A 66,121-nucleotide genomic window follows, 5' to 3' on the forward strand; every position below is an offset into this window, starting at 1 on the left:
ATGGTGATATCCACGTTGCTGTCTGAGGGCCACACTGCCACTAGGGCCATGCTAACCTGCATGATTTACGCTGCCACCTGGGGCCATGGTGATGTCCAGCATGGACCATGTCTGGTCTGTGACACTACTACCCCCAGTATCTGGGCTCATGGCCATGGCTCTTGATATGATCAAAGGCCATGTATATACCTGGGGTCTGTGCTGCCACCTAGGCCCGTGATGACACCTGAGACTGGGCTGCTGCTGAAGACTATGTAGAGGTCCATAGTCCTACCACAGCCGGGGTCTATGTTGATGTCTGTGGCCCATGGTGCCACCAAAGGCCAAATGGATGCCCAGGGTCTAGGCCACTATCTGTGGCCGTATTAGTTAGTATGTGAGGGCCATGCTGCCACCAGGGTCATGTCCATCTGGGTGGCCTACACTGCTACCTGGGGCCATAGTATTGTCTGGGCCTGGGCTGCTACCTAGGACCATGTCTGAACCCATGGCACAGCAGCAGCTAGGGTCTGAGTTGATGTTTATGGCTCTTGTTACTACCACGGGCTGTGCAGATGCCTGGGGCTGGGCAGCTGAAGGCGTAAGTCACAAACAATGCCACACCAGTTTGGAATTATGATTAATAGGGTGGTATTTATTTAAAGGGGAAAAAACTTACAGATCACCGTGCCATATTCTTCCTTAATGATAGAATATGGAAAAGAAAACTGAAACCTAGTAACAAGCAAATTAAGGTATCCCCATAATCATATAAACTTTGTATGACATAATCCATTGTATTAGTAAATATAAATTTACTAATCCATTGTATTAGTGAAAACAAAGCAGTAAAATTTGCGTTAGAAACGAAAACTGCCATATTACCTATTATCCAGCAGGTGGCGCTGTTGCCAAGTCGCGATGAAAACGGGGTCCTGTTTCAGTGCCTTAGTAGATGTTAAAAACTGGGAAATGACAGTTTCTCAACAAAGTAAATGTAATTAAATCAATTCCAGAGACGGAACCAGAAACCCAGAATCCAGGGGTAGAGAAGAGCAACCTGGAAGCCGCTTATGCCTCCCCGTGACAGAGTCGCCCTGAGGGGTTGCAGCCTTCAGCAACCGGCAACTGCGTGCTCTGGTTCACACCACTTAAGAGCTGTGCTTGCAAGGGAGATTTAAAAACGACTCAGAAAAGAGCAAACCACGCGGGCAGAGACTACTCGGGCCTGTGGAGTTTAAATCCATGTGAGGAGGCAGACGATAGGGTGCGTGGGGACTGGAAGTCAATCTGAGGTGTCTAAAGGGAAAATATAAAGAACTGCAGCAAGAAAAGCCAGTGCGTGATGATTTATATTAAGCTGCTGGCTCCACGCACAAGACACAGGTCACAAGGCCGTTGCCACAAGGCACAGGCCGTGGCTGAGGAAGGGAGGCTCCGAACTCGGCAGCTGAGCGGGGGAAGGAGAGGTTCTAACACCAAATGTTGGGCACCAATTGAAGGCGTAAAAAGTCACAAACAATGCCACACCAGTTTGGAATTATGATTAATAGGGTGGTATTTATTTAAAGGGGAAAAAACTTACAGATCACTGTCCCAGGCAACAGCCCTCTACACAACCAGGAAGGGAGTCTAGTCGCCAGCGGAGCAGGAAGTGTAGAGAGAGAGGAGAGGGAAGTGGCCGCTTTTTTAAAGGGAGAGAGACCACGCCCTAATGGGCTGGTATCTCAGCGCTATAGGCTGGAGGAGCGGAAGGACCTCCTGCAACAGGCAGCCACCTTGACCATGTTGGTGTCCAAGGGCTTTTCTGTTGCCAGGGCCATACTGATCTGGGTGGCCTGTGCTGCCATCAGGGTCGTGGTGACATTTGGGCCTGAACTGCTGCCAAGGACCATGTCTAGATCTGTAATCATGCTGCAGCTGGTGTCTGGGATGATGTCCATGGACATGCTACCACAGGGGACCATAGGAATCTGGTTGAAATCTGAGGGCTGTGCTGAGCCAACCCCACATCTAACTCTCCCTGGGATAGTTGTCCCTGCCCATCACTGGTCACTGTAGTCAGAGAGCTGGCCATGCCCCCCCTCCATGAAAGATCTGGCCTCCACACTCAGGAAAGATGACTCCACCCTTCACTACAGGCACGGGAAAGATGGACTCAATAGCATAGGCCTAGGAGATCTGTCTCTGCCCCTCACTTTAGGGGGGCTATCCCACTGGCCCAGACCAACCAGCTCAGCTACCACCCAGGCCCACATCCACGGCCTTGGGTTGGCCCACCCTAACATCTACCCCATCTGAGACCTGCTGGAGTGCATGAAGGGACTGGTCCTGCAGAATGATAACCACATAATCTCTATGACTTGAAGCAACAGCAGAATACTGAGAGGAGTTTTGGTGAGGGTCCAGGGATGATGGTGTACCAGAAACCTAGAACCAGACCAATGATTCATTGCATGGAACATTTTGTGAGTGGGGTTGATTGGATAAAAGAGTATTCTGTGTGACACGGTGCAGCTCCCAGTGCCACTAGGATGAATGAAGAGGTGTTGAAAAGACAGAGGAGTGGGATTATTTTGTTATTTTGTTTTGTTTTTAATTGATTTTAAGGGGGTTTCTTTTGCAGGGGGATGTTTCAAGGGTGAAGGGAGGATATGTAGGTACTGGGAGGTGAACAGAATTGGGGTATAAGATGTGAAATCCCCTAAAAAGAATTATGCTCTAAAAAATTGAGTCTGTTGAACCTTAAAGTTTTGTTCTCAATGATCTGTCTCCATTAATTTCTAGACTTGTGAGAAAAGCAACTTGTATGTATGTGTGTTTGTCTGCATACATGAATGTGCAGATTAATATTTCCGAAACTGTCAGGTGACTTGTACGAGCAATACTTGAGATTAACTGCTGATCACCATGTCAGTCTTCTTTAATTCCTAGCACATAGTGCACACAAATTGGGATAGTGGTTATTTTCCTCAGCTTTCTTTGGCCATTGGAGTTGGTCGCTGAGTAACCACTATGGGATTTCGTGAAGATTGAGTATTTCTTCATCATTATTACAAGAACAAGTTATTAGCAGGATATAACCATGTACCATTCCCAATTCTGAAGTTACTTAAGCAACTATGCATTATCATCTGAGCATAGTGCCGAGCTTCTCATTGTATACCCGTGTATGTCAGGTGGAATGAGTGGGGTAAGTCTGGCCTAGGTATCACTCTTGTAACTCTCACTCATTTGGTTGTCTGTCAGAGATGTTAGCCCTATTCCTGTGTCTAAGAAACCCCCTTTAAGGCTTTAATGAATGCTAATCTGCAGTTGTAAGTAATACAAGAAATCATAAATTGTCTTCAAATAAAGCAAAATTTGATTATTGATTTGCTTCATATCTTTTGGAAGATTTCAAGTAAAATTCCTTGAATCATACAAAGTGCTCTTTTGTGTCAGGTTTCTTTTTAGTCAACGTAATACATGTATAAATGTATAACTAGTTATGCTGTCCACAGTCATAAAATATTATTTCTACTGGTGTCCAGTATTACAGTCTGTAAATCTCTCTTAATATACGAAAGTATGAATATATATGTATTATGCAGTTTTACATATTTCCAAATTTTTGAGTTCTGAATAATGGTGCTATGAACATTTTTGTACATATGTTTGGATAGAATTTTTATTTCTCTTGGGTGCAGACTGAAGAGTAGTATTTTGGATCATAAGGTATGTGCCTGATCAGGTCAGATGTCATCAAGCAACCTTTCAGAGTGTTTGTTCAACTCTGTGTTCTCAGCGGTAGCAGCAGCAGCAGCAGCAGCAGCAGCAGTATATAAGCATTGTACTACTTCACCTTCTTGCAAACACGCAGAAACTTCTTTTTGAAAGTGGTTCATTTAGGCCGGGCGATGGTGGTGCACGCCTTTAATCCCAGCACTCGGGAGGCAGAGGCAGGCGGATCTCTGTGAGTTTGAGACCAGCCTGGTCTACAGAGCTAGTTCCAGGACAGGCTCCAAAGCCACAGAGAAACCCTGTCTTGAAAAACCAAAAAAAAAAAAAAAAAAAAAAAGAAAGTGGTTCATTTGTTGAAAATGTAATCCTCAGTGCAACAGTGTTAGAAGATGAGCTGTATTTGAAGGACTGGGTCCCTACTCTGTTTCCATTCATACTTCATGCTGAGAAAGAATAGAGCAAGAAGGCCATAAATACTCAGATCTTAATCTTGGACTCCTTTGACTCCAAACCTTGAAAGAATTAACTTCTGTTGTTTACAATCAGCCAGACATAGATATCTTGTTGTTGGAACACAAGGAAGCCTTCTTCCCCATTTTCACCATTCTTGTAGGCATGCATAAGTGCCTCCTTGTAATGTTAATTGCAATTTCTCTGACTTCATTAACTCTCTGCAAATTGTTAGATCTCTTTTAATGTAAAGAAGATCTCAAACACTTTTAAACTTTTAAAAAGCAGTTCTAATTTATTTTCTTAAGAAACTAGGACTTTCATTCTGTGAATGGCAATGCTGATAAGTATCTTTCTAAATGTAGAATAAGCCTTACAATTATTTCTTGGGATTCATTAATACAAGGCTATATTAATGGCTTTCCTGATAGTGCAACCCCTTTGCATAATTGGAATGAGCTCCATAAGATCATAATTTATTTTGATGTGCTGTGTACTTGTGTTGCTAATATTTGTAAGCCTATTTCATAACTGTGCATGGCAGGTTACACCTGTAATCCCAACACTAAGGAGGATGAAGCGGGAAGATTACTAGTTTGAGGCCTCACAAATACATAAAACTCCACTGATTCTACTTAGTATCATCAGTACATGTGTGGGCAAAGGACCATATATACAATGGGTAGCATTTCATGGGCCTCAACCTTAAAAAAAATGATTCTCTTTACCCAACATCTGTCACTTGTTAATAGCCTCAGACAGTCTTTTAATAGGTAAGTTACACTTACTTGCATTTTTGTGTATACACTTTTTTACATTTTCATTTAGGCTTAGTTGTGTTGAATTGTATGCAACACACACATACAACACTAAGTGAGGTATTTTCAGATGCTTTCTTTTTTTGGAATTTCCAGTATTGTTTTATCATTGGAACTACTCTTTTTTGTCTTTTTAAATTTTTCTCATTTATTGAGAACAGACTCTTTTCTCACACAACATATTCTGATTATAGTTTCCCTTCCCTCTACTACTCCAAGTTCCTCCCCATCTCCTTTCCCCTCTGGATCCACTCCTTTTGTTTCTCATTAGAAAATAACAGGCTTTTAGGAAATCACAACCAAACATGACAAAATAAAATATAAGATAAAACAAAACCATCACACTGAAACTGAACAAGGCAACCCAACAGAAGGAAATAGCTTCATGTACAGGCACAAGAATCAGAGACCTACTTGTTCATAAACTCAGGAGTCCCATAAAATACTAAGCTGAAAGCTATAGTGCTGTAGGATAATGCTCTTGTATCCTGTAAAGATTTGCCACTTGTATTTGTTTAATAAAAAGCTTATTGGCCAATTGCCAGGCAAGAAGTCTAGGTGAGGTAACCAGACTAGGAGAATTCTGGGAAGAAAAAAGGATCAGTCTGTAGTTGCGACCCAGATGAAGATGAAGCAAGATGAAAGTACTGCACTAAGGTACCAAGTCATGTGTCTAAACAAGAAGTATGGATTAATTTAAGTTGTGGGAGCTAGTTAATAATAAGCCTGAGCTAATAGGCCAAACGACTTATAATTAATATAAGCCTTTGTGTGTTTCTTTGGCACTGAATGGCTACAGGACCAGATGGGAGAGACACTATTATCTACACTATAGTATATACGCAGCAGACCTGATGAGTCCCATGTCAACCCTGGGCATGCTGCTTTAGTCTCTGTGAATTTATTCAGAGGATCTTGCTCTCCTGATGTCCTCCATCCCCTCTGGCTTTTATACTCTTTCTGCACCCTCCTTCATGGGATTGCATGCGCTTTGAGGGGAGGGATATGATGGAGATGTCTCATTTAGAGTTGTGTGTTCCAAGGTCATTTATTCATTTTATTACTGTTTTTTTTTCAGACCAATAGTATTTGTTTTTTACCCTAGATCTCTGGGTCATCTAGCCTCTGGTTCTGGGACACCCAGTTAGTGTATGGTATGGGTTCTAGTTTGTCAAGTAGGTCTTAAGTGAAATCAGACATCGGTTGACCACTCCCACAAGTTCTGTGCCACCATTGCCCCAGCATGTTTTGCAGGCAGAATATATTGTAGGTCAGAGATTTTGAGGCTGAATTTGCATTTATACTTCTCTTTTGGTGGCCTGCAGAGTACCTTTCTCCTCCAAAGATACTAGAACAGAGGGGTGAAGGCTCCATGCAGCCTCCAGGTCAACTTCATGTTCAATGAGTTGTGCTGGTGTTGTCCTTGGCAATGGAACCTCTGCTGTCAGTTTTTGGAGAGAAACCCATTCATTATCTTAGCAACAGCCTGGTTTGTTTGTGGATTTTCATGGGTCTTGGCCAATAACTCAATTGTGGAACTACCTCTATATTAACTTCTAAATTATAATTATATATATAATTATATATATAATTATAACTTCTAATCTCCTTAATGTAAAGTTGATTCTATGTAATGAATGATATGTAAATATATCAATAGATAAATCATGTAAAAAACCTACATGTAAGATGAACACAGTGGTGTACCTCTGAAGTCTCAACATTCAGGAAGCTGAGACAGAAGGTTGCTTATGATTTCAAGGCCAGCCTAGGCAACACTGTGAGGACTAGAACAGTCTGTGCTATTCTGAAAGACTCTATCAGAAAACAAATAACATTTGGGCTGAAAAGGTTGCTCATGGTTAGTGTCTTAGTTAGGGGTTTCATTGCTGTGTAGAGACATCGTGGCAACTCTTATAAAGAAGACATTTTATTGGGGGTGACTTGCTTACAGTTTCAGAGATTCAGTCTACTATCATCATGATGGGGAGCATAGTGGTATGCAGGCAGATGTGGTGTTGGAGCTGAGAGTGCTACATCTTTCAGGCAACAGGAAGTTGACTGACTGTCACACTGAGGGAAATGAGCAACAGATGCCTTGAAGCCTGTCCCCACAGTGACACACTTCTTCCAACAAGGCCACACCTGCTAATAGTGCCATTCACTTTTAGGACGATTTTCTTTCAAACCACCACAGTTAGGAACACATATTGCTCTTACAGAGAAACTGGGTTCAGTTCCCAGTACTGAAGTCAGCTAGTTCACACCAGCCTATAACTCCAGCATCAGAGAGTCTCATACTCTTTTCTAGAATTCTTTGAGCCCCTGTACTCATATGCCCACTCCCCCACACAGACAGGCACATACACATGATTTTTAAAAATACGAGTAATTAAAAATGGAATCTTTTTAAAACAAACTAATATGAACTGGTGAGTTAAAATATTTACCACCCAAGCAAAAGTTTAGATAGACACAACCCATATAAATGCCTGGTGGGCTTGGTGGCTTGAACTTAATTCCAACTGGAAGGCAGAAATAGAAAATCCTCAGAGTTAGCTGGATAGGGAGCTCAGACATACTGTTAAGCTCTGTTGGGTCTGATTGAAAGGCCTTGCCTCAAAGCAGTAAAGAAGAAGAGCATTCAAAAAGATTCTTGATATCATTCTCTGGCCTACAAAAATACATACAAATGTGTGCACACACATCACACATACAAATCAAAAGAAAAGAAACAAAAAATACATGTAAATTAACTTCTCAAATGTGTATCCAATTATAGCACCTAAGAAAATAATTTGTATCTTAGACCATTGTGATTCATTAAAAATGCTATCTCAATTTTAAAACAAAAGTGCATGTGGTAACAAAGATGATTCATAGGTTAAAGCAATTTCTGTTCTTGTAGAAGATCCAAATTTGGTTCTAAGAACCCACATTAGGTGGCTCACAACTGTCTGTAACTTCAGTTCTAGAAGGTATAATGTTCTAAGACCTCCATGATTGTGGTGCACATAAACTCAGGCAAACATACACAGATATGCAAAAGCGTTAAAATATTATATGTTAGGTGAGTATGTTTTATACATTTCACATATACATGTGGGTTTATTGTCAAATATGCATACATAATATGTGTACATATGTGTGAAAAGATATGGGATATATAGAAAATCCTCTTTACCTCTAATTATGTGAGTATGACCCTACAATATTAAGTTATCTTTTGTGAGCTGGGCACAGGACATTTGTAAAATGATGCACTTGGTTCAATTTTCATTGCTATAAGAAATACTAGGGAGAAACTATTTTAAAGAAGACATTAATCTTCATTCATGAGTTCAGAGATCTCAGTGCAAATTCAAGTGGATTCATTTCTTTGTAGGTGAAACAAGAAAGAATGTCATATGAGTGGAAACCTGTGGCAGGAGCTGCTCATGGCAGCCAGGAAGCAAAAAAAGAGAGCATATGTGTGCTAGGAGCATCTTCCTGCCTCCCTTTTCTTTTTATTCTATGTATCCCAGCCTACCTGATGGTGTCACTCACATTCGGGGCGAGCCCTCTTATATTAGTTCATTGTTTCAGGATCCACCCTTACAGGCATACCTAGAAGTGTAGTTTTCTAGTGTATTAGATGGTTCTCAGTCCAATCAGGGTAACACAATTAACCACCACAAATGGACACGTTACTACCTCACAAAGCTGGTATGAAGAGCAAGTGAGCAGTGAACAAACCTTTAGACGGTATCTGACACTGAAATATATGGACTGGTGTCCTTTGTGCGCACTTTTCACAAAAGACATGACTTTAACTTGAATATGTCTTGCATATCAATTATATTTTGAAGTAGGAGAAATTAGAAAGTTTGCTAACTTGTGTGATGCCAAATTCTTAACTTCGCTGTAGGATAAAGTGCCTGATCATAGAAAATGTAAACCAGTCTGTTATTACTTTTTATTTGATGCCTTTTCTTACCAGTCTTTTATATCATCAATTTATATCTTGGGATAACAGTCTTGCTCTGAGCCCCAAGAAGAGGCAGTACAGAAAGACCAAGTTTAAAGGTGGTCATACTGGCCAATAGACTGAAATCAGGACTCAAGTCTCCATGCTTGCCTATACAACTTTAGGAATGCACATTTCCTGGTTGGCTTCATTCCTAAACAGGAAAAACTGTATTTCACAAAGAATTAAGGCTATGGATATGTATGGAGTCATATAAATGGAGTAGAATACTTAGAAATTTTAAATTATGTTCTTTAGGGAATATTGAATCCCCAGACAATTCAAATCCACATGTAATATATGTACAATAACATGCCTTTATAGAGAATTAATGAGTCAAATTATACAAAAATGATACATTTTTTCAAAATCAGGAAGTGATAGATATTAACTCTTTATCCCTGGCCTTGATTGTTTTTTTTCACTGTTTCTACATTAATATGGATCTTTCATAAATTAGAGTGAAACCACAGAAAAACTGTGTTCAGAGAGGGCTTGGGCAATGGCTCCCTTGATAAATGGCTTGCTATGCAAGTGTCAAAACCTAAGTTCTACTTTCAGCACCGGTGTCAAAGCTGGTGGAGTGTGCCTGGAATACCAGTGCTGGGAGATGGTGGCTGAAGGATCTCTGGCCCTTAATGGCAATCTAGTCTAGTCAATCATTTAACTTTTGCACAGCTGCATGCACATGTGCACAAACATAAATGATATGGCAGTAGATGAAAACTTTTAAAAATATTTCAGACATTCAACCGTTATAGAATATAAGAACCTTCTGTATGCTTATCATAGCATATAAAACATTATATATATATATATATATATATATATATATGCTTTAGAAACTCACATTTCCATCCTTTATTATATTAAAATCTTCCCAGAACTAATGCTCTACAGACTTAGAGATTTTTATTTTTAATATATTTTATAGTTTTATCAACACATAATTAGTGTACTGTATTAGTATCTCACTAGTATACTTTATTAGTATACCTTATTAGTATTTCTTAGAGACAGACTCCCTCTGCGCACTGGGCTAGCCCCTCCCAATCCTCCACAGTCTCCTCCCATACCAGATCCCACCATAGCTCTGCCCTCCTCTGCCCTCTCCAGGAGGTGGCAGAAGTCAATGGCATTATGATAGTTCATGTTCCCTTTTCTCTTCCAGATCTCTCTCAGATAGAAAAGTGGCTAGATTCCTTTTCTGCTAATCCTTCTGCTTATATTAAAAAGTTTTGTTATCTGTTCCAAACCTACTATCTAACCTGGCATGACTACTATGCCATCCAAGCTTCTACTCTCACTCCTGAGGAGCAAAATAGAATTCAGGTAGCAGCTAGGCAATATGCAGACCAGACTCATCTGGTAGACAGTACAGTCCCTGTGGGAGAAGTGGCTGTGCAGGCCACAGAACCACACTGGGACTACCAACCTGGCCAAAGAGGCCGACAGAGGCAGGACATAATGGTTCATTGTCTCCTTCAGGGTATGGAAATGGTCCCAGAAAAAGTAGTTAATTTCGACAAACTCCAAGAGATTACACAGCTAGCAGATGAAAATCCAGCTTTTTTTTAATCAGTTACAAGAGACCATGGTCCAATATACCAGGCTAGATCCAGCCTCCCCAGCGGGAGCCATGGTCTTGGCTACCCATTTTATTTCTCAGTCAGCACCAGATACTAGGAAAGAGTTAAGAAAGGTTGAGGAGGTTCCCCAAACCCCTATACAGGAATTGGTGAAAGTGGCCTTTAAAGTTTTAATGCCCAAGAAGCTGAGTCTTCCTGAAAGACAAAGCTACAACAATCTACAGGCCCAGGCCTTAGCAGCTGTCCTAAGGTCACAGGACGGGGGACAAGGGAAGGCAACCACAAGGCTCTACCCTGACAGAGCCTAACCTAAGTCATCCTCACAGACAAAATGTTTCAAGTGTGGCCTAAGTGGTCACATGGCATGATATTGCACTATGCGTCCTCCGAGGTTATGCCCTCTCTGCCAGCAACCTGGACACTGGAAACCACAATGCCCCCGTGTGGGCTTGTCCTCTATGCCATGCCATGGAGATCCAGCATCACCAACATCAGCAAGTGAAACTGTGCCAGCCTTCAAACTTCTCAGCCTTGCAGAGGATTGAAGCTGTCCAGACTTGGTATATCCTGTAACCTTATCCGAGCCTAGGGTAAAGCTGCAGGTAGCGGGTAAGTCCATTACTTTTATTTTGGCCACGGGAGCTACCTATTTTGTTCTAACATCTCACTCGGGCCTTACATTCCCCTCAACAATCTTAGTTATGACAGTGGCCATTCCTCCACATTTAAAACTTTGCCAGTGCCCTGCATTCATGCAAGACAATTTTTTCTCATTCTTCCTTAGTGATACCTGCTTGCCCAGCACCTGTACTGGGTTGAGATAGCCTTACCTGCTTCATGGCCACACTCACTTTAGCCCCCACACACTCTCCTGAATCACACTTTCTTCCCACTCTAACAGCCTCACAGGTTCCTGCCCCAGACTGTTCTGTCCTTACTCTCCCTTATTCAGTAAATCCCCAAGTATGGGACACTTCTACTCCTGTGATTGCTATTCACTACCAGCCAGTGCTAGTCTGCCTTAAAGACCCTTCATCCTTCCCTTCCAGACCCCAGTTTTCCATTTCTGAAACCCACCGCTGAGGCCTTAAGCCTATCATCACCTGTCTCCTATCTCAAGGACTTTTAATTCCTACCAACTCACCTTGCAACACTCCAATTCTTCCTGTGCAAAGTCCTCTGGCTCTTACTGCCTAGTTCAAGACCTCTGCCTCATAAATGAGGCAGTTATTCCAGTTCACCCAGTAGTTAACAACCCTTACAATCTCCTGTCTAACGTCCCTCCTGCCACCTCCTACTTTACTGTTCTGGACCTAAAAGATGCCTTCTTTACTGTCCCTTTACACCCTGATTCATAATCCCTCTTTGCCTTCACCTGGAAGGACCTTGACTCCCTGTCCTCCAGACAGCTTATGTGAACTGTTCTCCCTCACGGTTTTCGAGACAGCCCCCATTTCTTTGGCCAAGCTCTGGCTCAAGATCTCTCAAACTTTGATGCAGGTTCCAGCACGTTCCTCCAGTGCATGGACAACTTACTTCTCTGAAGTCTTACATTGTCTCTGTCCCAACATGCCACCTCTGTGCTCCTGAACTTCCTCGGATACCTGGGATATTGAGTTTCACCAACTATGGCTCAGCTGTGCTCTCCTACAGTGGTATATTCGGGTGTTCAACTTAGCCCGGGGTCTAAGACCCTCACCTCTGACAGGGTCCAGGCACTGTGGGATTTATAGTCTCCAACCACAGGGGCTCAGATACTCTCATTTTGGGGTCTGTTGGGATTCTTTTGCTATTGGATCTCTAACTTTTCCATTACAGCCAAGCCTCTGTACCAGGCAGCCAGAGAGACATCATGGGACCTTTCACCCACACAGCCATCGTTCATCGCCACTTCTCTCTACTGCGAGATACCCTTCTAACAGCTCCTGCTCTTGCTCTTCCAGACCCCACAATGCCTTACCATCTCTATACAGATAAGAAGTCAGGAGTGGTCACAGGAGTTCTAACCCAACAGGCTGGGCCTTCAAATTGGGCTGTAGCCTTTTTTGTCAAAATAGCTGGATGTTACCATCTGTGGATAACAACCATGCCTGAGAGCCCTGGCAGCAGCAGCTAAACTCACTTGGAAGGCTCTCAAGATTGCCTTGTCTGGGCCAATCACAGTATACTCCACCCACTGCCTTTCAGAGCTTCTGAGACATTCCTCTCTCTCTTTCCTTTGGCCTTCATGAGTCCAAACTTTTTAAGCACTGTTTCTAAAAAAAACCCAAAATTACTTTGGCCTCCAGTCCTGCCCTAAACCCTGCAACTCTCCTCCCTGTTCCCTCCCACTCTGGCACCTCCTCTCACTCTTGCCCAGAGGCCATAGAGGCTTTAACATCATCCTGGCTGGGTCTTCTAAACCAGCCATTTACAGATCCCCAACTCACCCTCTTTGTTGATGGAAGTTCTCTTATGATGTGGGAGGGTCTTCTGTTTTGTGTTGATTTCATTGGTTAATAAAGAAACTGCCTTGGCCATTTGATAGGCAAGCCCTTAAGTGGGTGGAGTAGACAGAACAGAATGCTGGAAGAAAAAAGGGAAGTGAGGCAAACGCTATGCCTCTCCTCTCTGGGTCAGATGCAATGGAGCCAGCTGCCAGGTCAACATGGTGAATCTTTCCCAGTAAGCCACCACTTCGTGGTGCTACACAGATTATTAGAAATAGATTAAGCAAGATGTGAGAATTAGCCAATAAGAAGATGAAACTAATGGGCCAGGCAGTGTTTAAATGAATACAATTTGTGTGTTGTTATTTCCGGGGCTAGGTTAGCCCTGCGGGAGCTGGACAGGATGAAAAGCAGGCCTGCCTGCAGCTCCTTCTACACTCTTACAGATAAATCAGGAAACCAACAGGCAGTGTATGCAGTGGTCACTTCCACTTACATAGTCAAAGTGACCCACCTGCCAATGGGAGCCTCCTCACAAAAGGCTGAATTAGTTGCCTTGACTAGAGTGCTCCAAATAGCAAAGGGCCAATGGGCTAATATCTACACTAACTCTAAATATGCCTTTTTAATAGCCCACACCCATTCTGCACTCTGAAAGGAAAGGGGCTTCCTTACTACCTAGGATACTTCCATAGTTAATGGACCCCTTATAGCCAACCTTTTGGAGACCCTCCAGCTCCCTGCAGAAGTAGCCATTATTCACAGTTGAGGACACCAATCCTCCAAGGGGCCAGTGGCCGTAGGCAATGCCAAGGCTGACTCAGTGGCCCGGGTGCTGGCCTTTAGCTCCTTGGACTCCACAGAACATATTTTGTTCTTGACTCCCTCCTATCAGCCCTGTTACCAACCTAAAGAGAGGGATGGGCTTATAAAAGGGGGGGCACACAAAAACAAAGAATGGATGGTTCTATTTAAATAACCGTCTCATTTTCCCTCAAGACCAGGCATTGTCAATCATTTCACACATCCTCCGGACCTTACACATAGGACCCAAAATTTTGTTCCACTTCTTGGAACCCCTTTTTGACCCTACCCATCTCTGAGATTCTATTTTACAGGTTCACTCCTCCTGTCAGATGTGTGCCCAGGCCAACCCACAAGGGGCACTCAATAAAAAGAAACTGCTTGGTCCTCATTGGTTAGAAGATAGGTGGGAGGAGTAAACAGAACAGAACACTGGGAGGAAGAGGAAGTGAGCTCAGACTCCACAGCTCTCCTCTCCGGAGCAGACGCCTCAGAGAGACGCCATGCCCCAGCTCCGACCCAGGATGGACTTAGGCTAGAATCTTCCCGGTAAGACCGGTGCTCACAGATTATTAGAGATGGGTTGATCGGGATATTAGAATTAGCCAGTAAGGGCTAGAGCTAAAGGGCCAAGCAGTGATTAAAAGAATACAGTGTCCATGTAATTATTTCGGGTAAAGCTAGCCATGGGGGTGGCCAGGTGCCGGGGACGCAGCCCCGCCGCTCCTATTACTACAGCCCTCCACCCCTCCACATACATCAGTCTCTACACTAGCTTCATAGACACCAACTGGGCAAAGACTGGCAGGTTGATTTCACTTATATGCTTACTCATAAAAAACTCCATTATCTCTTAACACTTGTGGACACTTTTACAGGATGGATAGAAGTGTTTCCAGTCTCCAGAGAAACAGCAGATGTGGTGGCTCAGGTACTCCCGAACCACATTATTCTTCTGTTTGGTGTCCCACGAACCATCCAGATGGACAATGGACCAGGTTTCACTTCCAGGGTCATGGAGCTGGTGTCAGAAGCTCTCAACATCTCCTGGAAATTCCACACCCCCTACCATCCACAATCCTCGGGAAAGGTGGAGAGGGCCAATGGACTCATCAAACAACTAACCAAGCTTTCCATTGAACTCAGGTTATCTTGGCCCTCCCTTCTCCCCATGTTTCCAATTTACTCAGAAGATCTCTGTTAGGAATTTTCCTAATGTGAGCTCTCTGCTGAGGCAAAAATTACAATCAAGCCAGTCACAACAAGCCAAATTAAAAAATATCTAGGTTTAATCGGATTCCTGTGTTCTCAGGTGGCCCTGAGGGGGAACTGGGAAGCCACAAACACAACCACAGGGGCGATGGGGAGGGGACATGACACCACAAGGGAACTTTCCAGTGAAGTAGTTTAAATAGAGGGAGTGGTCAAGACCCCAGGGAGGGGTCAAGGCTTGGTAGGCACAAGGACAAAGGCTCCAAAGATGGAGGCCAGAGACTAGGACTTACATTCCAAACTGTTTGTATAAGGGGTAACAAGAAGCTGAGGTGATATTTTGACTAACATTTAGGCTCTCATAGGAAAAAAGGGTGTTCACTCAAGTCTGGCTACTTCCTGCAGGCATGGAACGACATGGAGAAGGGGAGAAGGGGAACATCCATGCTCACCAAGAGATGTGGCTGGAAAGGCATCCCATGAACTGTCATCCCGGAGATGCCAGGCTTCTGATCCTTGGGGGATGTGAGAAGGCAGGTGTCTAAGAAAAAATATTGTTATCACCAAAGCTGAGTGTGCCAGGATAAGGAGCAGGTAGGCCTTTCATTGTGGCATCTTGGAAAACTGGAGGGTGGAAGGTCCTGTCTGCTGGACAGACCAAGTGTCCTGAGTAGGTGTCCACTTGAGCCTGGAGAGTTGGTACCAGCATGGGTGTCCCAGGAGCTTGGCAGCCGAGGGGGTGGTGAGGATTACGGTGTGAGATCCTGTCCATTGAGGTTCAAGAGACCTAGGAGTTAACTGTTTGAGGAGTACTGTGCCCCCTGGGGAGAGTGGGGCAGGTTTAGGGGCATTAGGGTCCACTGGTGTGGGGGCAGAAAGACAACTGTCAGCGTGTAAACAAAGAAGGAGCCTTAAAAGGGAGAGGTAGGGTAGGTACCCCACCAGTGGAGGAGTTTGGACTGGGAGGTGATAGTTAAGGAGAAAGGGCAGTATACTCAAATATCTCATAACATTTTTCCCTTTTGTTGAAATAAAAAGGAAAGGGTTTCAACTTTAACATAGTAAAACTATATATATTAAGAACAATTATCAGAGAACCTAATAATAAGGACCCTAAGAGTGACTTACATGGATCTAATCTACATGGGAAGTAGTAAAAGACAAGCTCTCCTGAGTAAATTGGGAGCATGGGGACCTTGGGAGAGGGGTGAATGGGAGGGGATAGGAAGGAAGGGGAACAGACAAAAATGTAGAGCTTAATAAATAAATCAATTTTAAAAAAGAAAAAAAGATTGTGCTTATTAACTTGCTGTCATAGAAAGAGGGGAGCTCACGAGGCCCTTCCTCTACCAAAGGATTTATGTTGACAGTTAACAGTTCCTGGAGGATAAAGGTTTATGGCCATGCATGAATTGCCAAAGTTCCTGTAAGTAATCCTTCACCCATGTTCCTGTAATAAAACCCACTGGTTATCCAGGTTACATTTTATTGGAATTATTTCTTTGTTCCAGTCATTGGTACCTTGTGGAGGCTGAAAAATTTAGGCCCATTTCCACCTCGTCAGAAGGTCAGAGAGTTTGGAGACTGACAGGCTTAATTGCACCTTCTATCTCAGGACGTTGCCTGGTTCTTTTGAAGTTAAGATAGCTCGGTGCCATCCTGATGGGTGGTCAAGATATGCAGATGTGCTTCTGATCCTTTCTTTTGTAACTATGAGGTCACCAAGGGAAGGCTGGTTTCCAGCAGTCTTCAGTGACCTAGAGTATATGACTTGGGACATCTTGCGACCTAGACAACAGAATGCTAATGTTGGATGTCTCAGACTTAGTTGACTGTATGAGTTATCTTTTGTATCATGTTAATAAAGCTTTTTGTTATCTTCTCCCCCAGTTTACATTGAGTATAAAAGCTGTGGAAAAACAAATGCAGGAGAATTTCAGGATTTCAGTTACTGGAACGCCCTCCGGATGCGTTCTGTTTTCTGTCTTATTGTTTTTATGTGTCTTCATATTCTTTACTTATATTTCTTCAATTCCCATACCCCTACCTGGTAAGAAGTATTTTTTGTCGAGGCTGGTCCTCCACAGTACCTATTTGCAGTAACTAGTTATTTGTCCACCTCTTTCTAGAAAAAAAAAGTTTGCATAACAGACACTAAGCCCTTTCCTATGATGAGGTTTGGGAATATGTGTTTTTTTGGTTTTTTGTTTGCTTGTTTGTTTGATTTCTTAAATCCCTGTGTGCCTAGCCTGGTAGTACACATGTGAGCCCCGTACTGATAAAGCAGAAGTAGGAAGGAATGCCTATTGTAATTTATAGCTGCCTGCAGTGGTAAGAATGGCTCGGTCCTCAAAAACCCAAAAGGCAGAGACTATGTAGTTAAGCAGTGGTGAGGGAGGAGGGTCTACACATTGGAGCACTTGCCTGACATGCAAGAGGCTGTGGGAATCAACCTAGTGCCGCAGAAATAGTAAGCTTTAAAATCACAGTAAGGAGAAGGGCCACCATTGAGAAAGAGCGACTGCTACTCTGGTTTAACAGAATCTGCACCCGCACAGAGTGCTCTCACAATACTCTTGCATGTGTTAGGTAACACACTTTTCTGAGAAACACACAATGATATGACTGGTATGACACACAGCGGTTCCCATTTAGAGACCATCCAAATAAGGGTCGTCAAATAGAGGTGAGAAAAGTTCAACTTGGCCGCAAAGTAGGCTGCTTCCTGTCTCATCATAAGCCAAGGAGAGGCCTAGAGGAAAGATGAGAAAATCCCCACCCTTCACAAATTCTCAAAACCAAAGAACACCTAGCCTCTAATCATCGGAGTCTTGGGTGGGCAAGGAACCCACTGGTACATCCTAAAGGGAAGGAAATGCAACAGAGGCTGAGACCACTGCCTAGTATTGTTTTTTCTTGTCTTCCTGTCCCTCTCCCAAGAAAAACTTGATAGTAATGTTTTAAATTTAGTGGACGCATTTCCAGGTAGTGCTCCCCACCCCACTAAAAATTTTCTCTTCCTGCTCTGTGGTTAATGTCTTTCTTCTTTTAGAAATACAGAATAATTATACTCCCCAGCTTAAAATTGTAGTCATTTGTATATTTGCAAGAGTAGCTGTGTATTATAGGTAAAACCCGCTAACACAGAAAAGGAAAGACTAATTGTTATTCTTTCAGTTCCTGCCTAGCCACGCCCACTCCTTTTAACTTCTGACCCCCCCCCCCCCCCCCCCCCCCCCCCCCGCCATCACTCTCTCCCTCCCTGTTTCCTCTCCCGGTGTACACAAGGGGCTTTGCCTCTCTCCTCCTCTCTCTCTTCCTCCTTCTCTCTCTCTCTCTCTCTCTCTCCCTCCCTCCCCCTTTCTTTTTTTTCTCTCCTTTTTAATAAATTTTTATATGGCTATTTCCTGTGTTTATATGTCTGACCCACCGTGTTTGTGCCCTCCAGCTGGTGGAAAACTGTAGCCACTTGCTCGGGTGCCCGGCACCGCTGGGACCCGTCAGAGTTTGCTGCTGCTCTGTGAGCCCACCAGGCGGGGCGGGGGAACCCCACTTATATTTTTCAAGAATAACAAATGGTGCCGCGTGACTCAGATGATTCGCGGGCAGGAGTTCTGGCTTTAGGCACCAGCCGGGACTCTGAGTTCCCTCCCAGGGTAGAATCAGGACCATGTGTTCCATCTGCCTGGATGCAGCTCCTACAAACAACAAATCAACTAATCGTGAGTGTCCCCATCTTGGCCAGCTTAACCATCTCTTTTAACCCAAGGGATTGACCGTTGAGCTCCCAGCAACCCTTCACGGTTTTTAGGGATGGGGGAACCTCCAACCGCGGGCTTTCAGGGCCTCGGTTGTTCACTTCGCTGGCATCCAATTCGGCTTGTCTCCTGTGCTAAGCCTGTGCCTGGGATGGCGCGTCCTTAAGCCAGCCCCTCAGCTTACCCGCGCCTGGAGGCCCAGGGTCTCCAGGTCTTCCTCTTTTTCTTTTTTCATTCTTTTTCTTCCTTCTTTTCGTCGTAACTGCTGCTACGGTGCAGCACGCTGCTACGGTGCGGCCTGACCTAGGCTGAATCCCTCCTGCCCGCGAGTCAATTCAGCTAGGTTATAGCACCCCCCCATGGAATCGGACGCCTTTTCATAGGGCCCGGGGGTTCGTGCCATCTGCATCTCGCCTTAACGGGGAGCCGTTCTCGTTGTAGGCTTGAGGTGCCATGGTTTTTGCGGGTGTTTGCACGGCTTTGACCATGGGAGCCAAGCCATCCAGACCTATCACTCCGGCCTCATGCTTTAATGCCTTACACTTATCCGTCTCTGTCCAAATAAATGGCCCCATTAAAACTATACACAGCCGTTTTTCTGTTCCAGCCTTTTGCCCCTTCCCTGTGTGGCTTTTGTTGTGGCATGGCAGGCTCTCTAACAGAGCAGACTACACATGATGGTCGCCATCTTGGCTGAGAGCCAGATGGGTCAGGTGACTTTTTCCGCCATCTTGGCTGAGGGCCAGACCACGTGACCACACTCTCCTGGTTTTACCCTGCCTCTTCACTCAGTTTTCACTAAACTCATGCTAACTCTGTTAAATGTGTTTTGAGCAATGGTTAAATGCCTTTGATAGGGCCCGTCAGAGGCGTCCACGTTGCCCAATTCTTGTTCACTCTTTCTAAGTATAATAATTATTTATTACATCTCATTTCAGACTACAAAACGTGAGTCTTATATTTTAGACTGGTATGCACGTTTAAGTCTCTTAAGCTGTTCTCTACCATTGTCAGTTCTGCCACTAACCTTATATTACGAGCAGTTCTTTCCCTCTCTCTGCCTTTTTACAAATGTAAATCTTACCTGTTGAGAGCCAATATGGTCAAGCTCAGACCCGACTTTCCAAACAAATTCTATATTATAGTTATACCTGATAAACAGCCCTCAACTGCTCAGAGATCTGGGAAATGTGATATTTAAGTATTTAGTTATTAAAAACTTTTCACAACAACAAAAAAGAGACAGGTTGGCTCCTAGCAGCAGCTCTCTGCTCCCTCCAAAGAAGTCAGAAGACAGACACACACAGAACACCGTCCTTCTGCATTTCGCTTCGACTGCAGAGCGCTGACCATTGGGCAAACCTGCCTTTCATCTGAAGTAAAGACCTCTAGATGTGGACGGAATCACTGGAATCGACAGCCTAGCTGCTCAGGTCAAGGTAGGCCTGTCTTCCTACAGATTTCTTAGCTCACAGGATCTTCTGGAGCCTGGCAGGCCCTGTGCTAAACAGCAAAGGTCAAGTGCAACCTTCAGTGACCATGGAGTACCCAAAAAGAGTAGCTCTGGGTGCCAACCAAGTAAGTTCTCTGTCATTTTTTTAATCAGTAACTCAAGTAAAATCTTATCCTTCTCAAAGATCTCTGACAGTTTGACAGCTGAGAGGTTTTGCAAGGTGACCTCACCAAACAAATTTCAAATCAAATTTATCTCTTATGCCACAGTCATTATATGTCTAAAACTTCTGTTTTCACAAACCCAAGGAGTTCTCGTGAGTTTCAGGGAGCCGAATTAAGAAATCCATCTTAAACAGGTCAGATACCCCCTCAATCCCCTGGTCCTAAATTTTTTTCCCTTAATTTAACTTTGTTCTGCCAATACCTTAAACAGGATAAGAGATACCAGACATTTCCATGCCACAGACATTGGTCAGAGACAAGGAGACAGCTATGCCAGGATGTAACCAGCACCCAGCCTTCTCTCGCTCCCCCCCCAAAGACGAAGCCCACAATCAGCCGGAAGCAGTCTCGAGAATTCACCGCCCCAATTCCTTCAAACTGGAGTGTCTAATTTGCTTTTTATTAAAAGCAAAATGTGGAAATGTTATTCTTTCGGTCCCTGCCCTAGCCACGCCCACTCCTTTTAACTTCTGACCTCTGCCTGCCATCGCTCTCTCCCTGTTTCCTCTCCCGGTGTACACACGGGGCTTTGCCTCTCTCCTCCTCTCTCTCTTCCTCCTTCTCTCTCTCTCTCTCTCTCTCTCTCTCTCTCTCCCTCCCTCCCCCTTTCTTTTTTTCTCTCCTTTTTAATAAATTTTTATATGGCTATTTCCTGTGTTTATATGTCTGACCCACTGTGTGTGTGCCCTCTCGCTGGTGGGAAACTATAGCCGCTTGCTCAGGTGCCCGGCACCGCTGGGACCCGCCGGAGTTTGCTGCTGCTTTGTGAGCCCGCCGGGTGGTGTGGGGGAACCCCACTTATATTTTTTAAGAATAACACTAATATTCCAAATTCTAACAGGCCCCCAAAATTCAGTGATTCTCTCTCTCTCTCCCTCTCTGTGTGTGTGTATTTTATGTATTTATAACTAATCATATCCTGCTAGCTATCTTTCAAAATTGTTTTTGCTGAGCTATATTTTTTACCACTCCCTCTCTTCCTCTCCCCTTCCTTTTTACCCTCTCCCATGATCCCCACACTCCCAATTTACTCAGGAGATCTTGTCTTTTTCTACTTTCTATGTAGAATAGATTCATGTATGTCTCTCTTAGGATCCTCTTTGTTGTCTAGGTTCTCTGGGTTTTCTTTGTTTTATGTCTAAAAACCACTTATGAGTGAGTACACATAATATTTGTCTTTCTGGGTCTGGGTTACCTCTCTCAAAATGATGTTTTCTAGATCCATCCATTTGACCGCAAATTTCAAGATGTCATTATTTTTTATGGCTGTGTAGTACTCCATTGTGTAAGTGTACCACATTTTCCTTATCCATTCTTTGGTTGAAGGGCATTTAGGTTGTTTCCAGGTTCTGGCTATGACAAACAATGCCACTATGTACATAGTTGAGCACATGTCCTTGTGGTATGATTGAGTATCCTTTAGGTATATACCCAATAGTCGTATTGTTGGGTCTTGAGGAAGGTTGTGTGAGTAATATTTCCTAACATGAGCTCCCTGCCAACGCAGAAATTCCCAATCAAGTCAAATCAAAACAAGCCAAATTAAGAAATATCCAGGTTTAATGGGAGTTCTGCACTCTTGGGTGGCCCCAAAGGGGATACTGGGAAGCCGTGGAAACTCGACCCCCGGGGAGGAAGAAAAGGAGACCACGTGTTCCTCTTTTGGGGGATCACTTAAATACCCTGGGGTGTGGACCTAGCCTGCTGGGATTTGGAGTCCAGACCAGGCCTGGGGTCTGGGATAGATGTGAGGGGCTGGGGCCTATGCTCCTAACTTGACATTCCAGACTCTTTGGATATAGGGGTGACAGAAAATTGGGTTAGTAATTATGACAAACACTTAGGATCTCTTTGGGAACAAAGGGCATAGACTCAAATCTGACTACTTCCTGCGAGCCAGGTGTCCACATTTAGCGAGAGGTGTGGCTGGAGAGGCATCCCATGAACTGACATCCCGGAGAAGCAGGCATCTGTTCCTTGGAGGAGATAAGAAGGCAGGTGTCTAGGAAAAAATATTGTTATCGCTAAAGCTGAGTGTGCCAGAATGAGGAGCAGGTAGGCCGTTCATTGTGTCATCTTGGAAAACCGGAGGGTGGAAGGTCCTGTCTGCTGGACAGACCAAGTGTCCTGAGTAGGTGCCCGCTTGAGCCTGGAGAGTTGGTACCAACATGGGTGTCCCAGGAGCTTGGCAGCTGAGGGGGTAGTGAGGATTAATTACTGTGTGAGATCCTGTCCATTGAGGTTCAAGAAACCTAGGAGTTAACTGTTTAAGAAGTATTCTGTCCTCTGAGGAGAGAGGGGCAGGTTTAGGGGCATTAGGGTCCACTGGTGTGGTGGCAGGAAGACAACTGTCAGTGTGTGAACAAAGAAGGGGCCTTAAAAGGGAAAGGTAGGGTAGGTACCCCGCCAGTGGAGGAGTTTGGACTGGGAGGTGATGGGAAAGGGTCTCCCATAAAGCAACTCAAAGGGGCTCAGGCCCGTAGGGGAACATGGGATGGCTGTCCCTGAGACAAGTCAGGGCAATGGGGAGAAGGGAGGGCCAAGATAACCTGAGTTCAAAGGAGAGCCTGGTTAGTTGTTGTTTGATGAGTCCCATTGTCCAGGAGATGTTGAGAGCTTCTGACATGAGCTCCATGACCCTGAGCCATCACACCTTCTGTTTCCCTGGAGACTGGAAATGCTTCTATCCATCCTATAAAAGTGTCCACAAGTGTTAAGAGATAACAAAGTTTTTTATGAGGAGGCATATGGGTAAAATTAACCTGTCAATCTTTGCCTGGTTGGTGTCCATGAAGCTGGTGTATGTGGAGAGCTCCTTGTGGGTTGGCCTGAACACACGTCTGGCAGGAGGAGTGAACCTGTAAAATAAAATCTTGGAGATGGATAGGGTTAAAAGGGGCTCCAAGAAGCGGAACAAAGCTTTGGGGGAGCGGCTAAGGATATCTTGTAATGAGCATGGAAGCAGATTCCTCTGAATGAATAAATAAAGGGGAATCTGTAGTGTAGATAGAGCAGGAAATTTATAGAATAAGAATGAATGTACCTTGGTGTAATGTAAAAGCATTTCTTCTTGTGTGTGGTGTGGAAAATTACTAAGGTGAAATATTAAGAGAACATTTGCCTGCTTGAAGGCTGCCACACCCATCTGGCCCTGCGAAATGAGGGGGCTGCACCCAGCAACCGTGGTAACGAAGTAATCTTGCCACACAAGAGGGACCCCCACCCTTCTGTGGTCAGTCAATACTGATAACCTAGGACACCCGGTTATCGGAAGGATCAAACGAGGGGCAGTTTCAAACTGACCTAAAAGAGGTGGCTGAAGCAGGACGGTTATCTCACTTCTTACAATGGCCTGGGAACCAAGGCTTGCAGAGAAAGATCCTCCTCCTAGCCTGCCTCCTGGAAAGCAGAAATATTAAACGCCATGCCTAAACATTTAATGCTCCTTCTCCTGAGTACAGAGCTTCATCTCCCGAAAACAGACATTTAATGCCTTGCATCCCAAATGCAAAGCCTCATTCCCTGAGAGTGGACATTGAAGGTCTGTCTCCCGAGAACAGACTAGATACTCTGCTTTTCAGAACGCTTTGCCATCCCAAGAGCAAAGCTTTGTCTTCGAGAGTACAGAACTAAAAGCCTTGTCTCCCGAGACTCGGTCACGCAAAAAGCCGAGTCCAAGGCCCTACATTCTGACATCGGAACCTTATCTCCCGAACACAGACTATGGGGTCAAGAGTCAATCTATGTGACCCAGCCCCCAGTGCGGACAAGAGCCCAGCCTGAAGAAATTCAAAAAGCCCTTTTTAAGCCAGGGAATACCAGGTCGTATGATGCTATTTCATGTGTGTATAAGGTGTTAAGAGAAGAGCATAGACGTGTTAATACATATGTTTAGTGTGTGAAATGTTAAGAGATATTTTATGGATAAGATTAGGAAATGTTTAAGATTAGGATAAGTTAAGGTTAAGAAGTGTTTTATAGATAAGTAATGGATAAGTTGTATTAAGGTTAGGAAGTGTTTTATGAATAAGTGATAAGTTAGATTAAGGTTATGAATTGGTTTTATGTATTAGGCTTAGTAGTGAAAGACCCCCAAAGTGGGCTGCCTTTCAGTCTGGGGAGACCCTCCCAAGGAACAGCGAGACACACGTGCGGATGCAAACAGCAAGAGGTTTATTCAGATACACAGGTACCTGGGGCGTCTTAGTCGCTCGGAGGACTAGCGCGCCTTCAGGTTGGGGTAGTGGATTTTTTATAGGGTAGGGAAGCAGAAGCGTGGTTACAGAAGCGAGACGCATAGTTACAGGGTTTTGATTGGGCAATTCAAATAAGGCTCGGGTTCAAACTGAGTATAGTTCTGTGGTTTCCAAGAAATCAGATATGCATGCTGACTCGGCCTATCTAGGGTACAACTCTTCTTCTGGACCCCAAGTTCCCTGCTGGCAGTCCAGATGGTCGACCATAGATATCTTGTCTGACTCAACGCCCTTGCCCCTAAGTTGACCAACGCCCTTATCTCTAAATTGAACTCCCCTGTCCTAGCTTTCAGTTATATCGCTCAAAAATTCAAACCTTGTAAAATAGTGTTATTGCTGCTGCTAACTTAATGCTGCTAGGCTAGGTGGGGGTCTTTCAGTAGGATTAATAATTGTGATATTGAAGTGCCTGTGTGTTGCCCATTATCAATCCCCCATGCCTATTGAGATCGTAACCCCCATTGATGCATTGGATATTGAAGTTGCTAGTAAAGAATCATTTTAAAGACAATTCTCTTGCTTGGTCTGGTCACTCATCACTCTCTGGGGAGAAGGGCACAGAGTCCTCATAGATATTACTCGAAAAGAACCTGGAGCTGAAGTCCCCCAGTTCGTAACATATCTCCACCCAGTAAATGTGCTGGGCAAGCTGGTATCTCTAAGAAAGAAAGAGGAAAAAAAAATGTCCTACAAGATGATAGGGCAGTGGCAAAGTTTTAAGTGGGGAGAAACGGGTCTTGTCTACCCCCGTAGCTGAAATTGGTGAGGGAAACTTAAGGCCCGAGTGAGAATAAAAGTAATGGACTTACCCGCCATTTGTATCATGACCCTAGGCTCGGAGAGGGTTACGGGATATACCAAGTCTAGGCAATGTCAACCCTCTGTAAGGCTGGCACAGTTCCACTTGCCAATGGTGATGAGGCTGGACCTCCGTGGCTTGGCATAGACGACAAGCCTGCACGGGGGCATTGTGATTTCCAGTGTTCAGGTTGCTGGCAGTTAGAGCACAACCTCGGAGCAGGTGCAATATGGTGCCATGTGACCATTTAGGCCACACTTGATAGAGCCCTGTGATTGACTTCCCTTGTCCCCCTTCCTGTGACCTTAGGCTTGGGCCTGTAGATTGTTGTAGCTTTGTCTGTCGGGAAGACTCAGCTGATTTCTTTCTGGCATTAAAAACTTTAAAGGCCCTTTCCACCAATTCCCGTACAGGAGTTTGGGGACCATCCTCAACCTTTTTTGAACTCTTTCCTAATATCTGGTACTGACTGAGGAAGCAGAATGATTAGTATAAAAGGAACCTTGCCACTATTCTACCTGAGAGAGATTTGGAAGAGAAAAGGGAGCATGGGAGTGGCTAGCTCAGTAGGCAGAAGGGGTCCTGGAGTGAAGCAGTGAGGTAGGAGGGGGAGGGGAAATGTGGAAATTGACCTTGAACCTCTGAATTGGGAAAGGGAGGGGAAAGAATGTTGCTCCACAGGAGGGGGTTGGGAAGTGTGGGATTGAGGGAGTGGGGGAGGGGCCAGTGCATGGTGCTGCCAGAGACACTGGCTACTAAGGGGGGCAGGGAGGTGAGAGCGCAGAGTCCAAAAAACCATGGACATATATATATGTAAGCTTGGTTCATTTGTATCAGACAGACTCAATTTAAAAAGATTTTTGTTAAGAGGCTTACAGGGGCAACAGCGGACCTGGTTTTGAACTGTAAGTGCTCATTTTAAAGTCTATGCTCAACCACACGGCCTAGTCCACTTCAGCGCGTCCTTTCAAACTGGCTCTTAGGTCCAAAAGGGGGCACGGAGATTGAATGCCCAGCATCCCAATACAAACAGATGTCTGCCTCAGCCAAGCCTGGCCCCGCGGGATTGACTGCAACCTGGGACTCAAATTCCTGGCATGAGCTCACAAATTCAACAGGAATCCAAAAACAACAAAAATAAGTACAAATGGGTCCCTCCAAAACCCTATAGCATAGACAAGAAAAGGGACTCACCAACATGCAGCCACTGTAGCCCAGAAGCTGGTTTTAAGCTTGGCATAGAGAGCTCGAACTGTAGACTAGGGGCCTTTCAACACGTGGCCTGCCACGTGGAAAAGGCCTACCCTAGCTCTGTGGAACCTCCAAAATGTTAGGAATATTTCCTAACACGAGCTCCCTGCCAACGCAGAAATTCCCAATCAAGCCAAATTAAGAAATATCCAGGTTTAATGGAAGTTCTGCACTCTTGGGTGCCCCAAAGGAGAAATCAGGAAGCCGCAGAAACATGACCCCCGGGAGGAAGAAAAGGAGACCACGTGTTCCTCTTTTGGGGGATCACTTAAATACCCTGGGGAGTAGTCCTGACCCCTCCCCATCCCCAGGGAGGGGTCAGGACCTGGCCTGCTGGGATTTGGAGTCCAGACCAGACCTTGGGGCTGGGATAGATGCAAGGGGCTGGGGCCTATGCTCCCAACTTGACAGGTTGTTTCCTAATTTTCTGAATAATTGCCACACTGATTTCCAAAGCAACTGTAGCAGCTTGCATTCCCACCAGCAATGCAGAAGTGTTCCCTTTATCCCACACTCTCTCCAGCATACGTTGTCATCAGTGTTTTTGATCTTGGCCATTCTTACAGGTGTAAAATGGAATCCCAGAGTTGTTTAGATTTGCATTTCTCTGATGTCAGCTTGCTATCTTGCATACTTCATCATGTTCTGTGGAATTATGTACTCCCAAATGAGTGGTCTCTATATCCAACAACTGGGCCATTAGAAAACAGAGAGAGATTTGATACACCAAGGACAAAGGCTGTGTGAAGAGGAAGGCAAATCTTGTGGTAACATCATCACAAACTAAGCAAAGGAGAAGCCACTAGAACCCAAAAGAGCTATGGTAGCATTTCCACCTATGGCATGCAGAAACAGGGCCCTGAATAGATCTAAGTGTCATATTCCTAACCTTTGTTTTATACTTAAGAGGGAGAGGAGTGGGGGGAGGGGGGAGAGGAGTGGGGGGGAGGGAGAGAGGAGTGGGAGGAGGGGGAGAGGAGTGGGAGGAGGGGGGAGGAGTGGGAGGCTGGGAGGAGGCAGAAATTTTTTTTTCTCAATAAAAAAAATAAATAAATAAAAAATCACAGGAAAAAAAAACAAAAGAATAAAAAACCAGGCAGTGATGGCATATACCTTAAACCTAACCCTAAGGAAGCAACTGCAGGCAGATCTCTGTTAGTTCAAGGCCAGCCTGGTCTACAGAGCAAGTACCATGACAGCCAAGGTTGTGCACAGAAACCCTCTTGAAAAATCAAAGAATAAACAAACAAAAACCAACAACAATAAAGAAAAGAAATCTCTGGTCTAAATCCATGAACATGCTGGGTGTGGTGCTGGCCCATGCCTGTAAACCCCAGCACTTGACAGGTAAAGGCATAAAGACTGCCAGGAATTTGAGGCTAGACTGGGCTGCAAAGTTAACTCTAGGCCAGTCTTATTTACAGTGTGAGATTCTGTCTTAAGAAAACAAAGGAATAAATGAACAAGCAAATGATAAACACAAAAAGGTTGTGCAAGCAAGCCTTAGGAAATTAATGCAATCACAAACATAACCTGCCTTGCTGTGCTGGAAATGGCTGCTTTCTTCTCACATCTAGTTTTTCTGTAGTTTCAGAGTGTAGGCTTTTGTGTATTCCCATGAAGAAGGCTAGTTTTCTTCTTCCTCTCTCTTTAGTATTCTATTAAGAACCTCAATCAGTTCCAGCTTGGTTTTTATAGATCACCTTAATTTGTGGTATTCTTTGCATAATTTTGCAAAGATAGCTTTGCAGGGAATAGCATTCTTGGTTCAGTGTTGTTTATTTTCAGAGACTGAACTATTTTATTCCATGCATTTCTGGTTTCTGATGAAAAGTCAGGGTTATTCTGAGATTTCTGCCTTCATGAGTTATCATTGTTTTCATCCTGCTTTTAGGATCCTTTCTTTTGTATTTTAGACCTCTTGACTATATCATGTCATGGGAGTGATTCTTCTCTATTCATGTCTATTTGCACCTCTACATGGCTCTTGTATTTGGAAACCTACCCCAAAACCCACATCATTCTATACATTTGGCTTTTCTGCTATAATTTTATTAAATAGTTTGTCTATTCTATTTGATTTTATCTATGTCCTTCTTATACACCAAGAATTCTCTGATTTGGCTTCTTGAATATGTCCCAGACTTCATAAAATTATTATTCATGACCCTTAATTTCCCCCTTACCTATGTCTGCTTGTATTATTGCTTGACTTTGTCCTCTATCCCTGAAATGCATCCTTCTGCATGGTCCTGTCTACTAAATAATAATATAATGTTGTTTATTTGATTGGCTGTCTCCTTCATTTCTCATATTTCTGTTTTTTTTCAGTGTTTCATCTCCTTGCTAAAGTTTTTCTTTATATTTTAAACTTTTCCTCTAGTTTGTTACATTCACTTTAGAGACTGTTTTGCCAAGAACTTGGATAGATTTCCTTAATTCCCGAACTGGCTTATTTACTTCTTCTAGATGATCACTAATTATTTTAAACAATAAAACTCTAAATTCTTTCTCAGACATTTCAGCTCTCTCTGTAATTCCTTATCCTTTACACGGAAATTGGATGGTGATAGGTCATGCCATGAGTGACAGTTATATCAAATTTTTGTGTTACTTTGTCATGTTTTACACATCTGTTAGAGTTGCTTTAGTTTGACTTTCTTTTCTTGCAAGACAATTGGGATATTCTGTTTTCTGTGAGTCTTCTTAGGGGAGGAATATCTGAGTGAAATTTGGCTATGGAAACTGGTGAAAATTGGTGTTCATTATGAACTGAGTTGCTTAAATGATCTCACTGTGGCTTTGTGACTACAGGAATGAAGGGTAGATCTGGACATTCAGCACCCCGATAACCAGATGGACTCAAAACTTTATCCAACCCTTGGATTCTATGAAACCTACTGGAGTTAGTATTGTTGAATATTATTTAAGATGCGTTATATTATTTTATGCTGTGGAATACTTGTTTAACGATGCAAAGATGTGCTGTATTCTTTTTTAAAAGTTTTATTTATTTACTCATTATATATACAGTATTTTGCCTGAATGTATGCTTGCATGCCAGAAGAGGGCACCAGATCTCATTACAGATGGTTGTGAGCCACCATGTTTTTGCTGGGAATTGAACCCAGGACTTTTAAGAAGAACAGCCAGTGCTCTTAAACTCTGAGCCATCTCTCCAGGCTCGTATTGTATTCTTTTATATTGCATTTGTTTAACTCTACAAGGCTGTGCTACTTTGCCTGTCTAAAACATCTGTTTGGCCTAATAAAGAGCTGAATGGCCAATAGCAAGGTAGGAGAAAGGATAGGTGGGGCTGGGAGACAGAGAGCATAAATAGGAGAAAAAGAGAGAAAAGAGATTAAAGAGCATGAGAACAAAGAGAAAAAGATGCTAGGGGCCAACCATCCAGCCTCCCAGACACACAGTCAGCTATGGAGTAAGAATAAAAGTAAGATATACAGAAGTAAGAAAAGGAAAGGCCCAGAGGCAAATGGTAGATGGGATAATTTAAGTAAAGGAAAGCTGGCTAGAAACAAGCCAAGCTAAGCTGTGCATTTATAAGAAACAACAAGCCTCTGTATGTGATTTATTTGCAAACTGGGTGGTGCTCCCCCAGAAAAAGCCAAAAGAGTAAAGAGTAAAAACAACCACCAACATTTTGGCATTCCAGAGTTAGACTCGAGTATCCATCTAGAGGCTGAAAAAGCTGAAAAAAAAAACCTGCTCCTTTAAAAGCACTTACACAGCATTTTTTCCATACTAAATAGAACAAAAACCTAAGTAAAACGATGCTTGCCACAGTTCAGGGCACTGGCATTCCATAGCTGGGGGGTTGACTGTGGTTCCAGGTCAAACAACCTCCAACCAGAAAGTGTAAGCCAAATAAAGCCTTTTGTCCTGTATTTAGTTACCTTTCTACTGCTGTAACAATGTTCCATCATCAGGCAACTTGTAGAAGAAAGCATTTGATTTGGGCTCACAGTTACAAAACGTAGGAGAAACCACGAACAGCATGACAGGGAGTGTAAGGACAGAAAGGCAGACACGGCATCGGAACAGTAACTGAGGGCTCATATCTGATCTACAACCATGAGGGAGAGGGAGAAAGAAAGAGCGCTAAGGCTTGGGCTTTTGAAATCTCAAAACCCACCTCCAGTGACACACCTCCTCCAACATGTCTACATTTCTTAATACTTGCCAAACTTCTACCAACTTTGAAACACATATTCAGATATATAAGCATATGAGGGTCAATATTGGTCAAATTTATCATAGCCACATAAAAACAATGATTATAAGACTTAATTAGGGTTACTCTTGCTGTGATGAAACAACTTGATCAAAAGGCAAGTTGGAGAGCAAAGAGTTATATTTGTATTATACTAGTTATTACTGTTCATCACTGAATGAAGTCAGAACGGGAACTAACACAGAGCAGGAGCCTGGAGGCAGGAGCTGACACAGAGACCATGGAGGGTTGCTGTTTACTGACTTGCTTCCCCTTGCTTGCTTCCCCTGCTTTCTTATAGAACCCAGGACCACCAGCTCAAGAATGGCACCACGCACAATGAGTTGGGCCCTCCTCCATTAATCGCTAATTGATAAAATGTCCTAGAGCCCAATCTTAAGGAGGCATTTTCTCAATTGAGGTTCCCATCTATCAAATGACTCAAGCTTGTGTCAAGTTGACATAAAACTATCCAGCACAGAAGTGATATAGAGAATACTAAAAACATCTGTTGAAACCTTCCCAAAATGTCCCTGTGGGCACAATAATAATGAATCTGCATCTTTCTTTATCTGCTTTGTTCTTAACAGGGGCTCATGAACAGCACTAGGACAGGGATAGTAGAAACCACATGGACAAGAGCCTTAAGCCCTGACACTTTAACGAAGCCACACAGGTCTGGCCATTCCCATCACATAAAAAAGCAATGTCCCCATTCCTCAGTTCTTGATTGTAGCATCTTATGCATGTATGCATGTGTGTGTGTGTGCACGCGCACACACACACACACACACACACACACACACACACACACACACACACACACACAGATAGGACTCTTTCAAAAAGGACATTCACTTCTTTGACTGTCTCATGCTGCATCATAAGGTCAATATATTTTCTAATTTTGGGTTTTCTTAATAAAAAACTTTTTTCCTTCTGGCTCAGCCACCAGCCCTCTCTAATATGAGCATTTATCAAATATTTATTTATTATATCTTTGTGTACCAAAGGTCAGAGAGTTGGGACTGGTTTCTAGTTCCTTCAATGTTATTATGCTTCTACCTCAGACAAAGGTTTCACCTAGTTGTTAATCATACAGTTCTGCTCTCTCAAGGTTATTTTCAACTAGTGTGACTAATTGTCAGACCTTGTGCTCCAGGAATAGAGAAATAGTTTGTCCCTACCTCAAACAAAAGTCCTTTGTCTTACTCCTACTTTTTTGGAGACAGGGGTATTTTAAACAGTAGGAAATTAAATGCGGGTGAATTTTCAGTACTCACGCGGTGTAGGAGGTCCTTCTGTCTATGTGTGGCTTTTATTTGTTAATGAATAAAGAAACTGCTTTGGCTTATAGCAAGGCAGAACTTACCTAAGCTGGGAAAAACTAAACTGAAGGCTGGGTGAAAGAAGGCAGAGTTAGAGAGAAGCTCTATAGCCCCATCAGAGACAGATGTCAAACCTTGCTGGTAAGTCACAGCCATGTGACAATATACAGATTAATAGAAATGGGTTAAATTAAGATGTAAGAGTTAGCCAATAAAAAGCTAGAGCTAATAGGCCAAGCAGTGATTTAATTAATACAGTTTCTGTATGGTTATTTCAAATCTGGGCTGCCTGGAACATACAAGCAGCCTCCTACTACACTCACAGAAATTTGCTCCGGATACTATACTATGTTTCTCCATTTTATTATTTTCATTCATGTCTTCATGTTCTTTACTATATTTCTAAATCCCCATGCCCTTACCCTGGTGAGAGACATTTTGTTGAGGCTGGTCCTGACATATTTTATGTAAATGTGTGAATGCCTGAATGCATATATATGCACTGTGTATGTGGGCCTGGTGCCTGCACGATCTACATGAAGACATCTGATCCCCTAGAACTGAAGTTATGGTGGTTGTAAGCTTCTGTGCAGGTGCTGGGAACCAAATAAAATTCTTTATGAAACCACAAGTTCTCTTAACTAAAGTACTATCTCTCCAGTCTGTCTCTAATATCACCATTAAACGACACAGAGTGGATGGATGTATTGTTTTTAATAGATTTTTAAATTTTTTTTCATAGATTTTTTTGTATGTCTTAATTGGTTCAGAGCTTAAATGTAAAATTATATTTTGAGATCTTGTAATGATAGACTCAATATAGAGCAAGATTGTAGGGAGAAAACGTGAACTAGCCATGCATGTATATATGCATGTATCTGCCTTAATGCTGACAAGGAAAGAGGAAAGGGGAAAGAGATTTGGAAGCCTACTATAAGACCCTCTTTGAGATGCCAAGCACAATACACACTTGCTCAGAGTAGACTATTTCCATGAGTTTTGAAGGGAGAGGACTTGGGCTTAGCAACTGCTTGTTACCCTTGCAAATGCATTAATCAGGAAAGTGATTGCTATGAGACAGAAGGCATGATATATAGAGAGAGGCAGAAATTGGTTCGTGATTGAAGCATCTTTAAATGGATGAGCATATCAAGAAGGGAGAAGAGTAATTTTTATTGGAATTGCAGTGAGTCTTTAGATTGGGGAAAATTAACATATAATTATCTTATATAAATACAATAAGCCCAGTCTTCTGACCCATGAACAAGATGTGCCTTCCAGTTGACTGACTCTTTAATTACTGTAGCAACATCTTATAGTATTTAATCTACAGATACAGCTTCTTGTAAATATATTATCCACACAGATACTTCATATTTTGTAGTAATTTTTAAATGACAGTATTTTTAAAATACAAATACAGGTTATCATATATTGCCCAAATTTTCAGTGACCAAATATGTAATAGTAGCTGTTGAGGGGAAAAAAGCTTAGTAGCACAGTTCTAAGTACTTCCTGATTAACACGCATTTCCTTGTACATCCACATTTGCTCTAAGAAGTTATTGAAAATATACAGAAACTAGGTTTCAAAGTATCAATTTTTATCTGTTGACAATCTATGGAAAGTCAGTTTGTTGAGATAACATAGTTCAGTAGGATTTAATTAATATATGTGGTTCAAAATGAATCTGTTGAAAAGTGTGGTTGTACTTCTTCACCTTCCAGCAAATTCACCATAATCCATTCCCAGGATCTTGGGTGTTGAAATAAAAGGGAAGACATATGTATGTGGGAATGTATGATCATATGAATGTATGGATATTTATGTTATAGGAATGTTTATCATGAGAAATACTTGAAATTAATTAAACCAGTCATGCCATTCTTACTTGGATCTTAGCATATATTAGAAATAATATTAATGCCACTGTTGATTTTCCAGTTGTCCTTGGTCAATGTGGTTACCATGACAACTCAGTGCCTGCTGTGGAAATTGGTGCCAACTGTGTTTCCACATGATTTTTGTTTGAATCACTTATCACTATAATGTCATCATGTGTTGTTTTTCTAATTATGATTTTCTTTCTAAAATTATTATTTGACATTTGAGATGTGGTACAGATTTTTCCTGCTCATTTATTCATTTATACTATGTTTGAATCAACCTGACTTGAGTCACATTTTTCTCAGAGCTGTCCCTTTTTTATTAATACATTTTCTACAATTTAGTCAATAAATTTCCCTTCAAGATTGCATCAATATTAAGTTGATACCTTCCTTCCCAGAATTCTTTTAGCATAAACTTTGCTGTGTAAAATTATCTCCTCATACAAAGGGAATAGTACTACCTTGTGGGAATACCCTTTGTGTGCTGTGATTACCACTGATGAATAAAGAAACTGCCTTGGCCTGTTGATAGGGCAGAACTAAGGCAGGCAGGGAGGACTGAACTGAATGCCGGGAGAAAGAAGGGTGGAGTCAGAGAGGTGCCATGGATCCGCCACCAGAGACAGAGTGCCGAAAATTTGCTGATAGGCCACAGCCTCGTTGTAATGCACAGATTAATGGAGTTGGGTTAAATTAATATGCAAGAGTTAGCCAACAAGAAGCTAGAGCTAATGGGCCAAGCAATGATTTAATTAATACAGTTTCTGTGTGGTTATTTTGAGTGTAAGCTAGCCAGGTGGCCAGAAAGAACAAGTGGACTCCTTCCTCAAACTAAATGGCATGCTGGGAGGAATCCACTAACACTACTTACATCAGAAGATAGATTTTTTTAAATAAATGTCTAAAAATAGTGATGTACAGTGTATTTTATATAGTCTACCCTCAGAAAGCTTCCTTGCACTTTGCCTCCTTTATTTAGTCACAGCAATGCCTCTGGCATCAATATCATAATAACCATGCATAAAACACCTATCTGTTAGGTAAGTCTTGTTCCACCGTTTAGTGTATAAGAGGAGTTGCAGGATAAAGTTGGGAGGAGGAAAAGAAAGCATTCAACTTCGAGTGAACTGAGTCTGCCTTTCCCATCTAAATGCTTTCATCTCTATTCCACATGCTTTATTTCTTCCTCCCCATCTTTTACTATAACATTAGAGGAGAGTGCCTAATCTACAATGCAGAATCTGAGGTTCAGCATGAAGAAACAAGTCTGCTGTAGACTTAGTTGCATCAATTCCTGGAGAGATTGAGTGTCCACCATGGAGAAACCTTCACCAGTCTTCTCCACACAAGCAAATAATTCTGAATATATCCTAACTACAAGGAATACTCTGGAGTTGAGATCCTATATGGAAAAGCACCCTGTCAGTCTCAGGTAGAGAGAAGGACCAAGGAGGTATTTAGAGTAACTGTATCAGCAGATGCCTCAGTACTCCTGTAACTGCATTAAATCAATGGTGCTTAAACTTGCACTGTTTAGGACAGGCAAGAGTAAAGATTCAGCTACCCAGAATAAGGGGTTCATACAGAAGAAGCCAGTGAAGTGTCATCTCTGAGACATGTTAGAGGAATAAGAGTGAAGACATTAAAGAGTTCCATCTTTAGGGCATTTTGGTAAGCAACTACCCAGAACCAGCCTCATCTAAACAAAAGGATCAGACAGAACACCAATTCTTCTAGTAAACATCAAACAGAACACCAATCCTTCTAATAAACAGGACTACTCTCTAGAGCTTAGTGATCCCAGGTGGCGAAGAAGCTTATGTTCTCAGGTAGATTAAATGGCCAGGGCACTTGAATCAATTACATCAATAAAGACCTTCCAGTTATCCCAGAACTCTGCACAGTGTCATTAAATTACTTGCATTAAAACGTTGATAAATGAAGTCAGAAATTTTCCAAGCATGAAACCCTTCATCAAAAATCTTCTTGTCTACTTTTCACCAACCTATGCAGATCTTGTCTGCTAGACCTGGGATCTGAAGACCTGAAAGAATGCGGTGGGCTGCAGTCTGATGCTGTAGACAACCTCACTTCAGTTCCAGTGTCCTTTTATATGTGAGTGTAACAAAGAAAGCAATGATCCAAAGAAGGCTGTTTGAATTCGGAAAAGGATGATCAGAAAGATGTAAATAAACTCCAGTGGGCACATATTGTCTATACTGGGTTTTAAGGTGTTAAGTTGATGAGGACGACTGATCAGGTCTCTTCCTCAAGAGGGCACCAGATCTCATTACAGATGGTTGTGAGCCATCAACCATGTGGTTGCTAGAAATTGAACTCAGGACCTTTGGAAGAGCAGGCAGTGCTCTTAACTACTGAGCCATCTCTCCATCCAGTACTAAATATTAACTGACCAGACCTTTCCCAGAACTTTCTCGGGACAGCCCAATTTAAACACAATTTCCTGGCACAAACTATAGATTGTATCTAGGAAGGCACGAAAGCAAGGTAGAAGGCTATATCAAGATTCAAGGTTCACTAACCAGATTGGGTTCTATAGCTATATTCTGATATTCAACAAGAATAAACACGTTTTATAAATTGAATGTGATTGTTTATCACAGGAGGCCTCAAATCACATCCAAGAGCAATCCAGGGAACCAAACTGTGTTTCAGGTAAAAGGCCCTCTGCCTTTTTTTCCTGGAGTCTCCCTCACAGCTCCCCAAGATATTGTTCACTTTCATCATACTTTTGACCAAGTTCTGACACTTCTGCTGGTGCTTATTAAACTTGAAGATATTTGAGTCTATTCCAAGCCTTTTAAATAGAAACCATGGAACTGGGGTGGGTCGTTTCCACTTGATTCTGATAGTCATTGAGTTTTGAAAAGTACTGATGCCTGCTTGCAACAAGATATTCAGTATCTTGAATCATTTTGGGTATTATTTCATTCTTCTCAGTTGTAAAATTTCTATCTTTTCTTGACCGTGAGAAATACCTTCAATTTACTGATAGTCATCCAGTGATGTATATACAAAGCACTGGCCAAGCACTGTGAAAACAGCATGAAGAACAAGACAGAAAGGGATCCTGGATCTCTCACCATAGTGGAATAGCAAAACTGTGTGAGAAAGCAATTAACCAGGCAAGTTATGTGAGGATTTGTGTTTGATGAAAATAAACAGAAAGACTGCAATTAGTTCCCGCCCACCCAGACCCAAACAATCACACAGAAACAATATTAATTACAACACTGATATATTTCTAGCTACCTCTTACTTCTTAAATTAGCCCATTTCTATTAATCTCTGTATTGCCACGAGGCTGTGGCTGACCGATATGGTTCCGGGTGTCCTTCTTAGGCAGCAGCTCCAAGGCATCTCTCTGACCCCGCCTACTCTCTCTCTATCTCTGTTCTTTTTTCCCACCTGACTTGACTATGCTAAGCCATCGGCCCAAATAGCTTTACTCATCAATCAATAAAAGCAACACAAATCCCACATCAAACAGAGGATTACACACCCAGAGTTATCAGTGAAGGCCGAGTCCTGAATGATAAGAAGCCAGCAGGGACAAGCCATTTCTTGATGTGCTTGCACTGTGTGGGCTCCAGTTGTCCAGGAGCAGAGGACAAACCCAGCAGCTGGAGCCTGGGAGATAACAAACAGGCTGATGGGGAATGAGGTGGAAAGAGCAGATGTAGCACAGAGTCTGGGCCACTTGTTTAACACTATGACTGTGTTTTCCGCGTGGAGGATCCCAGTAGGGAAGTGACAGGAACTGTAGGTGATGATGGCTGCTCTCTGTGCAGAGAATGGACTGCAGGGTGAGCTAGTGTGGGGGTACAGCCATCAGGAACCTGTTGCAGAAGGCCAGGGGAGGGGCTAGGCTGTATGGAAGCCATGATGCAGCAGTGTGCAAAGGGAAGGGTTCCCTGGACAGGGCAGATGGGACCTTCAGTGACTGTGTCTGGGTGTGGGGGATGAGGCAGCTCGAGTTCCCCTGGGCTTATTCAGCCACACAGAGACACTGTGCTGCTGTTTCCTGTCAGCTGCCCCAAGTGCCTTAGACTATCTATCAGCTGACAGTGGTGGTAGGGTTAACCAGTGACTTGGGGGAAAAAAGAACAGGCAACGTGGGCGGTGCGCGCTCCAGGGACGCGTGCGCGCGCCCAGCATTCCGCGCGAGCCAGAGGAAGGCAGAGGGAACGCGAGCGAGCAGACAGCAAGCCCTGCCCAGCAAGCGAGTCTCTGTGAGCGAGCTGAGCTAGCGAGCGAGAGAGCGAGTGAGCGAGCGCCGGTGGAGCCCGCGTGGAGGGAGCCGCCGATCCATCCTGCAGCATGAACACCCTGCTCTCGCGGGCGAACTCGCTGTTCGCCTTCACGCTGAGCGTCATGGCGGCGCTCACCTTGGGCTGCATCCTCACCACCGCCTTCAAAGACAGAAGCGCGCCAGTGAGCCTCAAAGTCTCCAGGGTCCTGCTCAAAAAAGTGGAGGACTTCACCGGACCCAGGAAAAGAAGCGACCTGGGCTTCATCACCTTCCACATCTCTGCGGATTTGGAGAAGACTTTCGACTGGAACGTCAAGCAGCTCTTCCTTTACCTCTCGGCAGAATATTCCACGAAAAGCAACGCTGTGAACCAGGTGGTCCTGTGGGACAAGATCCTTCTGCGAGGAGAGAACCCCAAGCTGGATCTGAAAGATGTCAAAAGCAAGTATTTTTTCTTTGACGACGGGCACGGTCTCAAGGGAAACAGGAATGTCACTTTGACTCTGTCCTGGCAAGTTATACCGATTGCTGGCATTCTGCCTCTTGTGACTGGATCTGGACGCGTGTCTGTCCCATTTCCAGATTCGTATGAAATAGCCACGGCTTTTTGAAGAACTCTCTCTGCGTGTGTGTTAAGGAATAGTAGTTAAAAACTGTCAAGAATCTGAAGAAACTCATGCTATAAACTTTGTGTGTGGGCATTCGTGCGGGCATTCGTGCATGTTCACATTGAATGTGATTTAGAGGCAGACTTTTGCTCGTCTCTTGTTAAAGCATGCTTGATGCCTGAAAAACAGTTAATGTGATTATTCGGTAGCTGCTGAAAGTGTTGAAAATAAGGTTACTAACAACTTTTTCTGAAGAGTGAATACATCTGTAATCTGTAAATCATTGTAACACCTTTAATGGCTGTCTGTCTAAGAAATTGGGTCTTTCCAGGTTTTCCCTACTAAAGTTTTCATGTTTTGCATCGTTTTTAAATAATTTTTTTACATTGTCATTGAGAGTTGAAATGTTTGCATGACTTCCCCACTGAGTGAAGCTTGTTTCAGTGTGTATACTAGGTGCTAATTATGTACAATTATCAGAAAGTCTCCATTTTCATAATGTTTCATAAAGTATAATTTTCCATTTGCAAATTCTCTTATATGCTATCCTATTCTATTGTCAATCATCTAGTGATGTATATAATACAAACATAGGCTCTTTGAAGATGAAGAATGTGAAAGACTGAAGTTTGGGGAATCCAAGCTTCAATAGCTAGAAAAGAATGGAGTCCGACTTTGATCTTGGATAGTCTAATTCCCTAAGTTTATTCCATCTCTTATGCCTGAGATAACATTGTAGTACAGTTTCATTTATAATGTACATTGTGTTTTAATAACCCTGAAACCCTTTGTCTTGATGTTTCTGATATTACATAAAAGTAGCTTGAACACAAATTGTAAAAAAAAATGCTATAGAAATAATATTTCCCTTCACTCTCTGTGTGTGTGTTTTCTTTATAATAGAAGTATAAAAACCCAAATATTTCTAAAATAAGTTGGATATTATACATATAAAAGCACACAATTAAATATGTAATTTGATTTATTTTCTGCTGTGGGAAAATCAATAATCTCCAAGATAGCATTTACAGGGTAGCTTTAAGGGAAAGGAGGAAGAGACCTGGTCAGTCATCATCATCAACTTAGACCATGAAACCCAATATGGACAATTGTCCAATTCTTAAGGGAAAGAGAGATTCGAGAAGGGTTATACAGCACAGGTGATACGGAAGTAGAAGACAGAATACCATAATTTAAGCACGGAGAAGCACTGTATCTTCACCGTCCGTGGTGACACATTATTACTATTTCCAGAATAGTGCATAGCAATGGAACCACTAAGGAATCCAGTGTGGAGGTGTCTCAAAACACGAAAATTTAACTGCACTCTGACTCAGGTATACAATTCCTGGGAATACACCCAAAGGACTTTGTATCCTACCGCAGGGACACTTGCACATCCACATTTATTACTGCTCATTTCACAAGAGCAGGAAATGGAATCAGCCTAGATGTCCATCAAAAGATATGAAAATATGGTACATATATGCAATTTAATCTATTCAGCCATAAAAAGGCGAGATTTTCCTGGAAATAGGCATATTGCCCAAAGGAGACCTTAGCTTCTAGGTTTTACCTGTTTATTTTGGAGGGAAAGAGTGTATATGGTTGCCAAGTGACCAGAAAGGGATCCATGAAAGGAGTCAATAGAGGCTTCACTTTAAAGGAGGAAGTGGACACAGAAACAGGAAATATGTGATGTGATACAGAAGAGGAATGCTGAAGATGGAAGGGTTTGGACAGGTAGCGGGGAGGGCAATTGGGGAGATGAAAGGATGGGGGGAGATAGGCAGCCAAAACTAAGTATGTATAACAATGGCATAAGGAAATGTTATTACCGTTGCCTCATATGAATACATCACTATTTAATTGTAAACCCCGACCAGTCCTGTAAAATTTCGATGGTCCTGTAGCTCCTGTGGCACAAGATCATATGCGAGCCAGGAACTAAGCCTGGAGACTTAAAATCACATGCATACACAGACAGACAGAGAGACATGGACATGGGTCATTATTAATACAAGAATGCCAAATGCCCCCCTTTATTGTGCTCAGCGGCAGCTTATATAGGGATCCTTAGACACACCCAGCTCTCGGGATCTTTCAGCTGCAGGCCTATCAGTGTACCATCAAGGTCTCGTGCTCAGAGAAGCTGCAGGTGGAAAAGTCAAGGGGCCAGGAATCTATAGCTCCCAACATTTACTTACATGTGTTCCAACAAATGTGTATGTAGCTGTGCAGTTCATGAAGAAGTACGAGGAACTGAATTTTTCTAGCTAGTGTGAAAATCAAAGGTGTAGCATCATGCGTATTAAACTGGTTTTGGCTTCTGGTATGTTCATTAAACATTTTAGGGTCTTCATTTGTTTAGAGATAAAAAGACAAAATTGGAGAAATTCACATAAATGGTGGTCCTTTCACGTGACATTATTTTTGTTTAGCTTATTCACAGAAGTTTGAACAGAAAAGCACTTTAGCAGTGTGCTAATAGGAAGACAAGCAAGAATAACACATAATTCATATAAATTTGAGTTTATTAATAGTCTGTATACCAACAAGAACATTTAACTCCAATACCTTTATACTGGTACTAGACATAGAAATGTTAAAATCTGCAGTTACCTCATCTTATATATTGGGCGTTTCCCTTGAGGGAAGCATGCACAGGAAGCCTGCATCTTATCCAGACCCTGATATCAGTTTCATGTGTACCACTGCAATGTTGTTAGTATGATAGAGATGAATGCAGAAAGTTACTATAATTATACTTTTGACAGATCCATGTCTTTGGAGTTTGGTGGGGAAGAGAAGTAGAAAGGTCCACCTATTACAGTCTAGACAAAGACAACAGGAAGCTCCCTGGGACTTGCTGGTCAGTTTCTTTGGCCCAGTCTATAAGCTACAGGATCACTGAGCCATGCTTGGTGGGAAACAATAAAGGAAAACACAGAGCATCATCCTGTGGCCTCCACCTGCTGATTCAGCCCCACACATGTGAACATATGTACATGAGTAAAAAACACACAAGATTAATATTAGTTGCTCCAAGTTTTGATACATATTTTGACATTGCTTTCTTCCCATATATGTATTTATTTATTTATTTTAAATTTATTTATTTATTAAGGATTTCTGCCTCCTCCCCGCCACCGCCTCCCATTTCCCTCCCCCTCCCCCCATCAAGTCCCTCTCCCTCATCAGCTCGAAGAGCAATCAGGGTTCCCTGACCTGTGGGAAGTCCAAGGACCACCCACCTCCATCCAGGTTTAGTAAGGTGAGCATCCAAACTGCCTAGGCTCCCCCAAAGCCAGTACATGCAGTAGGATCAAAAACCCATTGCCATTGTTCTTGAGTTCTCAGTAGTCCTTATTGTCCGCTATGTTCAGCAAGTCCGGTTTTATCCCATGCTTTTTCAGACCCAGACCAGCTGGCCTTGGTGAATTCCCGATAGAACATCCCCATTGTCTCAGTGTGTGGGTGTACCCCTCGCGGTCCTGAGTTCCTTGCTCGTGCTCCCTCTCCTTCTGCTCCTGATTTGGACCTTGAGATTTCAGTCCGGTGCTCCAATGTGGGTCTCTGTCTCTGTCTCCTTTCATCGCCTGATGAAGGTTAATATTCAGGAGGATGCCTATATGTTTGTCTTTGGATTCACCTTCTTATTTAGCTTCTATAGGATCGCTAATTATAAGCTCATATATGGTGTACACTCATCCATTGCTGGTGGGAATGCAAACTTGTGCAACCACTCTGGAAAGCAGTGTGGCAGTTTTTCAGGAAATTCGGGATCAACCTACCCCTGGACCCAGCAATACCACTCTTGGGAATATACCCAAGAGAGATCCTATCATACAACAAAAGTATATGCTCAACTATGTTCATAGCAGCATTGTTTGTAATAGCCAGAACCTGGAAACAACCTAAATGCCCTTCAATGGAAGAATGGATGAAGAAAGTATGGAATATATACATATTAGAGTATTACTCAACAGTAAAAAACAAGGACTTCTTGAATTTTGCGTACAAATGGATGGAAATAGAAAAAAACTATCCTGAGTGAGGTAAGCCAGACCCAAAAAGAGGAACATGGGATGTACTCACTCATATTTGGTTTCTAGCCATAAATAAAGGACATTGAGCTTATAATTCACGATCCATATATGTATTTATATGAACATACTGAATGTGTATTTGAGAAATTTCATAATTACAGTAACTATCTGGTTTTTTAATGTAAACAAAAATAATTGGTTGATAAAAGGGTTGATTTGTATGAGTCCTTGTGGGCTTTCCTCAATCCAGTTTGGCATGTCTGTTGGTGTCATCTTTGTTCACTCATATTTGGAAAGTCATGTTGCTGAGACTTTATGGGTATAGCTTCTGATGTTACTAGGAGACACAATCTCACAGTAAACTTTTCAATTCTCTGGCTCTTACAATCTTTCCAAACCCCTTTCAGTAAAGTTCCCTGAGTGTTAGGTGTGGGGCTGTTCTGTAGATGTAGTCATTGGAGAAGGAAGGAGGTGGGGAAAATAACAATAAGGATGTCTGAGAATTCCAGAAGGACTCAGACTATTAATCATTTACCTAAAAAACTATAATATATATAATTCGTTGTATTTATATACTTTTTAAATCTAGGATGATAATGCTTCTTCCAAGGGCTGAAGACCACCTAACAAAAACTCCAGTACGAGACATGAGAAGCCCTCTTTTGAGTTGCTGTCCAGGAGACTCCCAGAATATACAGCCTGTTGCTCTTGTCCCTGATTATCTCCCAGAGGTGGAAGGTAAATCACAAACTCGGGTCCTATGCAGTAAGTACTTTTCACCACTGAGCCATCTCTCCCAGCTTCCTCTTAAGAGAATCTTAAATGCCCAGAAAAGTAAGTCTAGCATGTTTATAATGGAATTATCACATAGGAAAAACGTTTTTCTAAACATGGCCCTATCTATGTCTATACTTCTCTGAATATCTCTGATCATTTCTAAAAATGGCCACAACATCAGCTGAGCTGGTTCTGGTATGAAAGTCTCTTGAACTACATTACAAAACCCACTGTGGAAATTTTCTACTTATGTTGAGGGATTTGTGGACTAAATAAAGTGGAATTTATGGCCAACAATGCCTCTGATAGCCATAATGATTTTACAAGATACTCGATTCTTTTAACATTTGTTTATGTATGTACCCTTGTCCTTCGTTTTTAACTACTTTAATTGAAAAGTCATAATCTTGTAAACTCATTATTTCTTGCTGTAGGGTCCTCTCAAAATATTAAGGTCACATATTTTAGATAATAGATCGATAGGTGACAGGGTATATATACACATCTTTTAAAAAGACAAATAAAAAAAATCTCTCTAGAGCTTGTTGCCAAAATCTTTAAAATGAAGCCAGTGATTCCCAGTTCTCAGCACAAGATGGAGCTGTACTAGAAATGCTCTCTACAGGCTTGCCACACTCTGTACAAAGCCTCAAGGTACTTCCCATGCTGCCCTGGCCTGGCAGCACTTCCTCTGCAGATCTAGCACACGGAAGTACAGTGGCACATGCGCAATTTCTTTAAGGCTTTTAAGCAATGTAATAATAAAGTTATTGTCGAGATCATGGGCTGCCTTAATCACAGACATCCTAAGGATAAGCTTGCCTGCTCAGACTTCAGGTTTGCAAGTGTAGAAGGGATTAGGGACTTCGAAAACACCAGGTGTCACTAAAGTCACTTGGAGCCATCTTAGCCGTCAGTTTGTTCTGTGGGCAACAAAGAATAATTGCGCATAGTAAATGGGTGTTTCTTTGCCATTTGCTGGAGTTGCCCATGCGTCTGGGATGAGTGTAATAAACTGCTTACAGATGTGAAAACTCAATGGAAGCGCATTGAGTCTGATGTGCCAACCCACAGTGCCTAGGTCAGTCACTATTTCTTTATCCAGAGGCTTAGATGCTGCTGCTGTGATGTATGGAGATGACGAGATGCTCTGGGTGGAAAGATGTACCGGAATAGATTTACCTGTTAAGAAAAAAAAAAGTTACCACCAAAATCCCCTTTCTTACCCTGCACTGTTTGCTTTTGACCAGACTTCAGGGGCAAGATGTTTTCCTCAACTGTCTACTTTGTTTGAAACACCCTCCCCCCTGTGGTTCAAGTGCTGTTTGTGTGTTGGGACCAAACAGTTGCCAATAAACTTTATGAGCAAGCAAAAAAAAAAGGGAAATAAATCACTTTATTTGCTTGGTTTTTGTTTTTGAGTTGTTTTTTTTTTTTAAGATAGAATCTTTCTATGTACTGCTGGCTGTCCTGGTACTGTACTTTGTAGACCAGACTTGCCTTGAACTCACAGAAATATGCCTACATCTACCTCTCAAATGCTGGGATCATTGGCACACACCACCATGGCCAGAAAAGACAAATCACTTTGACTTTTACTATTTATTTTATTTTATGTATATGTGTGCGTTCTTTTCTTAGTTAGGGTTTCTATTCTGTGATAAAACAACAGCATGACCAAAAGCAACCTGGGAAGGAAATAGTTTGTTACAGCTTACAGTTCGACATCACATTCCATCACTGAGGAAAGTCAAGGCAGGAAACTCAGGAGCTGATGCAAAGATCATGGTGGGGTGCTACTTATTGACTCGCTCACTGGTCTATCTGTTTAGAGAAGTTTCTCAGTTGAGGTTTGTAACATGTGGGTTTGCTTGTTGGGGTTTCTGTCCTGCATGGTTCCCACAGTCATTAGGTCCCAAAGAAATCACACTGATTGGCCCATTAGCTCAGGCTTCTTATTAGCTCTTGTAGCTTATATTAACCCATTATTCTAGTCTATGTTAGCCACATGGCTCAGTACCTTTTTCAGTGGGGCAGGTCACATCCTGCTTCTTCGGTGATCTGGGCAGGACTGGGGAGGGAGCTTCTTTCTTCCCAGAATACTCCTGTTCTCATTGCCCCACCTCTACTTTCTGTCTGGTTTTTCCGCCTATACTTCCTGCCTGGCTATCAGCCAATCAGCGTTTATTTAAAATATAATTGACCGAATACAGATGATTGTCCTGCACCAGAGGTTCCCTCTTCCTAAATGACTCTAGCTTGTGTTAGGGTGACAGAAAACTGGCTAAGCATACTGTGCACCACATGTATACAGAAGCCCACAAAGGTCAGGAAAGGAGTTGGATCAGCTGCAAATGGAGTTATCAACAGCTGTGAGCTGACATGTGGGTGTTGGGAATTGAAACAAGACTTTTACAAGGGTAGTAAGTATTCATAATTGCTAAGTCATTGTTCTAGCCCTTATACGGGCATCTTTTAATTCTACTCTGCTTTTAATTGAGTGACTAAGTTCAGGATAAAGTCTATTTATTGTACTCCAAAAATTAATTTTAAACCTTTCCCTAAATTTACCCTAATATCCACTAAAATTCCAAAGCAATTTAAGAGTCTTAACCAATAAATAAATAAAGGAATAAGTTAACGATTTGTGGATTCATGTTTTATTCATCTTTAGTACTCTAGTCTTTCCAAATAAAGGGCCTAATGGATGAGCTTGGAAATACGACCAAGATTCATGGGCATTTAATGCATTTTAATGCATAGTATATTGTAGCTCCACACATCAATATCTCATTACCAAATGTTTCTGCTGATACAAAATAGCTAACTGTAAGAGGCCTTCAGTCAACAGTCTTTAGCATTCTAGTTTACAAAGATATGTATGAAATACTCCATCAAGTATTCCAGGGTTTGTTGGTGAGTTCTGAAGCGGGGAGGGAAGAGGCAGGGAGGGGAGCAGAGAAAAATGTAGAGATCAATAAAAATCATTTAAAAAAATAAAAAAGAGGCAGAAGAACAGTAAAATGGGCCAATAGGGAACTTTACTTAACCCCAGTTTTGACCCTTTGTTCTTAACAGGGTTTATCATGTTGTGGGACAAATGAGTAAATATTTAGCAGATATTGGTATAGTCCATGATTTTGACATATTATATGGCAAAATGAAGGTGATTATATTTTTATAGAACTGTCATCAAAATTTGAGTCCATGTTGAATTTCTTCTAAGATGATACCATTATACATGGTATTATTAAGACTGAAATAATACTTAAACTGAGCATCCAGCATATGTCCTGACATATTTTTGTGCTGATGAACTCTATGAAATAACTCTCCTACAACGGCTTATTTAATAAACAGCACAATCCACCTTAACTGGGAAAAAACAAAATTGCTATCTGAAATGATGTTAGTAAAACTGAACGCTGGAAGTGTATAAATACAGCGTTATCTAACTACTCCCAACGCACCTAGGTGGCCCATTAATCTTTCGGAATTGTTTAAGCTCCCATTGCTAAAAGTTCTGTACTCCTTAACTCATGAGGTAGATAAAATGAACCCAATTATGACAAAAAGTATTGGTATGGTGAATGTTTCAAATTGCTGAATAATTTATAATTGGTGATTATGGTGATGGTGTTCCATTTGAATATTTACACATAGACTTCAATTGCCACTATCAGTGAAGGACCAGTATTTCTAACAAGAATTTGTGAGTTTTTTTTTAAAAAAAATTTATTGATTTTATTGAGCTATACATTTTTCTCTACTCCCCTCTCTTCTTCTCCCTCCCCTTCTACCTTTCCCCATTATCCCCATATTCCAAATTTACTGTGGAGATCTTGTCTTTTTCTACTTCCCATGTAGATTAGATCCATGTATGTCACTCTTATGGTTTTCATTGTTGTCTAGATTCCCTGGGGTTGTGAATTACACGCTGATTTTTCTTTGCTTTATGTCTAAAAGCTGCTTATGTGTGAGTACATATTATGTTTGTCTTTCTGGGTCTGGGTTACCTCACTCAATATGATGTTTTCTAGATCCATCCATTTGCTTGCAAATTTCAAGATGTCATTATTTTTCTCTGCTGTGTAGTACTCCATTGTGTAAATGCACCACATTTTCCTTATCCATTCTTTGGTTGAGGGGCATTTAGGTTGTTTCCAGGTTCTGGCTATTACAAACAATGCTGCTATGAACATAGTTGAGCACATGTCCTTGTGGCACGACTGAGCATCTTTGGACATATACCCAAAAGTGGTATTACTGGATCTTGAGGAAGGTTATTTCCTAATTTTCTGAGGAATCACCACACTGACATCCAAAGGGGCTGTACCAACTTGCATTCCCACTAGCAATGCAGAAGTGTTCCCTTTATGCCACAACCTCTCCAGCATAAGTTGTCATCAGTGTCTTTAATCTTGGTCATTCTGACAGATGTTAGATGGAATCTCAGAGTTGTTTTGATTTGCATTTCTCTGATGGCTAAGAGTTTGTGAGTTTTACACCTTCATAGATGTATTCTCACATGGGAAAGATGATTCCAACAGGTTATTAGAAAACATCTTTCTCTTTCTTTGTTTGTTTATTTGTTTTTCAAGACAAGGTTTCTCTGTGTAGCTGTCTGTCCTGGAACTTGCTCTGTTGACCAGGCTAACCTCAACTCACAGAGATCTAGCTGCCTCTACCTCTCAATTGCTGGGATTAAAGGCATGTGCCACCACTGCCTGGCTGAAAGCATATTTCTTTTGCAAAAGTACTTTATTTTTGAAAAAAGAAAATATATTTAACAAATGGTGCTGACATAACTATATATTAACATGTAGAAGTATGAATTTAGATCCACATCTATCACCATGCACAAAACTCAAGTCCAAATGGATCAAAGACCTCAACATAAGGCCAGCCACACTGAACCTCATAGGAGAGAAAGTGGGAAGTATACTTGAACACATTGGCACAGGAGACCACTTCCTAAATATAACCCCAGCACCACAGACACTGAGCGAAACAGTAAATGGGACCTCCTGAAACTAAAAAGCTTCTGTAAAACAAAGGACACGGTCAACGAGACAAAATGACATCCTACAGAATGGGAAAAGATCGTCACCAACCCTACATCTGACAGAGGTCTGATCTCCAAAATATACAAAGAACTCAAGAAATTGGTCATCAAAAGAACAAATAACCCAATAAAAAATGGAGTATAGACCTAAATAGAGAACTCTCAACAGAGGAATCTAAAATGGCTGAAAGACACTTAAGAAAATGCTCAACATCCTTAGTCATCAGAGAAATGAAAATCAAAACAACTTCGAGATTCCATCTTACACCTGTAAGAATGACCAAGATCAAAAACATTTATGACAGCTTATGGTGGAAAGGTTGTGGGGTAAAGGGAACACTCCTGCATTACTGGTGGGAGTGCAAGCTGGTACAGCACCTTTGGATAGCTGTATGGCGATTTCTTAGAAAACTGGGAATTTATCTGTGGCCATACTACCCTGAATGTGACCAATCTCGTCTGATCTTGGAAGCTAAGGAGGGTTGGTTAGTACTTGGATGGGAGAAAACTGGAAATCAATCTACAAGACCCAGCTATATAAATTTTGGTCATAGATCCAAAGAATGCACAATCATACCACAAGGACACTTGCTCAGCTATGTTCATATCAGCATTAATTATAATAGCCATAACCTGGAAACAACCTAGATGCCCCTCAGTTGAAGAAAAGATAAAGAAAGTGTGATACACTTACACAATGGACTCAGCAGAAAAAAAATGATGACTTCATGAAATTTGCAGGCAAATGGATGAAACTACAAAAAAAAATCATTCTGAGTAAGGTAAGCTAGGTCCAGAAAGAAAATTATCATGTGTACTCACTCCTAAGTGGTTTTTAAACATAAAGCAAAGAAAATCAGCCTTCAAATTTTAATCCCAGAGAACCTAGACAACAATGGGGACCATAAGAGAGACATATATGGATCTAATCTACATGGGAAGTAGTAAAAGACAAGATCTCCTGAGAAAATTGGGAGCATGGGGACCTTGGAGGAGGGTTGAAGGGGAGGGGAGAGGCAGGGATGGGAGCAGAGAAAAATGTATAGCTTGATATATAAAAATAAAAATATTTTATTTTTAATTAATTATATTGTGCTTGTGATTGCAGTGTCTACAGATGCCAGAAAAGGCCATCTATAACCTAGATATGATAGACTTTTGTACACTATCCTGCTGTATGAACTCTGTTCCCATAGAACTTTGTTTATTTCACTGGGAGGAATGCCTTCTTCTGCCCATGGGATGTTATGGGCAAGATGCCCCACTTCAGCAATGCAGCTTAGTAAGATAAAGGGCATTATGCAAAAATCCTTTATTCATCCAGAGGCCTTCTGTATCCTGAGCACATCTAGTGATAGTGATAAAATATTTCCTCTATGTTTTTCAATGTTTCTCTGTCCCTGCCTTGAATTTTGAGCTATCTGGAATAAAGACTTTATATACTGCTAGTAAAGGAACTCTGGAGCAGAGTTAGCCTTGAAGTTCCTGGTTCTGTTGAATCTTGAGCTCAGTTTCAATTCACCAGCAATGGTCAGTGGCAGGTCACAATAGACATCAGATTCCCCAGAGCTGAAGTTATAGGCAATCGTGTGGTGTAGGAGGTTCTTCTGTTTACGTGTTTCTTTTATTGGTTGAATAAAGAAACTGCCTTGACCTTTTGATAGGGCAGCACTTAGGTAGGCAGAGTAGACAGAACTGAATCCTGGGAAGAAGGAAGACAGAGAGCCACCATGGAGCTGCCAGGTCAGACATGCTGAATCTTTCCCAGTAAGCCATGACCTCATGGTGACTTACAGATTATTAGAAATGGGTTGAATCAAGATGTAAGAATTAGCTAATAAGAGGCAAGAGCTAATGGGCCAGGCAGTGATTTAATTAATACAATTTCTGTGTGGTTATTTCAGGGGTTAAGCTAGCCAGGTGGCAGGACATGGCCCACTGGCTCCTACAACAGTCGTGAGCCTATATGAGTCTGACGTGGGTGCTTGAATCCTCCAGAAGAACAGTATGAGCTCTTAACTGCTGAATCATCTCCCCAGCCCTGAAAACATGTATCTTTTATGTGGAAATACACAGTTATGATAGTGGTACTCATTTTGTGACACGAGTTCCAGTGCAGTTAAGCAAATGTTACTAGAAAATGTTACCACTGTTTCTAGTATCCTTGATCTTTCGTAATATTCAAACACAAATGATATTTTAAAACCTGAAATTGGTTTAGTTAATTGAATCTACTGCATTGCTTTTATCAAAGGAAGTATTTTTGACTTAAAAAGATTTATTTTTATATATAAGTGTGTTTGCATGCATGTTTAGATGTGCATCACAAGTGTGTCTACAAAAGCCCAAAGAGTGTATCAGGTCTCCTGGAGCAAGACTTAGGGTTTCGAGCTGTCATGTGGGTACGGAGAACCAAACTTGGATCCTCTGAAAGAACATCCACTACTCTTAACTGCCAAACCATCTTTCCAAAATTCCTTTTTCCCCTTTAATGAAAATCAGATAAATTTCCATTGGGAAACACAAGTTAACTCCTTATGAAATCGCCACTGAGCAAGTATATTCTTATATACAGAAGAGGGTGTGTCTTCTGGACATGACATCAGAAGGAAGACAATTCTTGAATATCTTGGGAAGGGATGGTACCCGGTTTCTCTCACTGCTCAGGCTACAGTGATGCTTCTAAGTCTCAAATCTTGGATGTATATCTCATGACTGGAAATGAGCTGTCTAGACTCTTTGGCATATACCTGTTATAAAATTATGCTAAAATACTCACCTAGAAACTCATGACATCTTAGGACATCTTGGGAGAGCTTTCCCAAGATAAAGCTTTATCAACTTTAAGGCTGTGCTCAGTTTTCTTTTTTCCTCATCTCTTTTCCTTCTCCCCACATGAAATCCCTGAGATCATAATCAATAGTTGGCTTTCCTGAGACACTATGTTCTAGTTAACCCTTAGAGGAATTGTTGGGGTTTGAGGTTAATACTAAACTCAAACAAAAACAAGACCCAATTCCACAGTCATTATCACTTCATGTTTGTAATTAGTGCCTCTTAACATTCCTAAGTAAGAGAAGAAAGTTATCATTGTTATGCTAGGCATTACTGATACTTGGTTTCCTGTATCTTACAGAAGCAATAATAATCCAATGACTACCTGTCTTAGTCAGTGTTATATTTCTGTGAAGAAACACCATGACCATAGCAATTCTTATAAAAGAAAGCATTTAACTGTGACTTGCTTACCGTTTCAGAGATTTATTTCATCCTCATCATAGTAGAAAGCATGACCACATGCAGGCAGACATGGTGCTGGAGAAGTAGCTGAGAGTAGTTCTACATCCAGATCCTCAGCAGCAGGAAGAGAGTCCCTCTGAGCCTCGATTGGGACATGGAAAGCTCAAAGTCCACCCCCAGTGACATACTTCCTTGAACGGCCACAAGTTCTCATGCTTTCAAACAGTGCCACTACCTGAGGACCAACCATCCAAATCTATGAGGCTATAGGAGCCATTCCCATTCAAACAACACTAGCAAACATGAAACTGCTGCCTGAGTGATACCTAAAATGTATGCCTTATGCTTCCAAGCATTATACATTCAAGACTACCTATGTGGTTTCAAGTAATTTCTTTTATTTGTTAGTTATTTTGATTTTCAACTTGATTGGATTGAGAAGCAAAGCATAATTTAAATGTATCCATGAAAGTATTCCCTGAGAGGATTGCCTAAGAGTGGAAGACCTGCCCTGAATGTAGGCTGTGTTCCCAGGTTATGGTCCAAATAGAAGAAAGGGGAAAAAAAGGAGCTGCTAGCATGGACCTTCATTCTTTCTCAATCCTTCACCATGATACGGCCTATTTTAATCCACTGCACAATAAATACCAAGGTGGACAGAAACTTTCAAGCTGTAATTGTAAACAAAGCCTCTTTTAAGTTGATACCCTAAGGTATGCTATTGCAATGAAAAACTAACACATAGTATAATGTTAGTTGATTAACACTAGCAGAGCTCTCCTTCAGCAAAGAAATTGTTATAGACAATTATAACAATATTGTTATTAACCTTTATAACATATTGTAATGGGACTACACACACACACACACAAACACACACATCATCCAGCCAAACAAATAACCACATAATAACCCAATCAAACATTTTTCTCCAGGAACTTATTCTGTAGTTGTGAAGTAACCAACCCTCCTCTAGTGCCACTAGATGGCGCTTTTCTCCAAGCCCCAAGATCCTATATAGGATGCTGGAGAAATGAATCTATTAAGTTTCTCTGCTTTTCATTGCTGTGTCATTTGGCATTTCTGATTGCTGCCTTAGATAGTCTCCCCTTAAAATACTGCATCAACCCTCATGATTGGAGGACAGAATAGTGGGTACTGGAATAAAGACCAGCCTGAAACAGATAAACATATGTGTTTCTACTCAGAGAGATTCATTGGGGCTCCGGGAGGTATTAGTAGTAACAGGCACTAATAATGCGATCTAAATGATAGGCTAAATTCTAGGTTATACTTTCGAGTTGTTAACATAGTAAGTCTGGAGTATGGCATAGAAACCAGTATTATTTTTATTTTTTGAAATTGCTGAAGTTTAAAACCAAGGCCTGGCTCATACTAGGCAAGCATTCTAGCACTGAGATACATGCCCAGCCTCCAAACCAGCATTCTTTTTTAGCATATTTAAATTAAATATAGTTGTGTGTTTCATTATAGCATTTTCATATATCTTTAATATATATAATATATAGCACACACTTTGATCATATTCACCCTCTATAACCCTCTCTTGTCTCCATCCTTTCCCCAACTAGTTCCCTACTTGCTTTTTATTTTGTGAACTAATAAAGTTTAATTGAGATTACTTACAAGATCATGGATGAGATGTTACTTACATGAGCATGGCAACTAATAAGTTGATACACAATCAAAGAAAGGGTCTCTTTCGATCCATCATTAACTACCTGTAGATCGCCACAGAAGGGTGGACTAAACTGGAAGTCTATGCTACTTCAGTTAATCTTAGAATCTGTAAGGAGTTGGCATTTAGTCCATGGCAGAACATATACTTAATAGGCCTGAGGATGAGGATCCACCCCCTGCACAAAGAACAGTAGAAATGAGACCACACAAGTTAGCCAAGGACAGTTGAATATGTCCGTCATCCCAGCTAGTCAGGAGGCTGGATTATTTGAGTCCAGATTTTTCACATCATCATGTGAAAAATAGTGAGACCCTATCTCTCTAAAAATTAAGTTAGGGAAACTAACTTAAGATAGCTATAAAATTATCACTTACTGATTTGTTAACAAATATTTCTTTCTTATTTGACTACACAGTTTTTGTTATTTTATCAATTAATTGTTAAAATTTAAAATAATATAAGCATTATTAATAAAGGAAAGAAAATAACTGTGTGAATGACAAATACACATGATATTTTACATATTTTAAAGTTTTCCTTTTTAAAATTTATTTTACATCCTATCCAGTTTCCCTTCCTTCCTCTCCTCCAAGTTCCAAACCCCCAATCCCTCTTCCATTTCTATTTAGGAAAGGGCAGGTCTCCCATGATTATCAACAAAGCATGGCATGTTCAACAAATGATGCTGGCATAACTGGATGTCGACATGTAGACGAATGCAAATAGACCCATATCTATCCCCATGCACAACTCAAGTCCAAGTGAATCAAAGACCTCAACATAAAGCCAATCACACTGAACCCTCAAAGAAGAGAAAGCGGGAAGTACATTTGAACACATTGGCACAGGAGACCACTTCCCAAATATAACCCTAGTAGCACAGACACTGAAAGAAACAATTAATAAATGGGATTTCCTGAAACTGAGAAGCTTCTGTAAAGTAAAGGACATGGTCTACAAGACAAAATGTCAGCCTACAGAACAGGAAAAGATCCTCACCAACTCCACATCTGACAGAAGTCTGATCTCCAAAATATACAAAGAACTCAAGAAATTAGTCATGAAAAGAACAAATAATCCAATAAAAAAATGGAGTACATTGGGCTTAGCTGGCTTTTGGTAACCCATTTCCCATGCCCGCAAAGGAGGAGCTCAGTTCTGCCTCAACTTGCTGCGCCATGCCCGTGGGAGGCCTGCCCCTTTCCGAATGGAGATGGAGGAGGAGCGGATGGGGATGGGGGTAGATGGCAAAAGGGAGAAGATGGGAGGAGCAGAGGGAGGGAAAACTGGTTGGCATGTAAAACAACTGAAAAATGTTATTTAAACGAAAACAAAATCAAAGCATGGCATATCAAACTGTAGTAAGACTAAGCACCTCCCCATGTATTAAGGTGGGCAAAATGAACCAGTATGAGAAGTGAGGTCCCAAAAGCTTGTAAAAGTGGTCTGCAACAGCTCCTGTTTCCACTTTTAGGAGTCCCACAACAGTACCAAGATACACCACGGGATATTTTACATGTTTTTAAATCACATGTTTTTTGTTCTCACTGAAAACGAGAAGAAAATATTCCTAATATAAATAACTATCTTCAGTCACCTAATTACTGTCAACTAATAGACAGGAATGCTTCTAATGTGGAAACTCTGTCACTGCTCTCTCCATAGCCATTACATTGTTTGTGGCCTTTGTGTCAGCTTGAAACAGTTTCCACAGGGCAAAAGCAATCCTAAGACAATGCTGTGAAAGTATCACTGCTTTAAAATATGTAACAATTGACATGGTCTATCCAGTTCAAAGCTTGACATCATTCTCTTAAACAGTTTCGCACCATTAGGAAATCCATTGACTTGAAAATGTCAGGGAGAATTTTTCTCCCAGCAGAAGCAGACGAAAATGTGATTGCTATAGTTGTCCTAAATGTTGAACTCGATGCAGACTGTGCCTCCATTCTCAGACTTTCACAAACATTAGACACGTGCATACATCGAGGTTTCTTATTTATCTTAAAGAGTACAAAGTATTCCATTGTGCTCAGTGTACTGAGAAGATCAAGCGGTTTGTAAAAGATATGGAATCTAATACAGTCTTATGTCACAGTAAAGAGTTAGCCCTCCAAAATTCTAGTGTTGCTGCTTCTGTTGAAAGGCACTGGACATTTTGTGTTAATAAAGAAATTTCAGAAATCATTGACATCACACCCATCCAACTGCATGGAAGTAATTTACTCTCCATGAAAGTTGAAGAATTAAAGACTGCCGTAAGCAATGCACTATGGTACCTGTTTTTCAACGCTCTCCCCAACAGCTCATGTGCTATATACAACATACAAATGTGCAAAAACAAAACAAAGAATTGCAGAGAAGATTCTTTTTTTGATTTTTAAGATTTATTTTATTACTTTTTTTATTGATAAAAGGAGAATAAAAAAAACCAAATTTCTACCTCCTCCCAGCCTCCCACTCTTCTCCCCCTCCTCCCACTCTTCTCCCCCTCCTCCCACCCTTCTCCCCCTCCCCCCACTCCTCTCCCCCTCCCTGACTGCAGAGAAGATTCTTAAACCCACTGAAGTCCCCAGCAGACAGACTTCCCACCAATATTTAGCATTCCGGCAGATATTTAGCATTCCGTCCTTGAAATCCTTATATTATCTGCTTCAAAACAATATATGGGAAAGAACTTCTAGACATAAATAGACCACAGGAAAGTCTATGAAAATGGCAGCACTGGGAATTTCCAGCAAAGAATCAAGAAAAAAAGTCATTTTAGCTTAGAAAAGGTAGATATGGATCAAGTAGGGAAGAAAAGATTTTTCCCGGGGAATGCCTGCCCTGTCCCATGAACCTGAAGAAATATGTGGACAGGTGTGCTTTGTGGTTCTGATAATCTGGTGTTGTTGAAATGTAGGCCACTTGGATTCAGTGAGTAAGGGTAGAAAGATTGTGGTCAGTGTTCCTGTCCTGACTGCCTGCTCCCTATGCCAGCAGCTACTCCCAAATTACCCAAAGAGGCTTAATATTATTTATAAATGCCTGGCCGATAGCTCAGATTTATTACTAGCTAACTCAGACTTAACCCTTATTTCTATTTATTTATGCTTTGCAACGTGGCTCACGGCTTGTTACTTCATTTTCTACATGTCCTATGTGCTTGGTGGCTGTCTGGCATCTCTCCTAACTCTGCCCTCTTTCTTTCTATCATGGTCAGTTTGGTTTTCCTGCTGAACTTCCTGCCTGGCTACTGGCCTGTCAGCTTCTTATTAACCAATGAGAGTAAGACATATTTACAGTGGAGAAAAGGATTGCTCCACAGAAAAAACATGGCTGCAGCCAAGTCTGTGACAATCTCAGATGTTATGCTTTTGAATCAGAGAGTCATCCTATAATTTAATTTATGCCAAACTTAGCTGTACATTAGGATCCCCATGGTTTTAATGTTTGTCCGTCTATCCTACTGAGCATGGGGAAGAGAAACAAATGCAAGAGCTGAGCTGAGATCTTCCCAAACTTGCTATTAGGCTTGGACAGTCGTGCCTGCATTTTCTGGACTGAAATGAGGAACTATTGCTTTTAGACTTCAGACTCGAATGAAAGACAATTTACAAATTTTACCTAAAGTCTTCACAGATCTAAGTTGCCAAGAAAAAAAAAGGTGCATTATTAGTATTAGGAAACTTCCAACAGACCTGTAAAGTAAAAATCCTTAATGAAAATTTTAATCTCTGAAAAAATGAAGCTTGCAGGTTGAGGGCTTTAGCGCATTAGCATTGATTTTCCTGAATGCCCAGATTTCATCGTAACCTCTATACAGACAATGAATGTTGCCATTATTGTCATTATTATAGCTTACTATTGTGAGCCATCTCTGTGCATAGTTCACTATTGTTCTGTTCAAATCTCAGGTTAACTTGTCTGTGTTTTTAAAGTTTTCATTAAAAAAGAAATAGTACATTGCAAGTTGTTTTGCATTTGGCTTCTTTATATCTGCTAAAGGCATTTCTGCAAAAGTTTGAATAAAAATGTGGAAAAGTGTTCTCCATCTTTAGCCATCATGGAAATGCACAATTGAGATCCCACCTCACTTTATTCAGAGAACAAATAATAGCAAATGATGGTAAGAATATAGTTAAGAAAGAGTTCTTACATACTGCTGATGGGAATATAGATTTTTTTCCAGCCATTATGAATATCATCATGGAAGTTTTTCAAAACCTACAGTTTGTGTTACCATATGAAGTCTGGTTGGTGAGATGGTTCAGTTGGTAAAGGTACTTACTTCACATGCCCGATGATCTGAGTTCAATCCCTGGATCCATGGTAGAAGAAGATAACCATTTGACCTCCAAATGGAAGCCATGGCACGATCAAATCACACAAACACACATGCATGTGAACACACATGCACAAAAATAAATAATGACCACTTATGGCCCAATTATACCACATGTGGTTATAACACTAAGTCACTATACCACAGAAATCATTTCATATCCATATTTATGGCAGCACTAGTCACAAAAGTCAAATTACAGTATCAGATTATGTATCCAATAGCAGATAAATGGATAAATAAAATGTTATATTACAGTGGAGTTTCAAAATTATTTATTTTTATGATTATAGTATAATTACACCCTTTTTCTTTGTCTAGGTTTGAGGCTTCATAAACTTCCCCATCCACATCCGCATATGCATGGCTGTTAGTGTCATCCTTTTCAGGTCATGTTTAGGCCGTGTCGGTGAGACGTTAAGATACCTTCTGACACCATTCCAGAAAGCCACAATCAATCAAAGTGCAGAGTTGTAGAGTCCAGTCCCAGTGAATATATCTACAACACGATCTGCACCTAAGGCTCAGGAACTATTGTAGAAGTGGGGACGGAAGTAAGAGTCAGAGGAGTTTGTGTCTCCTAGAGATTTCATTAACTGCACCCATGAAATATCACAATGGAGTCTTATTTAGCCATGAAGAAGAAGAAAATTATGTCATGTGCTGGAGATAAATGCAACTGGAAATTATCAAACAAATGAAGTCAGTCAGACTCAAAAAGACAAATATCACCTTTTCTCCATGTATAGAACCTTGATTTCATATAGATATATAAAATCCTTACATGCATGCATGTGTGTATAGGTGTGTAATAGCATGGAATCATCGAGAAACTAGGAGAAGAAAGGAGAATTATGAGAAGGAGAAGGAAAGGAGGATCCAGGTGGTGGTGGCGCACGCCTTTAATCCCAGCACTTGGGAGGCATAGGTAGGTAGATCTTTGAGTTCAAAACCAACTTGGTCAGCAAAGTTCCCAGTCAAGACTATACAATGAAACCCTGCCTCAAAACAAACAAAAAAATAAAAGCAAAAAGAGAAAAGAAGGAGAGGAAGGGGCAAGTATGGTCAAAATACACATATGTGGTATTTTTGAAAGAAATTTAAGAACCTAGCAAGTACTTTGTACAGTGAATGTTCACCAATACAAAAAAAATAATGAAGAAAAAGAAAATGATATAACGAAAAGTACATTCAATTTCCTTCTCTTTGTCAACAATGATCTGAAGTTTTCCATTGGTTCTAAAGGTGTTTGTACTTTAGACTTCTGATCCAGTAAACTGTTATTCTCAGGACACAACTGTCATTCTCTTATTTGGGGAAATGATTTGTTTTGTGAGTTCAATTTTATAATGGCCTAAGAACAACTAATTATTATCAGATTTAAATTCTTTTTATAATAAAAATGAAGACTTTAAGTTCTTGGCTTCCTGATTAGAAACCATTATTTGAAAAGTATAACTTAATTGGGAAAGACAAAGAAAACAAAACTCACAGCTTCAAGTAACATCCCAATGATCTCTTTTTAGTGACATGAGTTTGGCAACAAAATGAACCTATTTGTTTGAAATAAGTATACAGAGATAATAGCGAAAGACTGTGGACAGTTAGACTGTAATGAATTTTATTTTCTCCTTTATTGAAAATAGTTTATTTCCACATACAATATATCCTGATTATAGTTTCCCCTCCCTTTACTTCTCCCAGTTCCTCCCCACTTCTTCTTCCTTCTGGATCAACTCCCTTTCTGTCTCTCACTAGAAAACAACATGGTTCTATGAGATAACAACCAAATATGACAAAATGAAATATAAAATAAAAGCCATCACATCCAAGTTGGTTGGACAAGGCAAACCAACAGAAGGAAACACGAGCCCAAAAAACAAGCACAAGAATCAGAGACCCACTTGTTCACACACTCAAAAGTCCCATAGAAATGATAACCTGGAAGCTATTATAGACATAGAGGGCCTGGTGCAGAGCTATGCATACACTGTGCTTGCTGCTTCAGTCTCTAAGAGTGCATATGAGTTTTCCTCTATTTGCTTTAGGGGGACTTGTTCTCCAGATGGGTCTCTGTATAATGTGTTTCTTTGGCTACTGCTTTCTACAACAACTCATTCAACCTCTTATTTACTAGATATTTATGCAGGACCTACTAAATATCAAACACTGGAAGGCAAAATCAATAACTCAGTGTTAAATCTCTTTCCTGAGCCCAAATTCTGTCTTTTTTGAGTACTAAGGTTATTATTCTAATCTCTGATTTCTTTTAATTTGAGATAATCATTTTCTAATTTTGTTTAGTGTTTTTCTTCTCCTAATGCTAGATTTTGTGATCCCTTCTCTTTTTGCAACCTGTAGCTGATGAATAATGGAAGTTATACCACTTCCTTTATTTGTTAAAAGACCGCGAAGGGAAAGTGGGAGAGCAAATGGTGTCAGCCCTACCAATCCCCTTTTCTCTTTTCTCCCCAGTTAGAGCTTCTCCATGTCGTGCTATAACTTACCACTTTGAGTAATGAGTTTCTTTTTTTTAATTAATTATTTATTAAAAATTTCTGCCTCCTCCCCTCCACCGCCTCCCATTTCCCTCCCCCTCCCCCAAACAAGTCCCCCTCCCTCGTCAGCCCAAAGAGCAATCAGGGTTCCCTGACCTGTGGGAAGTCCAAGGACCGCCCACCTCCATCCAGGTCTAGTAAGGTGAGCATCCAAACTGCCTAGGCTCCCACAAAGCCAGTAAGTGCAGTAGGATCAAAACCCAGCGCCATTGTTCTTGACTTCTCAGTAGTCCTCAATGTCCGCTATGTTCAGCAAGTCCGGTTTTATCCCATGCTTTTTCAGACCCAGGCCAGCTGGCCTTGGTGAGTTCCTGATAGAACATCCCCATTGTCTCAGTGTGTGGGTGCACCCCTCGTGGTCCTGAGTTCCTTGCTCGTGCTCTCTCTCCATCTGCTCCTGATTTGGACCTTGAGATTTCTGTCCGGTGCTCCAATGTGGGTCTCTGTCTCTGTCTCCTTTCACCGCCTGATGAAGGTTAATATCCAGGAGGATGCCTATATGTTTTTCTTTGGGTTCACCTTGTTATTTAGCTTCTCTAGGATCACGAATTATCTGCTCAATGTCCTTTATTTATGGCTAGAAACCAAATATGAGTGAGAACATCCCATGTTCCTCTTTTTGGGTCTGGCTTACCTCACTCAGGATAGTGTTTTCTATTTCCATCCATTTGTATGCAAAATTCAAGAAGTCCTTGTTTTTTACTGCTGAGTAGTACTCTAATATGTATATATTCCATACTTCCCTCATCCATTCTTCCATTGAAGGGCATCTAGGTTGTTTCCAGGTTCTGGCTATTACAACCAATGCTGCTATGAACATAGTTGAGCAAATACTTTTGTTATATGATAGGATATCTCTTGGGTATATTCCCAAGAGTGGTATTGCAACCCAATTATAAAATGGGGCCCTGAGTTGAACAGAGAATTCTCAACAGAAGAAGTTCAAATGGCCAAAAGACACTTAAGATCATGCTCAACTTCCTTAGCGATCAGGGAAATGCAAATCAAGACAACTTTAAGATATCATCTTACACCTGTCAGAATGGCTAAAATAAAAAACACCAATGATAGCCTTTGCTGGAGAGGTTGTGGAGAAAGGGGTACACTCATCCATTGCTGGTGGGACTGCAAACTTGTGCAATCACTTTGGAAAGCAGTGTGGCAGTTTCTCAGGAAATTCGGGATCAACCTACCCCTGAGTAATGAGTTTCTACACCATTTTATATCCCTACTGATTTCTTCTTTTCATCCTCCAATCTGGATAAACTAAATAACATAATGACCTGGCAAAGAACATTTGCACATTTATTAACAGATAAGGGGAATGGAGACACATCATGTATAAGTCTGCACTCCCTTAGTGAGTTAATCACCCAAGAATAATGAAAGAACAGGAGAGAGACTAGAGACTGAACAGGGTACAGGGGCCTGGGAATTCAAGGCACAGACAGGGAGAAATTCCCTCAGGGAAGATCTCTAAAAAGAGCATGTGGTTGCCCTCTAGTGGGAAAAATTTCACATCAACCACTCAGCCAGATTTTTGTGCGTACTCCAGATGCAAAAAAAAAATTGATAATAAAATGGGAAAGTGAACCATTTCTTAGGCTAATTCTAATTCTCTTCCTTCAATAGTTAGTCTAGCTCATTCTTTATTCTTGCTGAGATGAGCCCAGTTATAATGTTAAAATGACAACTTATCTTTCAACCTACAATTGCTTGGGGTCTGTCACCTGTCAGGCACTGGACTAGATACTAGCTATTCCCAGGTGACTAAGATAGGTGTGGTCCTTGGAAGCATGGGATATATAATCCAGTGAAGAAGAGATAGAGTAAACAAAGTGATTAGTAAGAAGGGCATGTAGCATTCGGGGCTGCTTGTAACATGAGGGCGTACTTGTTGGGGTTTCTGTCCTGCCCATTTTCCACAGTCGTTAGGTCCCAAAGAAATCACACAGAGAGTTTATATTAATGATAAACTGATTGGCCCATTAGCTCAGGCTTCTTTTTAGCTCTTGTAGCTTATATTAACCCATTATTCTTATCTCTGTTAGTCACATGGCTCGGTACCTTTTTCAGCAGGGCAGGTCACATCTTGCTTTTTCTGTGGTCTGGGCAGGACTGGGGAGGAATGGGCTTCCTCCTTCCCAGATTTCTCCTGTTTTCATTGCCCCACCTTTACTTCCTGTCTGGTTGTCTCACATATACTTCCTGCCTGACCAATTGGCATTTATTTAAAATATGATTGACAGAATACTGACAATTCTCCCGCACCAAGGGCAGGCTTGTAATTAAAGAGCATATGACTGTGGATCCAGGCAGGTCATAAAATAATAGTCATCTTTCTGACTCCAGCTCTGATATTCAAAAATTACTTGCTACAGCACACCTCCGTGCTCTCTTTCTAGGGATGCAGTATACCAAATGGGCCTCAAATTTGCTGTGCAGTTGATTACCTTGAGTCATTGATCCTCCTGCTTTCACCTCCAAGGTGCTAAGATTACTTGTGTGCACCACCACACTATGTAGGGATGGAGATTGAACCCAGAGTGTCATGCATGCTAGGCAAGCATTCTACCCCCTAAACTGCATCCTTAACTCCACTCTAAGAATTTGTAGTGATGACAGCATAGCAATTTAAACAAGAAAATAAGAGGAGGGCTTTAAACCGGCACTATTCTAAATAATAAGTAGAAGATGCAGGTAGGTAGTCAGCCTAACAGAAGCATAAACAGCCTATACGCAAGCTCAATAGCAGTGAAGCACTTGGCCATTTAAGAACCAAAGAAAACTTGTGTACCTGGAGATTAGAAATGAAGGGGTGAAGTGGCTGTTTTGGCGAGGTGGCCATGGTCCAGGTTTTACAGGACCTGTAGGGTATGGTAAATATTTAGTCTGCAGTAAGAATTTGAGTGCAATGGAGACATTTAGTGAATATAAGTGAGGGGAGAGAATTTTCTATTTCCTTGTGGAGGCTGGATTAAGAAAGGACAAGCAGAGAAACAGAGAAACCAATTCACAGATTACTGAATGGCCTAAGGTCTATGAAAGATAGAAAACAATCACAAAAGATTACTATATGGCCTTACTCATGGGGTAAGAGTGAAAGTAAGAAACACATGACACCTGGGTGGGTATAACAACTTCTAGAAAAAAATAATTTAAAACTAAAAGGTACTGTCAGATAAATAGGAGTCAAAGAAGGGGAGGATCTGTAGACATCTGTAAGGTTGTCATGAGGGAGACTATGGATTATACCTTGATAGGTGAGTAGTACTGGGTATCTTCTGCATGGAGAAGCCCTAGAAATGTAGACTGAAGGAAGGAGAATAGCTTACATGTGGTGGGCATGGTACCTTGAAATAAAATGGCCTGTAAAGGGTGTGCATAGCACAAATTCTAGTTGGCCTTAATAATAAAAACTCAGATATAGGGGTTAATGCTGAAGATCACCAAAGGGGTGATCCTGTCTTCAGACTGTATCTCCAGACTCCATCTGTCTCCCCCAAACTTCAGACCTCCCTGACTTCACCAAACCTCAGACTGCACTGAGCTCCTGTCCCTCCTGCCTTACATTCCTCTCTTCCCCAGCCATATCCCTTCCTGTCTCCACCTCCTTAGTGCTGGGATTAACGGGCCATATGACTTCCATGTTCTGGGATTAAAGGTGTGCACCAACACCACCTGGCACTTTGAAACTGGATCAATTTTGTGTGCCCCAGGGTGGCCTTGAACTAGCAGAGATCCATCTGTCACTGTCTCCCGAGTCCTGAGATTAAAGGTGTGTGCCACCACTGTCTGGCCTCTAGTGTCTTAGCTCTACACTCTTATCTTCAGGCAAGCTTTATTTGTTAGAACACAAACGAAATATCACCACAGTAGTGGTACTATTAGGAGGTATGGCCTTGTCTAAGTAGGTGTGGTCTTGTTGGAGGATGTGTGTCACTGTGGAGGCAGGCTCTGATGTCTCATACATGCTCAAGATACCACCCAATGTGACAGACCACTTCATGTTGTCAGCAAACCAAAATGTAGGCAGCACCATGCCTGTCTGCATGTCAGCATATTCCCCATTATGATAATGGACTGAGCTTCTGAAAATGTAAGTTGCCACCTCAATGAACTGTTTTCCTTTAGAAGAGTTGCCTTTGTCATGGTGTCTCTTCACAGCAATAGAAACCCTAAGGCAGCAAGTATGCTATGAGCCTACTAAATGAACAAACAATGCCCCATGAAAGCCTTTGCAATCCCTGGCAAGACTTGAAGCTAAGACAACCAAATGGCTCACTTTCCAGGGATTTTGTGCAATGGCATTCCATGCCAACTTTACACCCACTTCTGGAGAAAAATATGAGCCCGTCGCATCTGGTACTGGTCCTTCAAGTTGGACAACATTCTAAGAAAAAAAAAGATTTTGTGTATGTGACAACAGTGGCAACTGAGAAGACTTTCTCCTTGCCGGTCCCTTTATTTGGTCCAGCTCAATATTTCTGTAGGTATTCTGTGGGCACAGACACATGAATTCCATTTACCCTGAATGAGAAGACTTATTGTACCTTGAATGGACTTTGATGTACTTGAATGAACTTCATGAGCCCTTTTTTGGTTTTTACTTCCAGGGTCCTAAGAATTCCTCAGATTTCTATCATATAAGGATCTTATTTTAGAATAGTTCATGTGTTCTCTCTCTCTCTCTCTCTCTCTCTCTCTCTCTCTCTCTCCCCCTCTCTTTCTGATTCTTCTCCCTGAGTGTCTGAACTACTTCAATTGTATATGCCCTACCTTCTATCATTCCAAAAGTTCTTTTGGTTTGCCTTCTTGCTGTCATTTATTTCTTGCCCAGAGATCTCTTTGGGGGTCCAAACTATACTGAGCCATTCCCAGTTCTGAGGCTTCTAATGTAGTATATATACACTTATTCAATGTCAGTTTTTCCATTCTTCCTCAACAGAATTGCAGCCATCCAGATGTATCTCCCACCATCCTGCCACACTATTCATTTAAAGAGACAGAGCTTAATTATTCTGGATGAGCCAGGACATAAAATTTACTGGGAGACCATTATTGGTTGTAAATGACTGACCATCCTCTAATGGATCAATCACAAGGAAGAGATAGCTTTCTAATCTTATAATTGGCAAGAAAGGTTTTTCCTCATCTTCTGAGGGATAGAAATCAAAATAAATGTAGCCACAATTACCATAATCTTAAGGCATCATGTTACATGAGAGATAATTACCCAGCCTTAGGATGAACCTCACACCTAGCATGGCAAAATTTGACTAGAGCTATAAAGAACTTGTGTGTTTGGTGGCATCATTTATTT

At 41.6% G+C, this 66,121-nt stretch overlaps 1 protein-coding gene across 1 annotated transcript; it reads left to right on the top strand.

The window, feature by feature from the left end:
* The first annotated feature begins 38,166 nt into the window (after positions 1–38,166).
* Positions 38,167–39,958, top strand: LOC142841301 (signal peptidase complex subunit 3). The gene has a single exon (XM_075958133.1). The coding sequence runs from the start codon at positions 38,541–38,543 to the stop codon at positions 39,081–39,083; it is 543 nt and encodes a 180-aa protein (XP_075814248.1). The 5' UTR covers positions 38,167–38,540; the 3' UTR covers positions 39,084–39,958.
* The last annotated feature ends 26,163 nt before the right edge of the window (positions 39,959–66,121 follow it).

This window comes from Microtus pennsylvanicus, chromosome X, assembly GCF_037038515.1.
Source record: "Microtus pennsylvanicus isolate mMicPen1 chromosome X, mMicPen1.hap1, whole genome shotgun sequence".
Taxonomy (NCBI): domain Eukaryota; kingdom Metazoa; phylum Chordata; class Mammalia; order Rodentia; family Cricetidae; genus Microtus; species Microtus pennsylvanicus.

Excerpts from the sequence above, each read along its gene's own strand:
- LOC142841301 (XM_075958133.1), top strand. The coding sequence starts at position 38,541 with ATGAACACCCTGCTCTCGCGGGCGAACTCGCTGTTCGCCTTCACGCTG.